The sequence below is a fragment of the Oncorhynchus gorbuscha genome, linkage group LG16, assembly GCF_021184085.1.
Source record: "Oncorhynchus gorbuscha isolate QuinsamMale2020 ecotype Even-year linkage group LG16, OgorEven_v1.0, whole genome shotgun sequence".
NCBI classification, from domain to species: domain Eukaryota; kingdom Metazoa; phylum Chordata; class Actinopteri; order Salmoniformes; family Salmonidae; genus Oncorhynchus; species Oncorhynchus gorbuscha.
The window spans coordinates 70333243-70389210 of NC_060188.1; the positions used below are offsets into that span (position 1 = coordinate 70333243).

Genomic DNA, 55968 nt, shown 5'->3' on the forward strand with positions numbered 1-55968 from the left:
ATTGGGGAGCCAGAGCAGCGAACAGTTTTGACTGGGCTGAGCGGGAACTGTACTTCCTCAGTGGTAGGGAGGCGAGCAGGCCAGAGGTGGATGAACGCAGTGCCCTTATTTGGGTGTAGGGCCTGATCAGAGCCTGGAGGTACTGAGGTGCCGTTCCACAGCTCCGTAGGCAAGCACCATGGTCTTGTAGCGGATGCGAGCTTCAACTGGAAGCCAGTGGAGAGAGCGGAGGAGCGGGGTGACGTGAGAGAACTTGGGAAGGTTGAACACTAGACGGGCTGCGGCGTTCTGGATGAGTTGTAGGGGTTTAATGGCACAGGCAGGGAGCCCAGCCAACAGCGAGTTGCAGTAATCCAGACGGGAGATGACAAGTGCCTGGATTAGGACCTGCGCCGCTTCCTGTGTGAGGCAGGGTCGTACTCTGCGGATGTTGTAGAGCATGAAACTACAGGAACGGGCCACCGCCTTGATGTTAGTTGAGAACGACAGGGTGTTGTCCAGGATCACGCCAAGGTTCTTAGCGCTCTGGGAGGAGGACACAATGGAGTTGTCAACCGTGATGGCGAGATCATGGAACGGGCAGTCCTTCCCGGGAGGAAGAGCAGCTCCGTCTTGCCGAAGTTCAGCTTGAGGTGGTGATCCGTCATCCACACTGATATGTCTGCCAGACATGCAGAGATGCGATTCGCCACCTGGTCATCAGAAGGGGAAAGGAGAAGATTAATTGTGTGTCGTCTGCATAGCAATGATAGGAGAGACCATGTGAGGTTATGACAGAGCCAAGTGACTTGGTGTATAGCGAGAATAGGAGAGGGCCTAGAACAGAGCCCTGGGGACACCAGTGGTGAGAGCGCATGGTGAGGAGACAGATTCTCGCCACGCCACCTGGTAGGAGCGACCTGTCAGGTAGGACGCAATCCAAGCGTGGGCCACGCCGGAGATGCCCAACTCGGAGAGGGTGGAGAGGAGGATCTGATGGTTCACAGTATCGAAGGCAGCCGATAGGTCTAGAAGGATGAGAGCAGAGGAGAGAGAGTTAGCTTTAGCGGTGCGGAGCGCCTCCGTGATACAGAGAAGAGCAGTCTCAGTTGAATGACTAGTCTTGAAACCTGACTGATTTGGATCAAGAAGGTCATTCTGAGAGAGATAGCGGGAGAGCTGACCAAGGACGGCACGTTCAAGAGTTTTGGAGAGAAAAGAAAGAAGGGATACTGGTCTGTAGTTGTTGACATCGGAGGGATCGAGTGTAGATTTAATAAGGAATGGGGGGTAGTATTTAGTAAGACATGCACATTTCAGTTCAACATGCACATTTCAAATGATAACAGCCTGTAGATGGAATGCCCACCAAAACAAGAGTTATGATATTTGAGGCCATGTGAGTCTGCTAATACTTTTTAAAGTTTGCTGAAAATAAATAGCCAAATTGAATTTGCAGTTAAAACAGTCTGTGTTGATTAAAGTGGACTGACTTTATGAGGTGGTAAGTCCTTCTGCAAATTCCGTCTGCAGATAATCTAAAATATGATCCTCTATGCAGCGGGATTGCAAAAAGACGACCTGGAACGGCCCCAGAATGTTTATTTTTAGTTCAGCAGACATTGCACGGAATCGGCGTCAGAGGGCGTCCTACTTGTTGCTAAGAGACAGTATGTGGGAGGCTGTCAGAAATGATGAAGGGAGGGGATGATGAATGATATTTAGCTAGCTGTAATGTTCGTGAATAGACTGTAATAGCTAGCTATATAACTTAAATACATCTACTTTACTACATTCTGAACAAAACATCACAGCTAAGCAACTCGTGAGACAGCTGAGTGCGTTGTATTCGTGAGTCGTTGATTTATCATAATAAATGGTTTTGGAGCTGGCAGTGCCCGCAAATGCAGGCCCATTGCTTCACCGCTCCATCCAGCACATTGAGCGTATTTTCCGGGTGAGGGTCAGCTACGGATCCGCTGAGTCAAACTGCGACAGCGCAAATGTCAGCACCAGCAATATAATCATAGTTCCTGTCGGAGAGGGCGAGGAAGATGACTGCACCAAGGCAAAAGTATGTAACTTTTCTGGGACGTTAACATATGCTTTGTGTTTAACAGCCTATCTATCTCTGGACTGGAGAGTAACGTTCACTAGCTAGCAGGCTAATGTTTGCAGCTAACTAGTACTAACGAAGGTTAGCCTATTAAGCTCATCTGTTATTGTAGTGGAGTTGGTAACGTCTGACTAGAGTTACATGTAACGTACTGTCCTTTTTGATTTCAGTCTTATGTTGCTAACGTTAGCTAGCTGGTATACGTTAACTAACGTTACTGCTACATTCTTAGCTAACTAGCTAATAGTAGCTAACGTTAGCTACTTCGCAAACGTAGTTAGCTAGTGCTATACAACTTGTTTGAGTATTTTTTTGTTGCTCTGAATAGATGCCATTATTACAGTGCCAAAATTGACCTAAATGATGTGGTTCATTTCTGTTGGACGCTTTTCAGCTAATGTGTTAGCTAGCTAGTGTCTACAGGTCTCGATCTCATCTAGCCAACGACGTTAACGTTACCAGTAATGTATGGGAAATATGATCACAGGTATTTATTTATTTGATATGATTGTGAGCTAGCTAGTAGTATTAACTATCCCATCTAGCTACCCTTTGCACGAATGTTTCTGAAACGTGATGCCAAATGTGCCAAATAAACTCGTAGGATCTTGCTATCTATCTAATCAGTATTAGCTCACCTTAGACACCAATGAATCCGTTCTAACGTTCATTCTGTAAGCAGCACCAGCTACGAACATTTCCCACTAATGTTGCAAACCTCATCATAGCTACTTAAATGACCCCTTATTTGACATCGTTTTGAGTTACTCATGGTGTTGTGTGCTTTAGAGACCTCTATTACTGCAGCATATCTGTACTTTGCAGCTTCGCTGTGGGGCCTCAGCATCCATTTACGTTTCAGCTTGACCAACCATCTAGTGCTTCTGAAGGCACATGTTCCACTTGTTGCTATGAGACAGGGCTGCACAAGCCTGTGCATGTGCAGTGCTTTAGTCTTGTGGCCTTGCTGTGCCTCACTCAGCCTGTTCTGTGGAGGGGGGAAAGGATGGGGCTTATTTGCTGTTATGCCATGTAATGCCAGGAAATTCCAACACATCAGTATTGTTGTGTGGGGTAGCTACCAGGTTTCCTACATATACACAAATGTCTTTGTGTTGATGTTGTGAGGGCATCTGAAAATAATCTGCCACTTTTGTTATTGAATGTGCTCGTCTCTTCCCAATAGGTTATTGTTCATATCATGTATAGCCTAGCTATATTTGTTCTAAGGATCAAGTACAGTAGTTTCATTCTACCACTTTCTCAGGCAATATCTACTCTATTATCTTATGTTTTCTATAGAGTCTTGACTCACTTTCTTTGATATGAGGTGGGGAAATAATTAGGCTCTCTAAGTAAGTAAGTCAATAAAACCTTTAGGCTCATCATAAGCATAAGGCTCATTATATTATTTTTACCCTTTGATAGAAGAACACCATAGAAAGACTACTAGAGATGGACATTTTCTGTTTTTATGTGATTATCAAATGTCTGTTTTTCCCTTAGCTTTGGCTCTTGACAATGTGGTGGTTAGGATACAATCTGTATATAACTGGGGAAAATATGTAGCAATGTACTGAATTAATGCTTTTGTTGTGTTTGTTTCTTACATTGATTTATGCGCCTAATATTACTAGTGTTTTACATTATAAATCTCATATTTTGAGGCATGCTACGTTAACCATGTTTGCCAGGCTGCCTAGAGAAAGATGGACTGTGTTCTGTTCGTCGTGACTGCTAAAAAGCAGTTAGCTGATGACAGGGCTGTGTTGCTAGGCAACCCATTTCATGGGCTGAGCCTCTTGAAGCACTAATGGAAGTAGCTCTCAATCTACTATCTGCAAGACCTGGGGAAGTACCGGTTTCAGGAGCACATGCAATCCGTTTCCATTTGTTTTAAAGCACTTGGGTCTGTATGCATATTTATTGTTTAAATGCTCATGTAATCTCATGCATCTCAGCCTTTACATTAAGTCAATGACAATGGATAAGATTTATATTTTATTTGAACAGGAACAGATACAATTAACATTGACACATCAATTTATTGAAGAGTCTGGTGCATTGCACCATTCCAGTTTTTACATTTCATGGGGAGTTCAGGGTCCTTAGATTTCTTCTGAGGCCATACTTAACATTTACACATGAATTAGACATGCATTTAATTTTGTACTTATAGACAGGGATGACATTTGGCCAGTTTGGTGATTTATTGACAATTACCCTTTGTTTTCCTCCAGGATTACATAGTGTCCTTAATTTCGCCAGCTCACCGAAAGAGGGAGCGTCTAACGTTGGCTTTACACATACAGCTGGCTGCGCTGAAGTCAGCCATCGAGTATGATTCTCAGGCTGTGGTGGAGGTGAGGGAGCATGTGGTGGACATCTCCGGTGGCGAGAGGAACGTGATGACTGCATGGTCGATGGTGGAGAAGATCAAAATGGAGAAACACCCATGCAGGGAAGAGGCCCCTGAGCTGACTGAGGCCCAGCAGCCCAGTGGGGAGTCTGAGGAGGGAAGCAGCTCAGAGAGCGAGTCAGAGGAGCAGCATCAGCTGCAGCTGAACAGTGGCGGCTGTAAGAGGAAAGAGCCCTTCAGTGCCACCAAGCCTCACCGGCAGCTCTGTCGCTCTCCATGCCTGGACCGGCCCAGCTTCTCCCAGAGCTGCACTCTACCAGAGCTCCGCATTGAAGACACCAAGGCCACTGCTGTGCTTAAACATGCCAGTGACAAGGAGTACCAAACCAAGATGGAGTTTGCCTTGAAGCTAGGATACTCAGGTGAACAGGTGGAGACCGTGCTGAACAAGTTAGGGGCTGCTGCCCTTATCAATGACATTCTGGCTGAGCTTGTAAGGCTTGGTAATAAAGGAGAACCGGAGGTTCAAGCCAGCAGTAACACCGGCACGTTCGTCTCCCGTGGAGGCCCCTGTGTCAAAGAGGCTGTCAGTCCTGAGGTGTCACTTGAAGATGATTCTGTGGATCCTTATGATAATCTCAGGCCTATCGTCATTGATGGATCGAATGTGGCGATGAGGTAAGTCTCTATTAGACGCACACAATCAAAACAAATCTCGCCTCATGCAGAATGTTCTGAGCCATCTTGTTTTTTTTTATGGCTGTAATTGAATTAGCTTTACAAGCAGACCTTTTACTAGATTTGGTTGTGTTGTTTTGTAGCCATGGAAACAAAGAGGTGTTCTCTTGCCTTGGTATCCAATTGGCTGTTGATTGGTTTGTGGAGAAAGGACACAAAGACATCACAGTGTTTGTTCCTGCCTGGAGGAAAGAGCAGTCGAGACCTGACGCCCCCATTACAGGTACTAAAGCTCTACTTCAATTAGCCACATTAGACAAGATGTTTTCTAAAAAAGTGTCTGTGTTGGGGGAGGGGTGGGGGGTATCTGTGTGTGTGGGTGCTTTTTTAATCAACATGTTTGGATATTGAGCTCCATTTTCCCCATGCAATAAAGCATGACCCACAGTTTGAAAAATAACTAACATTTTAAGTATATAATTCTGAATGAACAATAACATGAATTTGGATAAATGTTTATCCACAATTAATTTGAGTTTGTTTTCAAATGCAATGCATATGAAAATGTCAATGTGAAACCACAGGTACATAGGCCTACATAGTTCTATGTAACAATTTGTACACTGCTGTTCTTCACTGATTTAATGCTTTTCTTTTCACAGACCAAGACATTTTGCGAAAGCTAGAGAAAGAAAAGATCCTAGTGTTCACCCCATCTAGAAGAGTCCAAGGAAGGAGAGTGGTGTGCTATGATGATCGCTTCATAGTGAAGCTGGCCTGTGACTCTGATGGCATTATTGTGTCAAATGACAACTACAGGGACTTACAGAATGAGAAGCCAGAGTGGAAGAAGTTCATAGAGGAGCGACTGCTGATGTACTCATTTGTCAATGATAAGTAAGTCATCAGAGCCCTCAGCGACTTGGGTAGGGAGTATAATTAACTACAGAATGACTAAGCATATTCTCCTTTTATGTTTCAGATTCATGCCACCTGATGATCCTTTAGGAAGACATGGTCCAAGTTTAGAGAATTTCCTCCGTAAGCGTCCTGTTGTTCCAGAGCACAAAAAGCAACCCTGTCCATATGGTAGGTTGTCTCAACAAATTATGGTTTTATTTTTGTGGTTGTACTGCTGATGTCAATATTGTTTAACTTGTGCTCTCTTTTATATCACCTTGAACAGGGAAAAAATGCACTTATGGACATAAGTGCAAGTACTATCACCCAGAGCGTGCAAACCAGCCTCAGCGGTCAGTGGCTGATGAACTGAGAGCGTTTGCCAAGTTGTCTGCTGTAAAGACAATGAGCGAGGGGGCCCTGGCCAAGTGTGGCACTGGACCCACCACAGCTAAGGGGGACAGTGGCTCTGAGGCTAAACGTGTGGCCCCCAAGCGCCAGTCTGATCCCAGCATCCGCTCAGTGGCCTGCGAGCCAGAGGAGAGACTGTCTGCTGTCCGTAAGCCTGAGGCAAATTCTGTGCCTTCCCTCGTGTCTGCCCTCAGTGTGCCCACCATGCAGCCTGCTAAGAGCCACGGGGCTGGTGCCTTGAACACTCGATCAGCCAGCAGCCCAGTACCCGGCTCCCTCCAGTTCACCCACAGCTCCCTGGAACACATGTCTAGTGTACAGTACCCACACCCACCCATCCTAGTCACCAACAGCCATGGTGCTTCTGTCACTTACAGTGAACAGTTTCCTAAATATGATTCTGTGAGCACAGACCACGGATACTACTCTATGCTTAGTGATTTTTCTAACATGAGCATGAGCAGCATGCACAACGTGGACAGCTTCTGTAGCATGGAGCATGAGCATGGGATTTATCAGCGAAATCCCAGCCAGCATTGCCCTGAGCCCTGCCTCAGCCACTCGAACAGTGACTCCTTCTCCTCTTATGGGGAATTATACATGAGCTCAGTGGACAGTAGCCTGGATGAGAGCATAAAGGGGCAGCAGTCTCCTGCACAGAGCAGACTCCAGGCCTTCTCCCATGGGGGGTTCCACCACGAGGCCCTGACCCGAGTGCAGAGCTATGGCCCTGAGCAGCCTAAGCAGGGTCCAAGCAGGAAGCAGTCCATATCCCACCTGGCACCGCATGTCCAGCACCCTGCTGTTGGGGCCAGGTCCAGCTGCCCAGGGGACTACCCCTTACCTCAGAATGTCCTCCCGTCACAGTCCTCACAACCGGGACGCTCCCTGGGCATGACACGCATGGACAGCATCTCAGACTCCAGGCTGTACGAGAGTAACCCCATGAGGCAGCGGAGACCCCCACTGTGCCGCGAGCAGCATGCCAGCTGGGACCCGCTGCCCTGCGGCAGTGAATCCTATGGATACCACTCGTACCCCCTGAGTAACAGCCTGATGCAGCCGTGTTGTGAGCGGGTGATGGTCCGCAGCATGCCTGACAAGATGGAGCAGATCTGGAGGTCTCCGTGGGAGAACCCGCCTCAAGCCGAGCACCAGGAGCGCCATGTCATCCCAGAGCACCAGTACCAAACATACCGCAACCTCTGCAACATCTTCCCTGCTTTCGTGGTGCACTCTGTCATGGAGAAAAACCCTCATCTAACGGACCCACAACAACTCGCTGCTGTCATTGTCACGAAGCTGAGGTCTTGCCATTAAGTGTTTTTATTTTATTTTTTAAGCTACAATTGTCTGAATAGTATTAGTATTCTATATTTGAAGTTATTTGATTTGTCATCAAAACAATTTCTCCTCATGAAATTCAGAAACCCCAAATCATTATAATCAAATGTAAGGGAAACTTTGACTGATGGTAAGATTATGTATTTGAATTTAAACGTAGTCTTCTATCATTTGATACAGTGAGGAATTAGTTCACTATACCTAGATAATATTGTGCATATCTGACACTGATGTAAATATTATGTGACTTTGTTGTTTATTGTGCACTGATTTGTGGTAAAAGACAGAGGGAAGTGAGTGCAACCATACCTCAGAGCATGAACTTTTTAATGGCCTTATATCTGAATGACCTCACTTCTCCAGTCATTGTTTAATGGATTTCAATGAATATCCTTATGTTGTTGAGGTCAGTCTCTTTTGCTTTTTAAATGTTAAGCACTGTAAGTATTTAGAATTATATATATATATATATATTTTCTCAATCTCACTTTACAAAGTTACTATTTTGGTAGAACTTGTGAGTGCACGTATATAAGCAAGCCAAACTAGAACTGGGAAAGATCAGACTTAAAACACCTGTGCTCATATGACACATGAAAGCCATTTCAAAGCTGCTGAAATAATGCCAAAAAGATAGATAATTGACCATGTCATTATAAAGCAATTATAGTTTTGAAGCAGACAATTGATTGGATAGTAGTGTAACATCACACCAGTGTTGTAAGCCTTTCCTATGGTATATTGTATGGCTTGCTGTGTTGATTAGTTACATTAATGTAACTGTGTTACATGAACATTATTGGAATCATTTTGAGCATGTGTATATATCATTGGGAACTGGCATGTGACTTAATGGCACTTCCATTGTGTCTAACATGACTTATTTGTAATTACTAAGGAACTGGTGAAGTCTCTTTGGCAAAATGCTTTAAAGAAAAGCATCCATTTCCTTATTAATGCTGAGTGACAACCCATCTAAATGAACACATGTAAAGAAAACAAAAAAAACATTTCTGAATGTTATTTGCCCAAAAGAATTTTGGGGCTTTGTTGACTTTTGTTTTTTCATGAACTAAGAGCAGGCCATGTTGGGCCTGTTGTCTCTTCATGAGAAGGTGTGACACACTGCCTAAATGTTTCTTCCTGTGAAACACTCAGAATGCGAGGCTGCCGTCAGGGTTGTTTCTGGCATTTGGCTTACAGTTTGCGTGCCTACCTTTCCCCTCACTACTTTCCATCACGTTTGAAAGGTTTCATATGATGTGAAATATGTTGGTTATAATATCATTTCTAAAGACTTATGGAATTGTTTCTTTTCTCAGTGAGTAAAATATGATCTGGAATCAAGGTCTTGGGCCATATCTAATGCACGTTCATATTTGGTTTATTTTTGACATGACGTGCATGTTTCATATTTTTGATGAGAGTAGAAGAGCCCCCCCTCCCCCCCATTTTGAAGTGCCGCAAACAACAAAGCCTAAAATGTCTAGAAATGACCTTTGTTTGTTGATACAAATTGTATCTATTTCTTGATTGTAAAATATATTTATGAAATGTACAGTATCATTAAGTTTTATTTAAGGAAAAAAAATACAATGCCATAATGTTTGTGACACTGTGTGTCACTGGGAGTAGCCCATTGGTATGTACTTTTTCTTACTGGGCACAGTAGTTTATTTACAGGGACACTTACGCGCTACATGGAAGTGCATAGATACCCTGTGTGCAGCTGTAAGCATCGTGTCCTTTCTCTGTGTATGTATTAATACTGAAATGACCACTCATTGTACAGTTTCAATGCGCTATTTAACTTGTTGCATCAATGTTTTTTTGCTGTGTTGTAACCCAAGCAGCTTGGTAAAAAATGTGACTCCTAACTTTTTTATCCATATCTGCTCTATTCCTGTGTTGATACCATCTATATTTAAATGTATTGACATATTGAAAAACATGCCAAAACTGGTTCTTTTAATTGCTGCACAGAAAACTGAATAGGTTGCAATGTCAGTCATATATGCTTGGGTTACGACACCTAGGGGGTTATTTATTAAATAAATACTTTAAAAAATAAAATAATTTGACCCACAATACTATATTCAACTCTTAGGCTACTGCCACAGTAAAGTCGAGTGACGGTGTCAGTATGATTTAGTATTTATGAGACCGCGTCAATGACCTCTGATTGGACATGGGTGAAACCCATGGAAAAATATTTGATGGATAACCCCCTTTTTTGGTGACAAGATAACTATTGATTTGTGGTTTACTTTAGAAATCTGTGACTCTCACCAGTGGCACTTGATCTAGCCTTAAGTATTTTAAAGCATGTGAGAGTATATTGGTTTAAATTCTATTGTTTCAAATGAGAAATTATATTTTTGCTGTGAGCCTTTAATTACATTTGAATTTACAAGATAGGCTTGTTTGTGATGACTGACTGATTTCAGTCTGATATTGGTGGTCTGAGCAACTTGCAGTTGATTGTTGGAATTGAACACAGCAGGTAGATGTTTGAAAAACTACAGAAATTTCCAATGTGTAGATTAACCTTGAATTGTGTTCTAAATATATCAGCTTACCTGAAATGGTAAATTCTCATACACCCACAATATAAATTCTCAGGTACTATGAGATTTACAACAAAAACAATATTGATGTGTGCTATTATGAATGATAAATGCGCTTACCAAGTCAGATTTGTGAATTAGTGCAGCTCTCATGTCCTAAAGTTACATTGAACTGTCTTGTATTGTGGTTTTGCAATGTAAAAGGGTTATATGAGTGAGTTGACAACTAGGCTGTGTGTTTTAAGCTGCAGTAGTTTCTCTTCCATGTTGAATTAAATGCATTGCTTTTAAAATTGTTTTAAGTGACAAAACAATTACCAAAAGACAAAACGAACTCTTTGGGTCTGTTGGCTCAAACAAAATGTAAGTCTCAATGACGAAGTGTTTGTTTCCTCAAATAAAGCAAGACTATGTTTATACAGTGTTCTTTTGTTGGCCGTGTCAAGTGTTCTCGTAATGTCCAACGGAATTTTGATATTCTATAGCAGTTCCCCATCCAAGGGCCAGCAGAGTGGTTCAGATGGCTGCTGAAACTAGTCACCTTTGTTATAAGAACTTGTAAGTAAGCAATTAAATGGTACTGTGTATGTGACAAACTTTGATTTGATTTATTTGTGCCACACTGATTTCCAGAACACTGTTCTGACTGACTAAATTCCTAAGAATTAGCCAAGTGTAATTGACATTAGTGGCATAACAGGGATTCATGAACCTTGTGTTTGCAAGTAAGATGGAATTTAATATTTAAAATCAAAATAATGTAATACAATGTCTTGGGTACTCTAAGTACTTTTATTTGCCACGTGCCTTTGCTGGAAAAAAACAATAAATGCTTTTGGCATGTCAGAGTAGAAACAATGCAATGCGTTTGCAGATGAAGATCAATGACAGTGAAGGCCTTTATTTTACAGTATTGGCATATTTGTTTAAAACAGTTGCAGGCCAGCTTTCAATTTGCTGATGTCATTGTGTGTCCAGAGAAGCCCATCCGTGGTGACTCTGTGTGGCATTGAGACACTGGAGAGGTTAAGAGAAACATTACTGATCAGATTAAGTACAATTGCTTAGTTGATCTGACTTACTCATACTTTTATTTCTATGGGTGCCTACAGATATATAGTAAACATTTTGTTTCTTACCCTGCATGCGCATTGTGCTGAGTGGCATTCTCCATTTCCACCTGCTGGTCAAACACCATAATGGTAGAGAAGTTATCTACCATTAGGCAGGAAGGGTCCTCTGACTGGCCTGGAACTTTCCCAAGAGGATAGTTCTTCCACTGGACTTTGTCTAGACAGGTGAGAAAACAAACCTAATTTAGATCAATATTTCATTAGAATATTACATTTGTGGAATCAGATGATCAGATTCATGTTCTGCAAATTGGCACGACAACTGAACTGTCATTACTGAAAGAGATCATGATACCTCACATCTCAAAATAGGGCTACTTAATGTTAGATCCCTTACTTCAAAGGCAATTATAGTCAATGAACTAATCACTGATCATAATCTTGATGTGATTGGCCTGACTGAAACATGGCTTAAGCCTGATGAATTTACTGTTTTAAATGAGGCCTCACCTCCTGGCTACACTAGTGACCATATCCCCAGTGCATCCCGCAAAGGCGGAGGGGTTGCTAACATTTACGATAGCAAATTTCAATTTACAAAAAAAAAAAAAAAAGACGTTTTCGTCTTTTGAGCTTCTAGTCATGAAATCTATGCAGCCTACTCAATCACTTTTTATAGCTACTGTTTACAGGCCTCCTGGGCCATATACAGCGTTTCTCACTGAGTTCCCTGAATTCCTATCGGACCTTGTAGTCATAGCAGATAATATTCTAATCTTTGGTGACTTTAATATTCACATGGAAAAGTCCACAGACCCACTCCAAAAGGCTTTCGGAGCCATCATTGACTCAGTGGGTTTTGTCCAACATGTCTCTGGACCCACTCAATGTCACAGTCATACGCTGGACCTAGTTTTGTCCCATGGAATAAATCTTGTGGATCTTAATGTTTTTCCTCATAATCCTGGACTATCGGACCACCATTTTATTACATTTGCAATTGCAACAAATAATCTGCTCAGACCCCAACCAAGGACCATCAAAAGTCGTGCTATAAATTCACAGACAACACAAAGATTCCTTGATGCCCTTCCAGACTCCCTCTGCCTACCCAAGGACGCCAGAGGACAAAAATCAGTTAACCACCTAACTGAGGATCTCGATTTAACCTTGCGCAATACCCTAGATGCAGTTGCACCCCTAAAAACATTTCTCATAAGAAACTAGCTCCCTGGTACACAGAAAATACCCGAGCTCTGAAGCAAGCTTCCAGAAAATTGGAACGGAAATGGCGCCACACCAAACTGGAAGTCTTCCTACAAGCTTGGAAAGACGGTACCGTGCAGTACCGAAGAGCCCTTACTGCTGCTCGATCATCCTATTTTTCTAACTTAATTGAGGAAAATAAGAACAATCCGAAATTCATTTTTGATACTGTGGCAAAGCTAACTAAAAAGCAGCATTCCCCAAGAGAGGATGACTTTCACTTTAGCAGTGATAAATTCATGAACTTCTTTGAGGAAAAGATTATGATTATTAGAAAGCAAATTACGGACTCCTCTTTAAACCTGCGTATTCCTCCAAACCTCAGTTGTCCTGAGTCTGCACAACTCTGCCAGGACCTAGGATCAAGAGAGACGCTCAAGTGTTTTAGTACTATATCTCTTGACACAATGATGAAAATAATCATGGCCTCTAAACCTTCAAGCTGCATACTGGACCCTATTCCAACTAAACTACTGAAAGAGCTGCTTCCTGTGCTTGGCCCTCCTATGTTGAACATAATAAACGGCTCTCTATCCACTGGATATGTACCAAACTCACTAAAAGTGGCAGTAATAAAGCCTCTCTTGAAAAAGCCAAACCTTGACCCAGAAAATATAAAAAACTATCGGCCTATATCGAATCTTCCATTCCACTCAAAAATTTTAGAAAAGGCTGTTGCGCAGCAACTCACTGCCTTCCTGAAGACAAACAATGTATACGAAATGCTTCAGTCTGGTTTTAGATCCCATCATAGCACTGAGACGGCACTTGTGAAGTTGGTAAATGACATTTTAATGGCATCGGACCGAGGCTCAGCATCTGTCCTCGTGCTCCTAGACCTTAGTGCTGCTTTTGATACCATCGATCACCACATTATTTTTGGAGAGATTGGAAACACAAATTGGTCTACACGGACATGTTCTGGCCTGGTTTAGATCTTATCTGTCGGAAAGATAGCAGTTTGTCTCTGAATGGTTTGTCCTCTGACAAATCAACTGTAAATTTCGGTGTTCCTCAAGGTTCCGTTTTAGGACCACTATTGTTTTCACTATACATTTTACCTCTTGGGGATGTTATTCGAAAACATAATGTTAACTTTCACTGCTATGCGGATGACACACAGCTGTACATTTCAATGAAACATGGTGAAGCCCCAAAATTGCCCTCGCTAGAAGCATGTGTTTCAGACATAAGGAAGTGGATGGCTGCAAACTTTCTACTATTAAACTCGGACAAAACAGAGATGCTTGTTCTAGGTCCCAAGAAACAAAGAGATCTTCTGTTGAATCTGACAATTAATCTTAATGGTTGTACAGTCGTCTCAAATAAAACTGAAGGACCTCGGCGTTACTCTGGACCCTGATCTCTCTTTTGAAGAACATATCAAGACCATTTCGAGGACAGCGTTTTTCCATCTACGTAATATTGCAAAAATCAGAAACTTTCTGTCCAAAAATGATGCAGAAAAATTAATCCATGCTTTTGTCACTTCTAGGTTCGACTACTGCAATGCTCTACTTTCCGTCTACCCGGATAAAGCACTAAATAAACTTCAGTTAGTGCTAAATACGGCTGCTAGAATCCTGACTAGAACCAAAACATTTGATCATATTACTCCAGTGCTAGCCTCTCTACACTGGCTTCCTGTCAAAGCAAGGCTGATTAAGGTTTTACTGCTAACCTACAAAGCATTACATGGGCTTGCTCCTACCTATCTCTCTGATTTGGTCCTGCCGTACATACCTACACGTACGCTACGGTCACAAGACGCAGGCCTCCTAATTGTCCCTAGAATTTCTAAGCAAACAGCTGGAGGCAGGGGTTTCTCCTATAGAGCTCCATTTTTATGGAACGGTCTGCCTACCCATGTCAGAGACGCAAACTCGGTCTCAACCTTTAAAACTACTTAAGGAAGTTGAGAATTCAAGCAGCTTTTCGCAGCTTTTTGTTAAAAATCGCGCAACATTTCAGCACCCTGCTATTCATGCCAGGAATATAGTATATGCATATGATTAGTATGTGTGGATAGAAAACACTCAGACGTTTCTAAAACTGTTTAAATGACGGCTGTGGCTTTAACAGAACGTGCGTTTCATCGAAAAGTGCAGGGAAATCTGTTCACTGAAAATGGAAAAATATATCCTTCCGCGACTTCAAGGAATTGTTCAAAGTGAACCGAATTAAATAGGGCCGAGGTTACAGTGCCTACAGCTTCCACACGTTGTCTAGAGTCTTGTCATTTGATTCGCAATTGATTCTTGGTCTAACCGGTTCAAGGGAACTCCTTCCCTCCGGTCTCCGACCGGATGTTTTGATCGAGCTCTCTACGGACATGTTTTATACACGGACAGCTAATGAATTTACATCGCCTCCTGATGAATTTTATCGCTTATTAACGTGTACTAATACCTAAAGTTGCATTACAAAAGTATTTCGAAGTGTTTTGTGAAAGTTTATCGTCGACTTTTTGAATTAAAAAAAATGACGTTACGTTATGAAATGCTATTTTTTTCCGTTTATCACACAGTATTCTTAGATCGATATCTAGGCTATATATGGACCGATTTAATCGAAAAAAAGACCCTAAATGATGTTTATGGGACATCTAGGAGTGCCAAGAAAGAAGCTCGTCAAAGGTAATGAATGTTTTATATTTTATTTCATTGTTTTTGGTTTGCACCGGCTAACGCAAAATCTGTCGTGTTAGGTGACGTTGCAGTATTTTGAGGGTGCATGGTATCAGATAATAGCTTCTCATGCTTTCGCCGAAAAGCATTTTACAAATCTGACTTGGTGGATAGATTCACAACGAGTGTAGCTTTAATTCAGTATATTGTATGTCAATTTTAATGAAAGTTTTGAGTTATCAAAAACTATACGTGGCGCACTTGAAATTTCCGCTGATTGATGTTCCCACAGCGGGAGCACTTCCCTAACAAGGTTAAGTCTTTACTGAAGACTCATCTCTTCAGTGGGTCATATGATTGAGTGTAGTCTGGCCCAGGAGTGGGAAGGTGAACGGAAAGGCTCTGGAGCAACGAACCGCCCTTGCTGTCTCTGCCTGGCCGGTTCCCCCTTTCCACTGGGATTCTCCGCCTCTAACCCTATTACAGGGGCTGAGTCACTGGCTTACTGGGGCTCTCTCATGCCGTCCCTGCAGGGGGTGCGTCACCTGAGTGGGTTGATTCACTGTTGTGGTCATCCTGTCTGGGTTGGCGCCCCCCCCCTTGGGTTGTGCCGTGGCGGAGATCTTTGTGGGCTATACTCAGCCTTGTCTCAGGATGGTAAGTTGGTGGTTGAAGATATCCCTCTAGTGGTGTGGGGGCTGTGCTTTGGCAAAGTGGGTGGGGTTATATCCTTCCTGTTTGGCCCTGTCCGGGGGTGTCCTTGGATGGGGCCACAGTGTCTCCTGACCCTCCTGTCTCAGCCTCCAGTATTTATGCTGCAGTAGTTTGTGTCGGGGGGCTAGGGTCAGTTTGTTATATCTGGAGTACTTCTCCTGTCCTATTCGGTGTCCTGTGTGAATCTAAGTGTGCGTTCTCTAATTCTCTCCTTTCTTTCTCTCTCTCGGAGGACCTGAGCCCTAGGACCATTCTGTTATAATCTCCACCCAGCACAGCCAGAAGAGGACTGGCCACCCCACATAGCCTGGTTCCTCTCTAGGTTTCTTCCTAGGTTTTTGCCTTTCTAGGGAGTTTTTCCTAGCCACCGTGCTTCTACACCTGCGTTGCTTGCTGTTTGGGGTTTTAGGCTGGGTTTCTGTACAGCACTTTGAGATATCAGCTGATGTACGAAGGGCTATATAAATACATTTGATTTGATTTGAACTGACCTGTGCAAACTTGCCAGGGAGAACCCCTGAGTTCTGCGGCCCTCTCGGCCAGGACATCTGGGCTCAGGTGCTCTTGGAAGTCCTCGGTCCTCTCTGGCAGGGCCTTGCGTGAGTCAGACACGATTCCTGGGTGCATCATGTAGACCTGGCGTCTGGACTGCACCCGCAGCCTCTCATGCAGGCTCTCCAGGGTGTAGATACCGCTAGGCTGGCCTGAATGCTCCATGGGAGGATCACACCCCGAGTCTGCCCCCTGAGTGTAGATACTGCTCAGTCTGAGTAGCTTCTGTCGGGTGTCCAAGGGCATCGGATGTTCCATGTCCTCCAGGATCCTAAAAGTTCAAACAGTAAGTCATTTTCAAACATAATGACAAATTATATTTCATAAGCTGGTACAACACAGTAGAGAACACAGTGATGTATGTACATTATGAAGTCACTTACTGCTGGAGCAGGTGAGGCGTGGCCACGCAGGGAGCATTCAGACATGCTGCAAGGAGTTGCTGCCACCTCAGCTGGATGCGTTTCATAAAGATCTTGTCCTTCAGTCTGGATTTCCTCTGGATTTTCGATTCATAATGGTATTCATTCTCTGTAGAAACAAAATTAATCCACATCAGTAAATCCAGCACAGTTTTGTATTTACATAGTTATTTGGTTATTGGGGTTGGAAATGATCGTACTGTTGGAGTTGCAGAGGATGACCTCAGAAATCCACCCAGCGATGTAGAAGGATCTGTGTTTCTGGTTGTCTTCAGAGAGCTGCTGCAGCTCCACAAACAGTTTCTCCAGGAGGAGATGAATGAAGAGCTGAGAGTTGAGATCCTTCAGGAGGGGTAGCCAGAAACGCAGGACAACTCGAGGAAGGTGGGGAGCAGTGGGGTCTGCATCTTCAAAAACAAAGGCATTCTAGTCACTCAGGTAAGTGTGTATGGCTTACAGTATTTAACATGTTCCCAGTCTTACAACATCTGTAAATAAAATCAACATGGGATTTACACACAGATTTATTTTAAGAAATGTATTGGGAGAAAATCTACCTAATCCCAGTCTTACCCGAGTTGTCGACACTAAGTGACACCAGTTGTTCAATGGTTGGAACCATGAATCCATCCTCAATCAATGCATCTATTAGTATTTCACTATATGGGAAAAAGAACAATGAGGGCCCGGAACTTTGCTTTTTAAATTACGTTATTCTTGTAGAATACAATCTGATGCAGTTTGTGGACTTGACAATCACTGCAATACCAATAAATGTGTTAACTGACCTAGACTCTAGTGCAAAGTGCTTGATCTGGGCAAGGATCCAGCTCATGTCTGCAGAGGGTTCTGGCCACAAGCTCGCCTGTTTGTCCTCCTCTAGAAATCCTTCAAACGTCTAAACAAAAGAAAAGAGTAATGACCACCAACCACTATAAACATTTCTGGCAGTAGAGAAAACCCAATCACTCAAGAGTGATGTCAATAACAAAATGCCTATCTTGAGAGGCCCTCATTTATAGATGGAAGAGGAAATGCTGTGCAGACTAGAGAACAGACGTCTTCACCCTCTAATATAGTGGGTTGAGTTGAGTGGGCAAGTCTCACAATCATAGGAAAATGATTACGTGGTTATGAATTGTGATTAAATGTTTTGAGGACTTCCCACAACCATATCATCCTTGATGTTGATTATGCATGATTCGCATACATTTGACGTACATGGCATACAGTGCAAATAAACCTAACAATCCTGCTGTTAAGTGATTTCACAAATCAATACAAAAATGTAACAGGCAAAGGGTAATGCGGGGGGTGTAAATACCTGAAACTGCTCTTTTTCAAAAGATATCAATAACTCTCGTGCCTTCTCTGAAAAGAGAGGGAAAAAAGCTGTTTTAAATACCCTTTGAAAATGTAACTGGGTAATAAGCAGCATCTAAAGTGTTCAAATTACTGTAGGATTCAATTTCTTTTTGTCTGGTGATGAGCTCATCCTCCTGCCTCTGAAGCTCATCTTCTCCATCCTCCCCCTCTGATTGGGACTCCCAGTTCTCAGCCAGCCCACTGCCCAGCTGCCTGGACCAGTACTCCTGCTGAAGCCACTCCAGCACAAACTTACAACCTGCAACATAGAAAAGACATCAACACAACTAAGAGTAAGATCACTGCAGAAAGTCCAAAGTCACAATGGAAAGTAGGAATGATATCATATTGTTATTGAGGATGATGAGGATAAAAACCCATGGTCTCTGAGATTATGAAATTCTTAAGAGAAAAATTCATCTGTTCGTTCATGCTCACCTTTGCGACACCATTTCAAGGTAGGGAGCTTGCGGTGGGTAATGTCATGTCTGAGGTTTACAATCCACTCAGGGATCTTCAACTGTTAAAAAAGCCATTAGAATAAAAACATGTATTTATTATTCCATCACCTGTATAGTGAGATCCCCCAGATGACATGATAATTTCATGAGTAGTGAGCAGAGGAAAATGTAATATTAGATTTATTAATCATGATGCAAGAATTACATATATTTACTCACATTAACATTACATATATTACTCACATTGCTGGCTAGCCTTCTGAGGGGACGAGCAATTTTCCCCTGCTGACGCTCTGTAATTAAGTTGACAAACCTATTGAGAAAAATATCAAGCCAATAGAGGAATCAATAAAACACGTTTTTTAAATTATACACAGTACCAGTCAAAAGTTTGGACACCTACTCATTCAAGGGTTTTTCTTTATTTGGACTATTTTCTACATTGTAGAATAATAGTGAAGACATACACTGTGAAATAATATATGGAATCATGTAACCAAAAAAAAAGTGTTAAAACAAGATTCTTCAAAGTAGCCACCCTTTGCCTTTGACAGCTTTGCACACGCTTGGCATTCTCTCAACCAGCTTCACGAGGTAGTCAACTGGAATGCATTTCAATTTTAACAGGTGTGCCTTGAATTTCTTTCCTCAATGCGTTTGAGGGAAACAGTTGTGTTGAGACAAGGTAAGGGTGGTATACAGAAGATAGCCGTATTTGGTAAAAGACCAAGTCCATATTATGGCAAGAACTGCTCAAATACGCAAAGAAAAATGACAGTCCATCATTACTTTAAGGCATGAAGGTCAGTCAATCCGGAAAATTAAGAACTTTTAAAGTTTCTTCAAGTGCAGTCGCAAAAACAATCAAGTGCTATATGAAAATGGTTCTCATGACTGCCACAGGAAAGGAATACCCAGAGTTACCTCTACTGCAGAGGATATTCATTAGAGTTAACTGCACCTCAGATTGCAGACCAAATAAATGATTCACACAGTTCAAGTAACAGACATCTCAACATCAGCTGTTCAGAGGAGACTGCGTGAATCAGGCCTTTATGGTCGAATAGCTGCAAAAGAAACCACTACTAAAGAACACCAATAAGAATAAGAGACTTGGTTGGGCCAAGAAACACGAGCAATGGTGAACCGGTGAAAAGTCCAAATTTGAGATTTTTGGTTCCAACCGCCGTGTCTTTGTGAGACTGTAGGTGAACCACAGAATTCTGCAGCGATATGCCATCCCATCTGGTTTGCACTTACTGGGACTATCATTTGTTTTTCAATACGACAATGACCCAACACACATCCAGGCTACGTAAGGGCTATTTGACCAAGAAGGAGAGTGATGGAGTGCTGCATCAGATGACCTGGCCTCCACAATCACCAGACCTCAACCCAATTGAGATGGTTTGGGATGAGTTGGACAGCAGAGTGAAGGAAAAGCAGCCAACAAGTGCTCAGCATTTGTGGGAACTTCTTCAAGACTGTTGGAAAAGCATTCCTCATGAAGCTGGTTGAGAAAATGCCAAGAGTGTGCAAAGCTGTCATCAATGCAAAGGTTTTAAGAATCTAAAATCTATTTTGATTTGTTTAAACACCTTTTTTGGTTACCACAATTCCATGTGTGTTATTTCATAGTTGATGTCTTCACTATTATTCTACAATGTAGAACATAGTAAAAATAAAAACCCTGGAATGAGTAGGTGTCCAACTGTTGACTAGCACTGTATATACACACAACATTGATTGCAACAGTATGCAGCCACGTGAGAAAATGTAACAATGAACCGGACTTGTATGAGCACATTTAAACATTAAAAAAGCGATTTCAACCTCATGAGTGCTGTTCCATAAAGCAAAACCAGGTCGTCAGCGTCAAGTTTTCCTGATCTGTCAAGTATTTGACATCTGACCAGGTCTGCTGTGCTTTCTACAGCGATGGGAGTGTTGTGGGCAAATCTGAAAAAAAAATCAATCAAATGTGATAATATTTTTCATCTAGGAACGGCTTTGTCCACTAGAAAACAGCAGTGGTGGGATGAGTTGGACACGAACTAACGTTAGCTACAAGCTAAGCTAACCAACTATTCTGCAATTATCTAGCTAACAAAATAGTAATTATGCAACAGGAAAACATTATCTGAAGATAAAATACGTGTATGCCTTACCTGCCCTTCCACGCCGATATTCGGTGTAATGCATACTTTTGTAAAGCACAATCCTTTGAGTACAGATACTCGAGCACCTGGTCCCATTCTGCTTTGTTGATCCATGCAACTACATGGCCCTTTTTCTCTGTTGTTTTTTTCTTCATATTTACCAGCTAAACAAACGACAGAAAGACAATTAGAGACAAACCGTTTTTACCTAGTTAGTTTAGCTCTAATGCAAAACATGTAGCTAGCTAGGCTAACCAAAATGCGATGTTCCTATGCTAACCTGCCAACATCATCCACAGACTAGAGTGGGGTCGGTTAAATGCAACTGCAAGAAACCGATACCGCGCAGAAATGTTCCGCTATTGCACCCGCCAAATTATAATGCTATAAATAGAAGAAAAAAAAAACGAAATAATAAGCAAATATAACAGTTAACATCTAGTCTGCCATTCAATCATACAATTATAGTGTGTAATGTATTGTCATAGGTGTTGCGCATGAATGTAGGCTAAAGCCTTCCCTCTTGTAAGGCCCGCGGATAAAATAAAAACAAAAACTAACATTTTGTTTGGAACTCAGTTGGGGTCTCTACTTACTGATGAGAGTTAGAATAGTAGAATACACAAAGTGCAATTTCGAAATTTGGTTGTGCATCAGCAGTTTTTCCTCTCATGTCAGTCACTGACAGTCACTCAATTAGATAGCTGGCTATAAGCATTTACCTATCTAAACGTGTAATAATCATGGTCAAATTACCGACCAGGGGGCCCTCGTTGATTTCGTTTGTCACTCACTCAGATCCATATTAAAAACGGCAAGCATGTCTCTCCAACCTATGGCAAAATTACTAGAATTGCATTGAATTAGTTATAAAATTGCAAAATCTTCCCTCTGCCTCGTGGCAATATGTGTAGAATTACAGCATATTTTATTTAAAACTGCAACATGTTCTCTACGCCCTATGGCAAAATGTGTAGAATTGCAGGAAATGAACTCTAAAACGATGTCAAGAGGGGGGCTGCTAACATTTTGTTTAGGGCCCCCAAAATCCTCGAGCCGGCTCGTGCGTGGGTATGCAGACCCTCGAGTCACTGCTGCCCCTTGAGTTCAGCTTTGTTATGGCCCCACTCCCATAAAAGTTGCCCATCCCTGGCCAAACTTATTGTGAATTATAACTTATATTTATGGACAGGAAATCAAATATATTGTAAGCTACTGTAATGAAACAGGCAGGGAGCAGGTCTCGAACCTTAGACCTTCTAGCCCGAGATCCGGCGCGCTATCGACTGTGCTGCAAAAGCATGCTCGTGCGGCAGGGTCGATTTCCGCGCTTATAAACCCAGGGTCGTTACACTACTTTAGCTTACTGGTATCGAAATGTGGCTTATATTTGTATGTATCGTGACAGGCCTTTATAGTGGACCTTGGCCTATCCCATTTCTGTAATTATTTCAGTAGCTGTCTATATACAGTAGGTTGTCCATGGGTCAGGGGAAGTGGAATGAGGCTATTTCTGTCTGGACTCCTTTTGAATGGATATCAATGATGCATTTGCGTACACAAAATGCACATCATATGAAATGGTGATTATTGTATTGATTGGAAGTTGTGTCATATGGCGGTGTCAGACCGTGTCATTAGAAAACACTCGTCGGATGTTCAATAATTGATTGGAAAAATAAATCTGCTTTATATTTATTCGATCCATTAGCCTATAAAATATAGTTCTGACTAGGTGTTTGTTGAAAATAATATGCAATGGCAATTTTTTTAATCAAATATGCCGAACCACCCTATCCGGTGCGCCTGTCCCAAACAGTGTGTTACCCTCAAAATGGTATTATATCTCAGATTGAAAAACTGGAGTAAAATCAAATTTCGCTAGCTATATACTTATGGTATGCGGGAAATTACTTATATCGGAACCTTGTGGGGTATCCGGGCTTAAATTTAAAGTCCAGGAATTTAGTTTAGCTGCTCACGTTCAACTGGAGCTTGACAAAGGAATAACGGGCCATTGAGAATACAGGCGGAGTCTGCTGAAAAACTCATTTTAGTATGTCTTCATTGGGCTGGGTGTGGTTTTTCAGTCACCGTGCCGTTAGCAGGAAATTAAGCTCTGGATCACCACTTTGAGGCGATACAAAGAAAATAGGAAAATACGAGCAGTTTGAAAAGTTTGAAATCAAAGTTTAACTGAAGTTGACGGACGATTTTCAGATTGTGCACTTTATCTAATGGTCACAAGTTTTTGTTGACTCCATTGTTGCTACCATCCAATTCCTGACATCAGTGACCAAGGACAGATAACTGCGAAAATGCCGAAGACGGTGAGTAGCCTTTATTCGTGTGTGGGACCAGCTTTAAAACACTGATGTTTACATAGAAATAAGACATTATATAAAACGCTATCTCTGGTCAAAATGTAGCTTTCCAACTTGTTGTCTTGTTTGGTCGAGAAAGATAATTTAGCCCATAACAGGCTATAAAGTCAAATGTTTGAATTGATATCCTATAATTCTTCGAAAGCATATATGTGGCAGATTTAACTCAATTGGGCTACTGAATGTGTCTGACGTTGTATAGCCTATGTAGAGCCATATAGGTTCAGAAAAGGTTTAGAGCCCCTCAAATGAATGAAAAGTGTATTTTAAAACATGTATTTCATATAGGGCAGGACGCTGTAGCCTATATTTTTTTCTCCAGCATCCCCTAAACTTGTTTTTATTACGAATTACAAGGAATTGATACAATGTTGCCCAACGTTATTTTTTGTTAGGCTACCCTAGGTTTGTGTCTATCTTATGAACCGTTATTTTGTGTCAAGCTATGCGCCATCGGCAATCCCCCGTTCCTTGGAACGTGATTGGCTTTTGAATGAACGTTCAAGAAGTTGAATAGACCAGCGTTGGGTTCATATCAACTCGATCCATATTCATGAATAATTATGTCAGACATTTTAAATGTTGTTCAAATGTAGTCTCTAGACAACATTAACGCGTCACCGGGCCCAATTCATATCAATGTGGCCTATTAGTGTTGATTTTGTTTGCTGTTGGCCTACCGGAGGTTCCCATGGCCCATTCGATTGACGTTGTGTTTGTCTTTGTGGTACCCCGTAGTACAATAGCTAGCCTATGCACTCTTCAACAGTGGACTCCCATGTTATCCTGTCCTATAGGCCTGCTATTGAGTGATGGAGGTTAGATCACTTGCATTGTGCTCTATCAAAGTATAGGCTATTCTAGGAGGTACAGTATCTAGAAATGTAGGTTCTTATAGTTTGATCTATGGCAAACCTTAGCCTAGAAGATTACCAGGCCTGCGTGATTTAGATATTTGCTATATTTATTATATTTGACCTTTATTTACCTAGGCAAGTCAGTTAAAATAACACATTCTTATTTTCAATGACAGCCTAGTTCAGGGACAGGATGTTTTTTTGTTTACCCTGTCACCTCCGGGATTCGAACTTGCAACCTTCCGGTTTCTAATAGTCGAACATATAGAGCCCAGCCCAGGGAAATTTAGTTGAATGTAGAATCCACTGGATCAGTTCTATTGATGTTAAATAGCATTGCATTTGTAATTTATTTGATTTCTACGTTATCTTAATCAAGTATTTACTCCAAATTAGGAACAATGAATAAAACACTCTGTATAGCATCATATTTTAGGTCAGGATGTCAGACATGAGGATTTGAAAAATATGTTTTGCTTAATCAGTCACTGTGATCAAATGCACCCCAGGTAATGACAGTAAAATCATGTGCAGTATTGTGACATTTAGCTTTTAAGAATCAATTGTGAATGCATGAGAAGATTATAGTTGTATTTATTTGAATCTGTAATTATGTATTAACATGTCTTTTAACAGAAGTCATCCATGTGTCCCCCTACCATTAGTGTAGGCTTTGGCTGTGCTTCTTTTGGCAATTTTACAGCTTCCCAAGGAACTGTAATCTAGTGACTCAAGGTTTCTAAGATTGCGTCAGTTGCTTTTGAGCCATTTCCTGGCCTGCAGTCTCTTGACGCTGCCACTGAAAGCCTTATTTGGTGTTTCACAGCACAGACTCCCCCTTCTCCGTCCTGCGCAATTGCACGTTCCTCAGCCAGTGTTTTACCATCTAGATTTTTAAACACTTCTACAGGCCACCCCATGTCACACACCAAATTGACTCCTGTCTCATTTCCCAGATAATGTCATAATACATATGTTATGATTTGCTATTTTACATCAATCAATTTTATTATATTCATAAGACCCTCTCATCACTAAAAAGGTACTTGCAGTCTGGTTAATTTTATTTCAGATGTACCTTTAGACTCTAGAACTCTACACATCACTAATAAATGTGTTATTCAGTGATGTTGCTTTCCTTCAGAACTACGATATTCTAATCAACAGCAATTTATACTTACTACTGTCCAGTGAAGTGAAATACTATATTGGCATGAGTATAATTGAAAATCCTTAGTTCTTCACAAACAACAAATAATAGAACCAAGTGAAGTGGAAAGTCCAGTGGTATGTAAGAAGGGGATTAAGCAGCTCTGTAAACGCACATAGCAGAGCTGAGATTAACAATTTGTAATAAACTAAGCTACCGGTGGTAGAGTGTATGAAAGGCAGAAATTATGCGAACCTTTGGGGGCCTCAGCCCGTAAATGGAGGGTAACTGTGCAGCAGCTCTGAAACATCTCTCTGGCTGCAGAAAACCAACCAGTAAGTTGTCTTTTGTTGTTGTTTTTGTGTGTTTTTGAGTTGATTTAGATGAGGTTTGCTAAAACAGAACTTTATTTATTTTTTACATAGGATCTCACCCTAGGTTAACATAAATCACTGCACTATTACTACGTTGGTAAGTGAACAGTAATGATTGTGATAACGACCGTATAATTTGTACTGATAAGTGGTTGCTTTAAGGTGTTTGAATTAAAAATTACCTTGCATTATCTGCGATTCATGAACCTGATTTGAAAAAGGGCAAGTCATAGTATAGTGAGTTTAACTAACTTGAAACTAATATAAGACTCGCAAACACATTCAATCTGAACAAATATCAACATAATTGAAATTCTCATATTGATTCTGAAAAACTGTCTATAGTGGAAGTTTATAACATTTTGGCTCTACGGAGAGTAGCATTAGCAGTTTGAGGCTAACCTCATTCTCAGAATTAAACCCAGAGAGAGCTTTTCGTTCTATATTAGTGCCTGTGGCTCTAATCTTCCTGTTCATGATTTTGACCTAATAACATACTATGAATACTTTTCTAATTGATTGTATTCCATTTGTGTATGTGAATATGTTTGTGAATGGTTAACATTCACCTCCAAAACAGATAAACGTATGTATGATCAACAATCTAACAACATAGTATAAGAATTATTCATCAGTTCCTGATTTCCACATATTTATGATTTTTAAATCCCTTTCAAAGTGTATTTCAATCAGATGTCTTGAGGGGATGCAGTTGAAGGAGACATTCCAACATTTTGGAAAGGGAATTTGGAAAGTGGAAAATGTCACTTCCTTTTTCCCCAGTGATTGGTGTCCCAGTTTATAATAATTTGCGTACTTTACTGAAATACAGTCTATAGCTAAGATTTGTTATAGCTTTGTTTGCTCCTCAGTATGACCCAATGCCCTTTACAAGACAGAAAAGGCATTGAATGTTCCCAAGACAGAATGGAAACATTAACATTGTGATTTTGTAGCACATACAAATGAAAATTATAGAGTCTTATTAAAGGAGGCCTGGGTAAAGGCCTTTGTAGAATGTACAATTTTAGCCGTCTTATGCCACGATTTTGCTGTCCCAGACAAAATTTCCTCGGCGTGGGCAAATTCTTATGTCGGAAACAATTGTTGGATGTCTTCGCTCGTTCAGTGTGGCATGGTCTAGGTCTGCCGATTTAAGTAAACTTTTTGCCTTCATCGTGTAGTGTGGCTGGTGTTACGAGCCGATCCCGATGACTGACCAATAGTAACACTGCCGGCATTGTATGTACACAATAATACGATTAGTGTAAATAGTCAGAATAATAGTTAGATTAAAAAAGTTAAATGCTGTGCAAGAATAACGATTTCCCTAATGATCTTGTTTACATGATATAACTGAAATCAGGCTTGGGGTGGGATTTTGATTAAAAAAACTTTTTTTTTTAACTTAAAAAAAAAATCTACCACGCTATTTTGGGGAAGCCTATTTATTTCTAAAATGCATACTTTCAGTTTTTTCAAACTCACCTCACTCGCATAGAGAGAGTCTTGCGCTGCTGGCACATGCACAGATCATATACACCGCTGAACCCTTGCAAGTCAATCGCAGAATGTGACAACAGAACTGAAGGAAATCAAACAATCTGTCCAGTTTAAAAAAAATAAAAAATGTTTTTACCTTTATTTGACTAGGCAAGTCAGTTAAAAGAACAAATTCTTTTTTTTCAATGATAGTCTAGGTTAACGACGGATCGCTTGGGGATTTAATCTTGTAACCTTCGGTTCCTAGTACAACACTCTAACCACTAGGCTACCTGCCACCAATAGGTTGATAGCCTTCCTACAAGGTACTCGTCTATGTAGTACATTTTGTTCATGTTTTGTGAGGAATCAGCCACAAAACTATCATTGGTCCTGTTACTGAGAGTGATGTTTTGCTGCTGTTCTAATAATAGTGTGTGAGAAGTGTTCTGAGCTCTAGCCATGCGATACACACCCTTACCAGGCAGAACGGCCCATTCGTAGTTCTTTTTTTCCTGTGTGAGATTATCTATTTTTACCCAGGAAAGGCACTTCTTAACAACCCTTGACTGGTAGCCAAGGACCTGTAGGCCTGAACTACACAATTAAATCATGTCTAATCAGTAGGCTATGTCATGTTAAGCAGTTCGTTTGGTTGACTGGGAAAATAAAGTATAGCGTTTAGAGAAAATATAAAAGTGGTATGATTTAGGGCAGTAGTCCCCAACCTTTTTCAGTAACTGTACCAGCAACAACATTTTGGTCTGCCTGAAGAACCCCCTCATGTGCATTTTACCAGTAAGCCTATGGTCACGAGTCTTCTCAAGTACCTTCTGTAGATAGGCCAAGTAACCCCATGGTACCCCTGTTTGGGAACCATTGATTTTGGGGATTCATCAAAACAGTGATGCAAATAAATGTTTAACATGGTGACAGAGGCACAATGTGGACTTACATGCAAATCTACTCTCAATGTCTTACTAGATCTTGTAAATTAGTGTCATTTAACAAATCTTAGTCACTGAAATTAGATTCAACTCACAGCCACTGCAGTTAGATTCAACTCACATTTGTGGTGTGGCTCAGTTCATAGAGTAAACCATAAAAGGAATAGCTATGGTGTTAAAGGCTTTGGGGGTTTTGATCTACTTCGTTTTCAAGGTTGGTTCTGTTTGGGTGTGGCTTTCCCAGATTGGATGAGCTGCACCTGTTGCCTTGTTAAACATGTTTAAGTTTCACCTGTGCTCGCACAGGGGATATTTTAGCGCTGCAGAGCCTATGTGCCAGTTGGCATGAGGCAAACCTAGTGGGTGTACATGGTGTGTGTGTGTTAAGACTCAAGTTTGCTTGGCCAGCATTCAGTAGGTACCCCCATGGATGCCTTTCAGAATCCATTTTAAAATCCCACTTGGTGTCGGTTTGTTTGTGAGTGATTAATTTGTTAGTTCCCTTTTCATGTTGAGCGATGATTTTTGGTTGGTTATTGGGGAACTTAACAAAATGGGGGCTCAGCCAGGAAGGATCAATGTTTCCTATGAGTATGGTAGTCACTCACCTCTGAAGTGTTACTGTGCCCAGATATTTGAGTTTTCAAAATGCACTTTTGTTTGAGGGTTTGTCACTGACAACCACTCAGATGGGTTATAAAATTGGTGAAATCAGTGGAAAGTTGCATAAAAACTCACACTGTAAATAAAAATAAATATGGACTTTTATTTGCAAGCATTTGTGGGGAACCCTACTTGGGAGGTACTGGATAAAATGTACAAAAGCAAATCTGCTCATCATTGCAAAGCATTATGTGACAGTGGCAACTGCCGATTCAAAAGAACTAGTCAAAGAGTTAATCACTACTGTTTTAGTGGAAGAGGAAATCCTTGTGGAGAGGGAGGATGATGAGAAGGGTCCTAAGGATGGTGGAATACACCCCGTAGAGGTGCAACTGTGAGAGGTAGAACTAAAGGCAAGATTGAAGCAACAGAGATTAGAGTTCGAGCACACCATTCAGTTAAAACAGATAGAACTGTTGGCCACCAAAGCAGCACCAGAAGTGGATACCCTCAAGTCAGGCCATGATCCTCCACCCTCAACAGAGTTTGAGGGGTGGCAGCGTAGCCTAGTGGTTAGAGCGTTGGACTAGTAACCAGAAGGTTGTGAGTTCAAATCCCCAAGCTGACAAGGTACAAATCTGTCGTTCTGCCCCTGAACAGGCAGCTAACCCACTGTTCCCAGGCTGTCATTGAAAATATGAATGTGTTCTTAACTGACTTGCCTGGTTAAATAAAGGTAAAAATAAAAAATAAAAATAAAAATCTTGGTTGGCTTGTACCACCTTTCAAGGATAAAGGAGTTGAATGTATATTCTACTATGAGTGGATTGTCGCTAGAATGGCTGTGCAATATCTGGTCCTCCTCTACAAAGTGTTTTTGTGGGGAAATCTCTGAAAGTGTACGGTGCTTTATCTCTTGATCAGAGTTCAGATTATGACACTGTTAAAGCTGCTATCCTTCTGGCTTATGAGTTGGTCCCAGAGGCATACAGTAAATTACGAGAGACATTAAAAAGCCATGTTTAATTCTCAAGGGAACCAGCATGTCTTTTTGATCAGTGGTGTTGTTCTCAAGAGGTCAAGGTCCTTCAAGAGTTAAAGGCACTCCTACCACTCAAGTAGTTCAAGAATTGCCTTCACGAAAGGCTTGCTACGTACATTTATGAGCACAAGGATCTCACTCTTGAGAAAGATGCAGTCCTTGCAGATGAGTTTGTGTTGACACATTAAACTACCTTCAGAAACAAAGTGCCCAGTAGTTATTCCTACACAAAAAGCAATCTAGAGAAGTCACCTACCTCTGTGAGGTTTATGTATTTTCTGCAGTGCCCAAAGACAAGGCAGAAAACTTGTGCTTTGTATCTGCCAGTTTGTCACTACTGCCGTGACAAAGGACACATTGTCTCTGTGTCCTAAGTTGAAACAGAAAAAAAGAGAGAAAAACTGTTTCTTTTTTGGGGGATCACTCCAGCCCGTTAGGTCTCTGGCTGGGACTGGTTTATCGCCTAAACAAGGTTTTGGATTATACTGTATGTGTAACCAGTTGCTGAAGTGTCAGACAAAGACAAAACACCCTCCAAAATAAAAGGTTGGGCAGCCCGTCTTCTGCGAGACACTGGGGCAGTCCAACCTTTTATATTTGGAGGGTGTTTTGCTTTTGTCTGACACTTGAGCAACTTGTTGCAGCCCGTCTTCTGCGAGACACTGGGGCAGTCCAACCTTTTATATTTGGAGGGTGTTTTGCCTTTGTCTGACACTTGAGCAACTTGTTACAGTGTGATCGTTCAAGGCATGAAGATGGGTTGCATGGAAGTTCCTTTGTATAATGTGGAACTCGAGTCTGTTCTTGTTACTGGGTCCGTTATCGTTGGAGTGAGGCCTAGAAAACTGGTGAAGAGTGTCTCTTTCATTTTGGGCAACGATTTGGCTGGAGGGAAGGTTGTGCCAAATCCAAATCAAATCAAATTTTATTTGTCACATACACATGGTTAGCAGATGTTAATGTGAGTGTAGCGAAATGCTTGTGCTTCTAGTTCCGCCAATGCAGTAATAACCAACGAGTAATCTAACCTAACAATTCCAAAACTACTACCTTATACACACAAGTGTAAAGGGATAAAGAATATGTACATAAAGATATATGAATGAGTGATGGTACAGAACGGCATAGGCAAGATGCAGTAGATGGTATTGAGTACAGTATATGAGATGAGTATTGTGGGGTATGTAAACAAAGTGGCATAGTTTAAAGTGGCGAGTATTACATGTATTACATAAATATGCATTAGATGATATAGAGTACAGTATATAGAAATACATATGAGATGAGTAATGTAGGGTATGTAAAACATTATATTAAGTGGCATTGTTTGGTTTGGTTGGGCTTGTCGCAATGGGATGAGTACTAGGAAGGTACACAGATCGAGATTTTCCCTCTGTTCTCAAAACTTTTGAGTTTTAGGCAGCTATTATATATATATATATATATATATATATATATATATATATATATATATACAAATATGAAAAATATAATATAGCATTTTTTTGGGCCTGTTTTGTCTTGTACAATAGACTGGCAGCAAATACCGTGTTTATATTAGAGAAGGCGATTCATTAAAGTAGTGTCGCATTTAAGTTGATCTTGTTGTGAAATGGGAGTTTTTTTCTGTTGGTGGTGAGCAAACTTGTCCATTAAATACATGGTATATATTTGTTGTCTTAAGGGGGAAGATGTTATAGGCTTTGGGATTTCGACTTCGAGTTTGTGGCTTGCCCTGATTGGAATCATCCTTGTTGGTCAGGATGTTCTGGCACAGGTGATATTTAAAAGCTGCAAAGCCAGTGTTCCAGCTGGCACTAGAGATGTTGGAAGAGCTAGACTGCTGTTTAACACTCCTGCTTTAAGTTTAATGCGACACCTTTTATTTTTTTGCCATTTGGTTTGATTGATGTTTATTTTCACTCCCTAACCTAAGTTGGCGTGTGTTCTTTTCTTTTAGTTTATCAAGCAAATCTACGGGAGCGTCCATTGTGGGTGTATATTTAAGACCCTAGTCGAGGTTGATTGGTCAGCATTCAGTGAATGCCTTTCAGAACCCATTTTAAACCCCCACCTGGTTTTGTTTTGTTTGTCAGTGACTCAATTGTTAGTTACCTTTTTATGTTGAGCAACGATTTTTGGTTGGTTATTGGGAAACGTGACAATGGCAATAGACAGATATAGGCCCTAACTTGTTTACAAACATAAGTTATCAGTATAGCCTGCAAGTGCACATAAAGCTTAATTTCACTGGTGGGAAGTTGCCGGAACATGGAAAGAGGAAATTAAACATTCAGCTAACCACTCCCTAGAAAACTGGGCCTTCATTTTGTGTGAAATATTTCATTTATTTATTAATCTCTCCCCTACAACATTAGATAACACCTTTGAGATGTGTTCAGATCTTGTTTAGTCATACATTTTAAGAAAACAAGGAACTCAACTATGCACTGTTGAGTGGCATAGAATTTGTTTGAGAACCAACCATGTTAAATGTTTGTACTAATTACTTGTAGATGGCTGGATGTGTCTGGGTCATTTGTGAAGCCTAAATGAGGTTAATGTTCATAGTAGTTAGCTCCTGCTCCTACAAGCCTTGGTCCAGTCACAGCTCTACTTTACAGCCCTCTACTCTGTGGGCCACATCAGTCCAGCCACTCCAGTCTGCTCTGTGCTGCCGGTGATGACAGGAAGTGGCAGGGTGACAAGTGGACTGACCAGCAAATGGGGCCTGCTGACACAAAGGGGAAAGAACGCAGCCCTAATCAGCCACACAGCTGGGAAATAAAGCATGCCATTGTGGCTCAGCTCAGGCGTGGGCCTCAGCCCTGCTCAGTTATTCCCCCCCCCCAAACACACACACAGTCATGTCATTTCTGAGAGGACAGAACATGGAGCCATGTCAATATAGCTTTATTAATCACTCACAGCGTGGGATGGAAATATGTTTAGGGTGTACAGCAGGCGGAAGCTTGTATACCACGTGGCAGGCAGCATACACTCATTTGTTGCATTCCTTTTATGTGCATATTCCATTTGTTTCTAATTCATACTGGCTGTAAAACTGCTTTGAGTGTTGGGCCATGATGTTGTGGTCTAAAGACTGAGGTATCCATGATGGCTAGCTCATCAGGTTTTGTATGCCTGCTGTTATATAAATCATTCTAGAAATAAGGCCACTTTTCCTAATTCCACTTTTGTAATTACAAAAATGGCAGAACCTGCAATTACAAAATGATCGCGTTATTATCGTGTCACTAGAACAGTCTAAGAGCAACTTTTTATCATAATTACACATAGGCCTACAGTAAATGCCATATGAGGGCAAAACAGTGCGATAGAGAGCTACAAGTCCTTTTTGCATGCACGTGTGTGTGGATGTTAAGAAATCAAAAAGAGAAATTGTGCTGGTGCAATCACTGAGCACACGTTAACTCTGAGAGAAAGGCAGGCAAGCAGAAATGTGATGCATTACAGGATGTAGTGTCAGTGAGCTCCATGTTGGGCGGGCCACCCTCGCTTTGCGAGGCCCAGCTACCAGAGGATGTGGTTACTTCCTGTAGTGAAGCAGCTCGGTAGAGAGAGAGAGTGAGCTGGGGGACAACATGTTCACTTAGCATGCTAAAATCCCCAAAGTCATTCTGCTACATTTAGAGAGGTATACTCATCACTATTGCCAGATGCAAAACTATTTAATGCTATTTAATTTGACACAGTATTAGTATAGTAACTGTTTTTATGTCTGTGTCAAATCTACTCCGATTAAATTCTGTTTAAAATTCTGTTAGTGTAGTGGACAAGTTTTATCGCATCATTGAGATAAACATATTTATTTCCCCTTTGGTTTCTGTGAAGTCAGTGTGCCTCTTTTTCCAATATAAGCTAATAATACCTCATTGTGGCAGGAATTGGTGCACTGTCTCCCACAGCGGGTTTCCTGAAATTGTTTTTTCCAGGGTTTGAGGCTGATCAATCATTTTTTGTCTAAGCACCTCCCCTTGTGCAATCATCTGTACCAGGCACGGAAAATGGCCTCTCTCCCACATTGTACATCTTTGAAACATTGTAATTGTCTGCCCCACCCTCCCCTCTCTAGTGAGTAAAGGAGTTGAAATGAACATGCATACAGTGGGGCAAAAAAGTATTTAGTCAGCCACCAATTGTGCAAGTTCTCACACTTAAAAAGATGAGAGAGGTCTGTAATTTTCATCATAGATACACTTCAACTATGACAGACAAAATGAGGAAAAAAAATCTCAAAAATCACATTGTAGGGTTTTTACTTAATTCATTTGCAAATTATGGTGGAAAATAAGTATTTGGTCAATAACAAAAGTTTATCTCAATACTTTGTTATATACTCTTTGTTGGCAATGACAGAGGTCAAACGTTTTCTGTAATTCTTCACAAGGTTTTCACACACTGTTGCTGGTATTTTGGCCCATTCCTCCATGCAGATCTCCTCTAGAGCAGTGATGTTTTGGTGCTGTTACTGGGCAACACAGACTTTCAACTCCCTCCAAAGATTTTCTATGGGGTTGAGCTCTGGAGACTGGCTAGGCCACTCCAGGACCTTGAAATGCTTCTTACGAAGCCACTCCTTCGTTGCCCGAGCGGTGTGTTTGGGATCATTGTCATGCTGAAAGACCCAGCCACGTTTCATCTTCAATGCCCTTGCTGATGGAAGGAGGTTTTCACTCAAAATCTCACGATGCATGGCCCCATTCATTCTTTCCTTTACACGGATCAGTCGTCCTGGTCCCTTTGCAGAAAAACAGCCCCAAAGCATGATGTTTCCACCCCCATGCTTCACAGTAGGTATGGTGTTCTTTGGATGCAACTCAGCATTCTTTGTCCTCCAAACACGACAAGTTGAGTTTTTACCAAAAAGTTATATTTTGGTTTCATCTGACCATATTACATTCTCCCAATCTTCTTCTGGATCATCCAAATGCTCTCTAGCAAACTTCAGACGCCCTGGACATGTACTGGCTTAAGCAGGGGGACACGACTGGCACTGCAGGATTTGAGTCCCCGGCGGCGTAGTGTGTTACTGATGGTAGGCTTTAGTTCCAGCTGTTACTTTGGTCCCAGCTCTCTGCAGGTCATTCACTAGGTTCCCCTGTGTGGTTCTGGGATTGCTGCTCACCGTTCTTGTGATCATTTTGACCCCACGGGGTGAGATCTTGCGTGGAGCCCCAGATCGAGGGAGATTATCAGTGGTCTTGTATGTCTTCCATTTCCTAATAAATGCTCCCACAGCTGATTTCTTCAAACCAAGCTGCTTACCTATTACAGATTCAGTCTTCCCAGCCTGGTGCAGGTATACCATTTTGTTTCTGGTGTCCTTTGACAGCTCTTTGGTCTTGGCCATAGTGGAGTTTGGAGTGTGACTGTTTGAGGTTGTGGACAGGTCTTTTATACTGATAACAAGTTCAAACAGGTGCCATTAATACAGGTAACGAGTGGAGGACAGAGGAGCCTCTTAAAGAAGAAGTTACAGGTCTGTGAGAGCCAGAAATATTGCTTGTTTGTAGGTGACCAAATACTTATTTTCCACCATAATTTGCAAATAAATTCATTAAAAATCCTACAATGTGATAAAAAAAAAAAATCACATTTTGTCTGTCATAGTTTAAGTGTACCTATGATTAAAATTACAGGCCTCTCTCATCTTTTTAAGTGGGAGAACTTGCACAATTGGTGGCTGACTAAATACTTTTTTGCCCCACTGTATTACGTCTCAAAGGAGTATACCCAAAGACAATTTAATAGAGTAGTATGGACATGCAACAGCTCTCAAATAAAGAGAAAAATGTTTCACACTGCTTTGAAAAAAGTAATGGTCGAGTGTTAGTCTCAGATATCCCAGACCTGGGAACAACGTAAGCTAGGCAATGGCACTGGAGCATTGGAACATTGCCGGAAGCAACCCAACTGTTTAGAAAAACTAGTTGAATGTCTGCCTAAATTGTTGTATTATGGCTTTTGCTTACCGCCTGATGAAAGCAGTATTTGGAACCTAACGCACTATGATGCCTTTGCTGCCTGCTCTTTGGTAATATGTTCAGTAGTTATCAGTTTACAAACCACTGACATTTTGGATTAAACATATCTGACAACCCTCATAATCACCATTTTTTTCTGAAAGTATGTGTGTCCACCCTACTATAACCATAAATCTTTCATGAGATGTAGACAATTATAAATTACACTGCCAAAATGTTTAATCAAATAAAGATTTTGCCAAGTTAGTGTGCTCATATGCCTGGCCCAAGTTGTCATGTAGGTGCACTCCTACCCTGCTGTGAAACTCTACTGCTTCCGGTCATAGAATGAGGGTTCATTCTAATGCTTATGAGGCCTATTCCCCTTTGATCAATCCCAAAACTAAATTTAGCATATAAATGTACATACATGTATATATTTATTAGCATAAATCATAAGTAAGTAACTCTAACAGTCTCTAATCAATGTAGTCTGCTCCAACATGCTATTGCTTCCCAATCTCGAATTCTCAGAGGCATCTAGCTCGATAATCACATTTGTTGTAAATTAGGTACACCGACAACACATGTAACTTTTTAAAAATGGAATTCACTGGTTGTCAGTAACAGCGTACTAACTCATTTTTGTTTCTTCAACAGATTAGTGTGCGAGTTACCACGATGGATGCAGAGTTGGAGTTCGCCATCCAGCCCAACACAACGGGAAAGCAACTCTTCGACCAGGTAAGAACAATGTTTGCTCTGCTGAAACATGCTCACGGTTTTGCCTCCTCGGTGGCAAATGACATGTTCTTGTGGTGCTTTTCTTCTAATGCTAATCAGTCTAAATTGAAAGCTGGGGAATGGAAGCCCAGTTGTGGGACTGGAGTGAATGGTTTATTTTTCTAGGTACTCTCACTCTCTCGCTATTCTTCTCATTGAGTCAAGCTGTTCGCTATGGCATAGGCCTGAGAGCAAAACATTTTTGGGGGGCTCCTGAAGATTTTTTATTATATATGTATTTATATCTACAGTGCCAGTCAAAAGTTTGGACACCTACTCATCCCAGGTTTTTCTTTATGTTTACTATTTTACTATCAAGGCAAAGGGTGGCAACTTTGAAGAATCTCAAATCTAAAATATATTTTGATTTGTTTCACACTTTTTTGGTTACTACATGATCCCATATGGGTTATTTCATGGTTTTGATGTAATCATGATTATTCTACAATGTAGAAAATAGTAAAAATAAAGAAAAACCCTTAAATGAGTTGGCGTGTCTGAACTTTTGACTGGTACTGTACATGATTTAATGAAAAGCAGTGAACATACACATTTAATAACAGACTCATACACACAATCAAGCAATAGTTAACATACACAGCATTGTTTCACATTTTGAAATAACCGACTCATAAACAGAATCATGCAGTAGGCTGCAGCTGGCTTCACAGACTCCCGGGGAAACTCGACTTATTGTAGCCTCACGTGGAGGAAAGGGTAGTGGAGGAACGTGTTCGCTGTAAAATATTACACGTTGTAGCGGTGCTTTGGATTTGCCATTAAACTCCCTACCCACCCTAAGCTAACCCATCTCAACTCAAGGGCGGCTCAATCAAATCAGATGACTGTGTAGAACTGGATGATTTGCAGGCAGTGGTAGTGTGTTTAAACACTCTCTTCTATGTGGGAAAAACCCCCACCAACTCCTCCTCAAGGCTATTTACACAGCAGATGTGTCTCCTCCATGAGTGGTCATCAGTCCCTAGCCGTCTCAAGTTGTTCTACGATGCCTGTCTGTGTGAGGAGAGGAGAGAGGAGAGGTTGGTCACACCAGTGTTAAAGTGGCTCTCTTAGACACAAACTTGCCATGGCTGTATGGCAGGTCAGCCCGGCCTAAGATTACGTCTCTATCGTTTTAGCAGAGTCACTCCATCACCAATTGTATTTTGGCTGCTGTCCCTATCTCACTTAATGCTCATAATCACACATATTTTTTATTTGTTTCTATTACTTTTATTATTCTGAATTTTTAAACTTAATGTGGACTTTGCTGTCCAGACATATCTGTGTCAGGACAGCCACAGACCCCTCTAAGTGGCATTTGATGTAGTGGGCATTCTGGGCAGGGGACTGGATGACTCACTCCACAACCATTAGATAAGATTACAGAGTTTCCCCTCATCTCTAGAGAGATGATCTACTCATATAACAAAAAAAGAGTACCAATGTCTAGGGTAGAAGATGAAGAGTTAAGTAATGTTGAAAAAGTTTAAACTGCTCTTCTACACGTAGGTCCATGCAATTACTCTTAGGAAATGGCTGCCAACTGTATTATTTTGGGCATTAGGTTTAGCTTAGAAATGGTTATTTGATACAGTGTTTGTTTGAAACTGAAAATGAAATATAAAATGTAAAAGATAAGTAGAATATCTATGCACTTAGCGAAGATGATTCTGTATTCATACTTCAGTAAAAGTGCTTTAATATAACTCTAAAGAAAGACTAAACTAAAGACTATTAGATCGTCATATTCTTTTCAATTAATGACTCAACCATCATGCACCATTACCAACAGTAAATTAAAATCTGACATGAAACAAGAATGTCGCATAACACTGTTTTCACAGACAATTTAACACAATTAGCCCCTGTTGAGAGCTAGCTTACATTTAAAACAAATTGTGCTCTAAGGTTGTGAAGACAATCGGACTGCGGGAGGTGTGGTTCTTCGGACTGCAGTACCAGGATACAAAAGGTTTCTCAACCTGGCTCAAGCTTAATAAGAAGGTGAGTGCCTCCATTTGAACAAGGATATTGTGAACAAGGCTTCTATGCCACCTTACACTCTTAAAAGTAAATGTGCCCGGAAAAACGTTTTGGGTTGCCACACCGGCGGAACATTACCAGTTGAAAAAGGTTCCTCAAGGAACCCCTGTGTAAAGGTCAAACCTGAACCTTTTTGATAATATATTGTAGCGGTGGCAGCCTATCAGATTGGAGGCGTGGCTTATTGTAGTCGTTGCTTCGAGATAGTTGTTTTTGGTCACCCGTTAGCGTAAATGTCATTCCTGTTCATCGTCTTAAGTTTGTACACTGCATATTAAAATGTTCCTTGAATATTTATGCATATTACATATTCTAATATAATATTAATGATATTAACATTGCTGATTACATACAGTAATATAGTGGAAACTATTCCAACTTTCGGATTTGCATAGGCTCTTAAGGAACTCATACATCTGTGTTAGCCTCATTGAAGATACAAAACTGTCAGTGTTCAACCTTAATCTTTTCTGTTGTATTGTCATCACATTAACAGGAATGACATTTACTCTAACGGATAGCCAAAAAAATCTTAACGACACACCCCTACTAAGCCACGCCTCTACTCCAGGGTTGATCCAGGAACCTGTTGCTACATTGAATCCATAATGGTTCCTCCAAGAACCACTCAACTAACCGAAGGTGCAAATATGAACCATTGACTAGCAATGGTTCTTTGAGGAACTCCAGGGGTTCCTTTAGGATCTCTTAGTCACCACTAATTCTAAGAGTGTAGGTGAAAGAGAAACTGCTCCTCGTGCCTCTACTCAGCTGTATGACCCCTGATCCTAGGTGACTGCCCAGGACGTGAGGAAGGAAAGCCCACTACTGTTCAAGTTCCGTGGAAAGTTCTTCCCTGAGGATGTGTCAGAGGAGCTGATCCAGGAGGCCACCCAGAGGCTGTTCTTCTTGCAGGTGAAGGAGGGGATCCTCAACGATGACATTTACTGCCCCCCGGAGACTGCTGTGCTGCTGGCCTCCTACGCTGTGCAGGCCAAGTATGCTGACTACAACAAGGACATCCACTCGACAGGATACCTGTCCAGTGACAAACTGTTGCCTCAGAGGTAAGGCCTCCACCATCTCTAGAGTTTACATAACACCTTTTGATTGGACCTCCATACTCTCTTTACCTTAAACAGTCTATGATGGCCTACAGTTTTTGATGGTGTCATGTTTTTATGGTGTAATGTAATGTTCTCTTTTTAGAGTCCTGGACCAGCACAAGCTCAACAAGGAGCAGTGGGAGGAGAGGATCCAGGTGTGGCATGAGGAACACAAGGGCATGCTCAGGTAGTGAAACACACACACAGACACACACATTACTTACCCCTCCTAGTTCTGTTGTTCCTGGCCTAAAACAAAATCTGCAGCTGTTGGTTTCAATTGAAAGTTCTATATCTCTCTTTACAGTACAACATACCATGTGGAAAATTGCTTTAGCTTCTCTCATAGAGTGAATAGATTTGCACTCAGCTTGAGTATGTGAAAGCATATGCTATGATTTTGAAGCATCTTGACAATCAGCTCTTATTGAGAATTATTTTGGCAGCTACCTTGCTGGTAGTATTTTAATAACTTAACAGCTTGTGTTTCTTCTGTGCTTAATGACTTGATTTGTTATACCCACACAGAGAGGACTCAATGATGGAGTACCTGAAGATTGCTCAGGACCTGGAGATGTACGGTGTTAACTACTTCAGCATCAAGAACAAGAAAGGATCAGAGCTATGGTTAGGAGTGGACGCCCTGGGACTCAACATTTACGAACAGAATGATAAGTGAGTGACTCATGTAGAAATGTACTCAACAGGGGTACTCACACATATGGGACTGAAAGCTGTTATACATATGCCGTACAAACTCTGGTCCAATGGTTGTTTTATGATTGTGATGAAGTGTAAATGAGAACGCAAATATCAATGTGTTGATATCACATTTTTGCCTCAACAGGATGACACCTAAAATTGGATTCCCATGGAGTGAAATCAGGAATATTTCCTTCAATGACAAGAAGTTTGTTATCAAACCCATTGACAAGAAAGCACCAGTATGTACCACCAATGCCCTCTCTGTACTCATGGTTAATGGAATACTGTGAGATTATGGCAGAGTCAGATGCGCCCAGAGTCAGATGAACTCGTGGATACTCATTTTATGTCTATGTGTGCAGTATGAAGGAAGTTAGAGGTAGTTTAGCGAGCCAATGCTAACTAGCGTTAGCGCAACAACGGGAAGTCTACAGATATGCTAGCATATGCAAAACTACCTCTAACTTCCTTTCTACTGCATGCAGAGGCATACAAATGGTATCCATGAGTTCATCTGACTCTGGGTAAGTAGAAAAATGAATCTTGCATCTGCTAAACTGTATAAACTTTGATTTGATAAAGTTATAAAGTATTCACTAGGGAGAGAAATTATTATTGTTGCCATAATATATATTTTTTAAAGATTACTGGTACTCACACATACTTTCTTTCCTAGGACTTTGTATTCTATGCTCCACGACTGCGTATCAACAAGCGCATCCTGGCACTCTGCATGGGCAATCATGAGCTGTATATGCGTCGCCGCAAACCAGACACCATTGAGGTACAGCAGATGAAGGCCCAGGCCAGAGAGGAAAAGAACCACAAGAAGATGGAGAGGTCAGTATCACCACCACCGCACTGTAGTTACTGCTTACAAGACCATTTCAAGACTTCAGAGACCTGTGGTTACTCCAGCCTCTGTCTTTGTATCGTCCTTGTTGAAATTGATAATTTCTAACATTAAAATCACAGCAGTCTGTTGTGGGTGGAAAATAACTTCAGTAGCCATCAGAACATTGACAGATCTCTTTAGCTAATGTTTAGGTTGGCCTATTGTCTGATAAAGAAGGCTTGAAAATGTTATGAAATTGTCCATGTTCCCTCCCTTCTATCTCCCTGTTTACTCTATGGCCTCTGTCCACCAGGGCACTGCTGGAGAACGAAAAGAAGAAGAGAGAACTTGCTGAAAAAGAAAAGGAAAAGATTGAAAAGGAGAAGGAGGATCTTATGGAGAAACTGAAACAGATTGAGGAACAGACGAAAAAAGCTCAGCAAGGTTGGAAACCCCCTATTACTGTAGTATGAATAAATAAGAGAAAACCTATTATCTTTTCTCTTAAAGCTTAGTCTTATAAAAGAGTGATTGTTCATTGCTTATTATTGATTATTGTCTAAATACAACCAACACACTGTAAAGCACTGTAAGACCTAATGTAACCTTTATTTAAGGAAGTTAGTCTTGAGAGAAATTCCATTTTACAAGAGAGACTTAATGAAAGCTACAGTACACATAGTCCATTCTGTCTATTATCATCATTACTGTGTGTGTGCAGAGTTGGAGGAACAGACGCGGAAGGCTCTGGAATTGGAGCATGAGAGAAAGCGTGCTCAGGAGGAGGCGGAGCGTCTGGAGAAGGAGCGCAGGATGGCTGAGGAGGCCAAGACTGCCCTGCTCCAGCAGTCTGAGAACCAGATGAAAAACCAGGAACACTTGGCGAGTTATAATAATATATGTCATTTAGCAGACGCTTTTATCCAAAGCGACTTACGCTTCTACGTATGGGTGGTCCCGGGGATCGAACCCACTACCCTGGCGTTACAAGCGCCATGCTCTACCAACTGAGCTACAGAAGGACCACATATTACACACATTCATCAACAGCACACGCAGTGTCAGCATGTAGCATTGTGCTACAGAGTGATGAGCTACTGAGTAATGTGATGATTGTTAATTACTGTAGTTAATTTTTTGGAATAAAACAAATAAATAATTGTTTGAAACATGTATTATCATGATAGCTCAGAAAGAAAGTGAAAATAACCTATTTTTCCCACAGGCCACGGAACTGGCTGAGCTAACCTCAAAGATCTCCCTACTGGAGGACGCCAAGCAGAGGAAGGAGGATGAGGCAACACAGTGGCAACAGAAGGTGTAGTCTCAGCTACTGCTCTCCTCATTCACTCTGACCTCCCCCACCTTCTCAAATGGTTTAGTCCCCATGTGTCATTAACTACATCCAATGTTGCAGTAATTCATCCATTAGAACAAAGTAACCATAGCTCTGATATGCTGTTCTGAAGTTATAGCAGTTGGACACTGTTTGTTTTAAGAACAGAGTGCCAGTCGTAATTTGCAAAATGAGTGCAAAATGACGGCAGTCAGAGACGCCCACCGGCAGGGATGGTCCTTAAAACACATCTTGCCGAACGAACTGCAAATGAACAGCAGATGAACAGCAGAACGACAATCGGTGCAGTGTGTGCGCACAGCACCGAATGTGGATCTAGCGTTTGTCTCTGATTTTCCAGTATGCTGTGTTTAAGGGACCACCCGCTGTAATCGTCTGACTGACCCAAAAAAATCACACGATTCTACATCATGGATGAGAGACTCTGTTCAGAAGGTGCTAAATACAATCATCCAGTAAACGCTATTGGCGCGTCTGAGCCCTCTGGTGGAGGGAATTGCTCCATTGGAGGGGCCCCTCCTCTTCTCTCCCCCTGTGTGCATGGTGACTCAAGCTGTGGGCCTGGCTGGAAGGGATGGTTTCTCTCTGTCTTTACACTAGGGAAATCCTGTTTGCCTGGGAGGATTTCTCTCACCCCATTGTTATATTTGACCTATTTTCACATTTGAAAGAATGCTAATCTAAATGGCAGGTCCCAAATGTTGTGTGATTGTGCTGTCTAGATCTACCTCCCCCTCCCCCATTTTAATCTGAAAGATTTATGAGCTGATTGGTGCACCATACTGTCACACAGGATATTAATGTATATGTTGGACTGTATAACTGTATAATCTTATAGAGGTCATTATAGAGGTATAGATACACTACTTGACCAAAAGTATGTGGACATCTGCTCGTCGAACATCTCATTCCAAAATCATGGTTATTAATAGGTAGTTGGTCCTCCATTTGCTGCTATAACAGCCTCCACTCTTCTGGGAAGGCTTTCCGCTAGATGTTGGATCGTTGCTGCGGCGACTTGCTTCCATTCAGCCATAAGAGCATTAGTGAGGTCGGGCACTGATGTTGGGCGATTAGGCCTGGCTCGCAGTCGGCGTTCCAATTCATCCCAAAGGTGTTCGCTGGGGTTGAGGTCAGGGCTCTGTGCAAGCCAGTCAAGTTCTTCCACACCGATCTCGACAAAAAATTTCTGTATGGACCTCGCTTTGTGCATGGGGGCATTGTAATGCTGAAACAGGAAAGGTCATTCCCCAAACTGTTGCCACAAAGTTGGAAGCACAGAATTGTCTAGAATGTAATTGTATGCTGTAGCGTTAAGATTTCCCTTCACTGGAACTAAGGGTCCTAGCCCAAACCATGAAAAACAGCCCCAGACCATTATCAAATCAAATCAAATGTATTTATTTATATTATAGCCCTTCGTACATCAGCTGATATCTCAAAGTGCTGTACAGAAACCCAGCCTAAAACCCCAAACAGCAAGCAATGCAGGTGTAGAAGTACGGTGGCCAGGAAAAACTCCCTAGAAACGCCAAAACCTGGGAAGAAACCTAGAGAAGAACCAGGCTATGTGGGGTGGCCAGTCCTCTTCTGGCTGTGCCGGGTGGAGATTATTACAGAACATGGCCAAGATGTTAAAATGTTCATAAATGACCAGCATGGTCGAATAATAATAAGGCAGAACAGTTGAAACTGGAATTATTCGTCCTCCACAAACTTTACAGTTGGCACTATGTATTGGGGCAGGTAGCGTTCTCCTGGCATCCGCCAAACCCAGATTTGTCTGTCTGACTGCCAGATGGTGAAGTGTGATTCATCACTCCAGAAAACTTGTTTCCACTGCTCCAGAGTCCAATGGCAGCAAGCATTAAACCACTCCAGCCAATGCTTTGGCATTGCGCATAGTGATCTTAGGCGTGTGTGCGGCTGCTCGGCCATGGAAACCTATTTCATTAAGCTCCCGAAGAACAGTTATTGTGCTGACGTTGCTTCCAGGGGCAGTTTGGAACTCAGTAGTGAGTGTTCTTATCGAGGACAGACGATTTTTACACTCTACATGCTTCAGCCCTCGGAGGTCCCGATCTGTGAGCTTGTGTGGCCTACCACTTAGCGGCTGAGCCGTTGTTGCTCCTAGACCTTTCCACTTCAAAATAACAACACTTACAGTTGACCGGGGCAGCCCTAGCAGAGCAGAAATGTAATAAACTGACTTATTGGAAAGGTGGCATCCTATGATGGTGCCACGTTGAAAGTCACTGAACTACTCAGTAAGGCCATTCTGCTGCCAATGTTTGTCTGTGGAGATTACATGGCTGTGTGCTCAATTTTATACACCTGTCAGCAACAGGTGCACTGAAATAGCAGAATCCACTAATTTGAAGGAGTGTCCACATACTTCTTTATATATAGTGTATTCCTTCTGCTGGGGGAAACAGAACCAGACAGGTGAAACACTGGCCAACACTGTGCTATGGTGAAACAAAATCCTTTATGGATATTATACTGAACTCGGCTAAACCCGATAGCTGACACTGTAGTTCACCTGAAGTTCACCTGTTTTTTTATGTATCACATAACCTATTGATATTCCTTCTCCTCAATCAGTTCATACCATGAGTCATTAACATGAGTGGCTGCCCCCCTTAGGCCTGCATGGTACAGGAGGACCTGGAGAAGACCAAAGAGGAGCTGAAGAGCAAAATCATGGCGTCCCACATACAGGAGCCTATGCAGGCCGAGAACGAGCATGACGAGAACGACGAGACCAGCGACCAGGCCAGCGCCGAGTTCACAGGCGGTATCTCCCACAAAGACCGCAGCGAGGAGGAGCGCATGACCGAAGCCGAGAAGAACGAGCGTGTACAGCAACACCTGCAGGTGAGTGACCGACTGTGGCTGCTGCCCACATCAAATACCCCCCAGCACTGGAGACAGATGTTTATAGGGGTTGTATCACTGTTTATGAAAGTGTAGAGATCACAAGAATGGGCCTTAGAAATGTATCATGTTATGCCTGTGTTGTTGTGTGTGCCGTAGTGAGACATGGCCATAATGTTATCTTTCCTCTACCAGGCTTTGAGCTCGGAGTTGGCCATCGCTCGAGATGAGACCAAGAAAACCGCAAATGACATCATCCACGCAGATAACGTGAAAGCGGGACGGGACAAGTACAAGACCCTCCGGCAGATTCGGTCGGGCAACACCAAGCAGCGTATAGACGAGTTTGAGTGCATGTGATGCATCTTGTTTGCAACTGCTATAGGCCCCACAGCGGTGCCATACTTGGTCCATTCATTCTAGACTGCAGACACTGCCTTATACAAGCTACAGTGCCTTCTACCCAAACAAGACCAGTATACATATCAAAGAGAAACAAAAAAAAAGTACAGCACAATGTATTTGAATAATGGTGCACAAATTACATTACAAGCAATGAAATAAGTGCAACAGGTAATAAGGGAGATATTTAATAGAACAGTTTAAAGTGATCAATTTTATTATAGATGGAGGATGTTTTATTGATTATCCTTTAGTAGTTATTTTTAACTGATTCATTCCTCACACTGTTTTAAACTGAAAACGAACTAAATAACAACTCGATGCAGGACAGCTGCAATTTGAATTACATTATGGTTGGTCACTATTTGGGTGTCATTGTTTCAGAGCAGGTCTGTTTGTTTTGAGGTGGACCGTTAAGCATTTTCAGCAAATGAAGAGAACATCAAACTGTATTTAAATTAGCATTTTGTAATTCTAATTTTAAGCATTTAAATAGATGGTTGTCTTTCTAAGAGAAGGACATCTTTGTTTGGAAACCACCAGCAGTATTGCTTTTATGTAAGATTTGATTAAGTCCATTTGAATGACTCTTTATAGACCAAGTGTATCTGCTATGATGTATAGCCATGCACACTAGTAGCTGCCATGATTAGGAGTTTCTTTTTGTATATCAATCTTTTGCTAAATCTTGTATTATATGGCATTTGAAGCAATATGATTCGAAGACCTGCCTTGAAAGATTTATTTTGTCATTTGGATTTTTTAATAAAACAAGTTATGTGTAAAAAGATGGATGTCTTACAGATTGTAAGTGTCCCTCTAGCCTTTTCTCAGTAAATGATATGAATGACTGGAAGCCACCAGCCAGAATTAAAACAAGGATGAATATTGTAACTCTTACAGTACTGGGCAGTGCTTTGTCATCTGCAGAATGTTTCAGCAGACCTTTGCTGCTTGAGTCTTCATTTCAACTGTCATTAAAAGTGGAAACGACACTGTTTTATGTGTTCTGTTTTCCTGTTTCCCTTATCTTTGTTTGAGCTCAGAAACTGACTGGCCATAGGTAAATTTGGGTAAATGCCCGATGGGCAGGTCCATCTTTAGCCAAGCGGGCATGTCTAAATTGGTGTTTTTGCACAAATGTACCGTTATTTAGCTAATAATGTGTGCCTCGATTAAAAATAGGCAGTTTTGTTAAAAATGACTGGGACGATTTCTGGTCCAGTCCGTCTCCTGTCTGTTCTCATATGAAATCCATTGGAATATAGGTGCAGTATCCTGCAAGGACCCTAGAGGTCCTTGGTTGACCAATACATATATTTGAAACGCTTCAGAAAGTGGTTTATTCTCAGCACAATACGAAAGTACAGTTTCAGAAATATCTTCTCTTGTTTGCATATAGACTTCTTGAATATGTTAAACTCAGAAATCAAATCCGGTTTTAGTTAACAATTTGACGGATGACTTAACTTTGACGGTTCAGTTCAATGTAATGATTTTTAATCATTAACAAGCACTTCCGTTACCCCGGAGTGGCCAGATATCTCATGCACATGAAGTATCAAACCAAAGAGTGCAGCACAAAGAGATCCCTCTGGGCAAAAACGTACATATAATCAGTAACACTTGAAATGAAGGGGTATACATAACACATAGCAGTGTATGTGTTAAATGCCTTGCTTGAGGCCACTATGGCAATAGGGAATGGCACAACCCTGGGTGTAGTATAATTTAAATACATGAAATATCTGGGTTTCATTGAGCTTGCCTGGTGCAAAGGAACCAAATGGATATTCCCAAAAGTGCAAACCCCACCCGCCCATCTGTCACAGCAAGCTGGCTCAAGAAAACACTCAATGTATTTGAAAGATTTCAAATATCAATCAATCAATCAATCAGTTTATTTGACACGTGTGCCGAATACAACAAGTTTAGTAGATTTTACATTGAAATGCTTACTTACAAGCTCTAACCAATAGTGCAAAAAAATGTATTAGGTGAACAATAGGTATGTAAAGAAATAAAACAACAGTAAAAAGACAGGCTATTTACAGTAGCGAGGCTATTAAAGTAGCGAGGCTACATACAGAGACCGGTTAGTCAGGCTGATTGAGGTAGTATGTACATGTAGATATGGTTAAAGTGACTATGCATATATGATGAACAGAGAGTAGCAGTAGCGTAAAAGAGCGGCTGGCGGGTGGTGGATGGGACACAATGCAGACAGCCCGGTTAGCCAATGTGTGAGTCGGGCCAATTGATGTAGTATGTACATGAATGCATAGTTAAAGTGACTATGCATATATGATAAACAGAGAGTAGCAGCAGCGTAAAAAGAGGGGTTGGGGGGGCACACAATGCAAATAGTCCGGGTTCCCATTTGGTTACCTGTTCAGGAGTCTTATGGCTTGGCGGTAAAAACTGTTGAGAAGCCTTTTTGTCCTAGACTTGGCACTCTGGTACCGCTTGCCATGCAGTAGTAGAGAGAACAGTCTATGACTGGGGTGGCTGGGGTCTTTGACTATATTTAGGGCGTTCCTCTGACACCACCTGGTGTAGCGGTCCTGGATGGCAGGCAGCTTAGCCCCAGTGATGTACTGGGCCGTACGCATTACCCCCTGTAGTGCCTTGCGGTCAGAGGCCGAGCAATTGCCGTACCAGGCAGTGATGCAACCAATGCTCTCGATGTTGGCTGTTGAACCTTTGAGGATCTCAGGACCCATGCCAAATCTGTTTAGTTTCCTGAGGGGGAATAGGCTTTGTCGTGCCCTCTTCACTACTGTCTTGGTGTGTTTGGACCATTCTAGTTTGTTGTTGATGTGGACACCAAGGAACTTGAAGCTCTCAAACTGCTCCACTACAGCCCTGTCGATGAGAATGGGGGCGTGCTCGGTCCTCCTTTTCCTGTAGTCCACAATGATCTCCTTTGTCTTGGTTACATTGAGGGATAGGTTGTTATTCTGGCACCACCCACCCAGGTCTCTGACCTCCTCCCTATAGACTGTCTCGTCGTTGTCGGTGATCAGGCCTACCACTGTTGTGTCCTCTGCAAACTTAATGATGGTGTTGGAGTCATGCCTGACCATGCAATAATGGGTGAACAGGGAGTACAGGAGGGGACTGTGCACGCACCCCTGGGGAGCTCCAGTGTTGAGGATCAGCGTGGCAGATGTGTTGCTACCTACCCTGACCACCCGGGGGCGGCCCGTCAGGAAGTCCAGGATCCAGTTGCAAAGGGAGGTGTTTAGTCCCAGGATCCTTAGCTTAGTGATGAGCTTTGAGGGCACTATGGTGTTGAACGCTGAGCTGTAGTCAATGAATAGCATTCTCACATAAGTGTTCCTTTTGTCCAGGTGGGAAAGGTAGTGTGGAGTGCAATAGAGATTGCATCATCTGTGGATATGTTTGGGCGGTATGCAAGTTGGAGTGGGTCTAGGGTTTCTGGGATAATGGTGTTGATGTGAGCCATTACCAACATTTCAAAGCACTTCATGGCTACGGACGTGAGTACTACAGGTCTGTAGTCATTTAGGAAGGTTGCCTTTGTGTTCTTGGGCACAGGGACTATGGTGGTCTGCTTGAAACATGTTGGTATTACAAACTCAATCAGGGACATGTTGAAAATGTCAGTGAAGACACCTGCCAGTTGGTCAGCACAATACCATTTGAACCCAGGTCTGGGTGGCAACCGACCAATTGTTTGCCATTGTAATGTGGTAGTCTGAAACCTTGGCTGAGACCTGAAGACTTACATTAGCTCCACAAACTAATACCTAGTCCTTAGCTCAGCAGGCCTACACAGTCTTGTGGTGCGCAGAACCCACCCAGTCAGTCAAATTAACTTTTATTTTGAAGACTGCTTATGAATCATGTTTAATAAATGTCTTATGAATGTTGTATGAATGATACTACAACATTCATGAAGGTGTCATCATGACTGGTCTTATAAAGATGTTATGAATACCTTATGGATACCCTGTTTGTCACGCCTTGGTCTGAGTATTTTGTGTTTTCTTTATATATTTGGTCAGGCCAGGGTGTGACATGGGTTATTGTGGTGTGTTTTTTGTCTTGGGGTTTTGTGGGGCGTCGACGTAGTCTATGGCTGCCTGAGGCGGTTCTCAATCAGAGTCAGGTGATTCTCGTTGTCTCTGATTGGAACCATATTTAGGCAGCCATATTCTGTGAGTGTTTTCATGGGTGATTGTTCCTGTCTCTGTGTAGTGTTCACCAGATAGGCTGTAATAGGTTTTCGCGTTTCGTTTGTTGTTTTTGTTTATCATAGTTATTTCATGTATCTTCGATTATTCATTAAAGAACATGAGTAACCACCACGCTGCATTTTGGTCCGCTTCTCCTTCAACTGACGAACGCCGTTACACTGTTACCATCAAATCAACATCAAATGTTGGTTGATATTTATTTGAGCTGTCAACAAATGTAAATTCTACTTTAAAAGGTCCAATGCAGCCGTTTTTATCTTAATATCAAATCATTTCTGGGAAACTGTCATGGCCGTTGAAAGAAGAAGACCAAAGCGCAGTGTGGTGAGTGTACATATTCCTTTTATTATAAAAATGATGCCAACAAAACAACAAATGAGAAAACAACCGTGAATCTTAAGGGCTACAAAGTTAACTACCCACAAACACAGGTGGGAAAATGGGCTGCCTAAGTATGGATCCCAATCAGAGACAACGATAGACAGCTGTCCCTGATTGAGAACCATACCTGGCCAAAACAAAGAAATAGAAATGAAATAGAAATGGAACATGGAATGGAACATAGAATGCCCACCCAAATCACACCCTGACCAAACCAAAAAATAGAGACATAAAAAGACTCTCTAAGGTCAGGGCGTGACAGAAACAATGAAATATGTTACTGTGAAAAATAGTTTCTTAGCAAAGAGCAATTTCTCAAGCAAAAATTTAGCTAGGACTGTCTGGGAGTGGTGTGAGGGGAGGGTACATTTTAGAAATATATATACAATTATTTTAAATATATATAATACATAGAAAAATCAAATTTTTGACTCCACTGGGCCTGCAGATAAACTAACCCTTGAGATCCTGTCATTAATATCTGGTTAAAAATGACTCAAACTGTGTACGTGTACTACTTCTTCCATCGACGCTAAACATCAATATGTTGGGGTAACCGATGTGAAATGGCTAGCTAGTTAGCGGTGGTGCGCGCTAATAGCGTTTCAATCGGTGACGTCACTCGCTATAAGACCTTGAAGTAGTTGTTCTCTTTGCTCCGCAAGGGCTGTGGCTTTTGTGGAGCGATGGGTAACGATGCTTCGAGGGTGGCTGTTGTCGATGTGTGCAGAGGGTCCCTGGTTCGAGCCCAGGTAGGGTCGAGGAGAGGAACGGAAGCAATACTGCTACATTGGGGGGAAATGAAATATGATGCATAGAGAACGTCATATTTCATGTATTTGTACCTAGTGGGATGAGAGTAGTTGATTACCCTGGGTTCCAGACAGCTGGTGTATGGAGTCGATGCAAATGATCAAAGGAGAATGAAGAATAGTCACGCTCAGAACATCTGCACCCAGAAAGATACAAACATTTAGGATGAAAAGAATGAAGAACAGAGGGGAGTCACACTCTCCTGTAGTTCTATTTTTGTGTGCAGGAGTTCTAAAGAAAAACATAGCTGGAGATAATGATTCAAGCTGAAACACAATGCTGTGTGATCTGATGTCTGTCTTTGAAGGTTATTGTATTCAGTATCCTGCCTCTCCGCATATTTCCACATGTCATTGGGCAGCCACTGCTTCACATTGACGCTTGCAGTTATTATTTGTACCTAAATTGTATTTTGGCCACCTGTGTCTAATTTACTACACATGCTGCCTCATGTTGTTTACCGTTAAAAGATCTAGCTATAATAATTATCCTATTTATGAGATGGAGACACCTGAAACCCCACCTCTTTAAGGAATACCTAGGATAGGATAAGTAATCCCTCTCACCCCCCTAAGTTTTAGATGCACTATTGTTAAGTGACTGTCCCACTGGATGTCATAAGGTGAATGCACCAATTTGTAAGTCGCTCTGGATAAGAGCGTCTGCTAAATGACTTAAATGTAATGTAAATGTAAAAACATAAACATACTTCTTATTCAAATGTCCATTCCATGCTAATTTATACAAAAACTGTCCCGCAATGTCAAAATATAAATACTTTACCCTAATTAAGTGCCAAATCAATGTTCTGAGCAGGTTTGTCATGGATACTCAGAACTTCAAAGACATTGGTCATGAAGGATTGTCATTGTAAATAAAAATTTGTTCTTAACTGACTTGCCTAGTTAAATAAAGGTTAAATAAAAAATAAAGTTATAATAATGTAAGTCACTCTGGATAAGAGCGTCTGCTAAATGACTTAAATGTAAATGTAAATGTAATAATGTTTTAAAAAGGACAGAGCTGCATGGCAATAAGGACATCAGTTGCCATGCAACGCAGACCTAAAATAATTTTGACTAAATCCATTGACATGAAGTTACTAATCTCACATTGAGCACAACATTTTCCTTCAGTCACAAAACAGTTGGATTAGTGGAACTTTTTAGGTCATACCTGCATTTTCTAAAAAATGTCAGAAGTTTGCTGTGAGCTCTTGTAAAGGTCATTGACCTCCAAATAATTTACTTGATCTCGTACAATCCAAAAACAATAAGGTAATTTGTTTAGTTGGATTAGTTGTTTGAGATTCTAGTTGCCTTTTCTTGCCGTTGTGCCCTTAATCAAGGCACTTAACCCCTAAACTCCCCCAGGGGCATTGACTCCATGGCTGAACCTGTGCTCCCACGTTTGTGTGGGTGTGAGTACAATGTCTAGCTTTAACAAATGTTACATTGAGTACAACCTAATGTGCACTTAATGTACACATACACGTAATGTACACATACATTCCTAGAGGATGATATGTGGGTTGTTTTTTGTAAGCTACTCAGGAAAAATGGGACATTCCCAGAACATTAGCCAATATTCCTATTAAGTTATAGTTAGGGATTCAGCCAACATTAAGATGATAACATCCCACAAACATTCAAATGTTTTTCATCACCAAATATTTTTTTCTAAGAAAAGTTTAAATGAAATATCCTTGGAATGTTCTCTTAACATTCACAAACATTTTGTTCAAAACATCTGTAAAAACTACCACGGAACATTCCCCTAAGGATCTCTTTCAATGTTCCAGTAATGTGGGAGCAATAGAAGTGGTTCTGAGGAAACATTACAGTGTTACTGTGACTCCATGACATGATGATTTTAATAACGTTCCCTGAACGTACTTCAGCAATCAGTTCTTCCAGTTGAAGCTGGGTCAGTTTTCTCTGAATGTCTTTTCCTTGTTCTGTGAGTCTCTGTTCATCCTTTCTGTATTTTCCACTGCATGGAGCATAGGGTCACAGAATTCCTTGTGTGATGTTGAAGTCAGTCCCACCACATCCTCCGACCTGCTTCTTACTGGTTGGGGCAAGGCTTCTATCACCGAGTTTCGGAACAGAATCGTCATCAGTGGGTCTCCCTCTGGATCCCGTTCTGTTTCCTGCCTCCATCGTTTCAGCTGACCATGTAGATACGCAGCCGGATTCTCTGACTCCCCCAGTGGTTTTCCTTTTAGCGACTTTGGGACAATCCTTGTGGGGTACTCTGCTCTTAGGGCCTGCCAGAATCCAGGATGGTATGTATCAAAGTCCATTCCATCCCCCAGTGAATCCCATACTGCCGCTGTCAGGCCACTGGCACACAGTACATTCTTCATTTCTACCGGTCCCACTACTCTCTCCAACAGTGAGTTTAGATCCCCCACAGCCAGTAGTTTCCCCATGGTTGTGCTTCAAAGGTTCTAATCCATTTTCCAGCTCCGTCATCCAGGTCCTGTGATCCCCATGAGACATAGTGCCCTTGTGTCCCTTTTACCCTACATTACATTACATTTACATTTAAGTCATTTAGCAGACGCTCTTATCCAGAGCGACTTACAAATTGGTGCATTCACCTTATGACATCCAGTGGGACAGTCACTTAACAATAGTGCATCTAAAACTTAGGGGGGGGTGGGGTGAGAGGGATTACTTATCCTATCCTAGGTATTCCTTAAAGAGGTGGGGTTTCAGGTGTCTCCGGAAGGTGGTGATTGACTCCGCTGTCCTGGCGTCGTGAGGGAGTTTGTTCCACCATTGGGGGGGCCAGGGCAGCGAACAGTTTTGACTGGGCTGAGCGGGAGCTGTACTTCCTCAGTGGTAGGGAGGCGAGCAGGCCAGAGGTGGATGAACGCAGTGCCCTTGTTTGGGTGTAGGGCCTGATCAGAGCCTGGAGGTACTGAGGTGCCGTTCCCCTCACAGCTCCGTAGGCAAGCACCATGGTCTTGTAGCGGATGCGAGCTTCAACTGGAAGCCAGTGGAGAGAACGGAGGAGCGGGGTGACGTGAGAGAACTTGGGAAGGTTGAACACCAGACGGGCTGCGGCGTTCTGGATGAGTTGAAGGGGTTTAATGGCACAGGCAGGGAGCCCAGCCAACAGCGAGTTGCAGTAATCCAGACGGGAGATGACAAGTGCCTGGATTAGGACCTGCGCCGCTTCCTGTGTGAGGCAGGGTCGTACTCTGCGGATGTTGTAGAGCATGAACCTACAGGAACGGGCCACCGCCTTGATGTTGGTTGAGAACGACAGGGTGTGGTCCAGGATCACGCCAAGGTTCTTGGCGCTCTGGGAGGAGGACACAATGGAGTTGTCAACCGTGATGACGAGATCATGGAACGGGCAGTCCTTCCCCGGGAGGAAGAGCAGCTCCGTCTTGCCGAGGTTCAGCTTGAGGTGGTGATCCGTCAATTGGACGTTGTGCACCATATCTTCCAGGTTGTGCACCATATCTTCCAGGTTCTTTTAATTTCACCTTTATTTAACCAGGTAGGCCAGTTGAGGACAAGTTCTCATTTACAACTGCAACCTGGCCAAGATAAAGCAAAGCAGTGCGACAAAACCAACAACACAGAGTTACACATAAACAAACACAGAGTTACACATAAACAAACGTACAGTCAATACAGTGTGTGTACAGTGTGTGCAAATGTAGAAGAGTAGGGAGGTAAGGCAATAAATAGGCCATAGAGGTGAAATAATTACAATTTAACATTAATACTGGAGTGAAATGTGCAGATGATGATGTGCAAGTAGAGATACTGGGGTGCAAAAGACCAAGAGGGTAAGTAATAATATGGGGATGAGGTAGTTGGGTGTGCTATTTACAGATTGGCTGTGTACAGGTACAGTGATTGCTAAGCTGCTCTAAAGTTAGAGAGGGAGATATAGGACTCCAGATCCAGATATTTTTTAAATTCGTTCCAGTCATTGTCAGCATAGAACTGGAAGGAAAGGTGGCCAAAGGAAGTTTTGGCTTTGGGGATGACCAGTGCAATATATCTGCTGGAGCGCGTGCTACGGGTGGGTGTTTCTATGGTGACCAGTAAGCTGAGATAAGGCAGGGCTTTACCTAGCCAAGACTTATAGATGACCTGGAACCAGTGAGTTTGGTGACGGATATGTAGTGAGGGCTATCCAATGAGAGCATACAGGTCGCAGTGGTGGGTGGTATATGGGGCTTTGGTGACAAAACAGATGGCACTGTGATAGATTACACGCTGAGTAGAGTGTTGGGGGCTATTTTCTAAATGACATTGCCGAAGTCAAGGATCGGTAGGATAGTCAGTTTTACGAGGGTATGTTTGGCAGCATGAGCAAAGGAGGCTTTGTTGTGAAATAGGAAGCAATTCTAGATTACATTTTGGATTGGAGATGCTTAATGTGAGTCTGGAAGGAGAGTTTACAATCTAACCAGACACCTAGGTATTTGCAGTTGTCCACATATTCTAGGTCAGAACCGTCCAGAATAGTGATGCTAGTCGGGCAGGAGGGTGCGGGCAGCGATCGGTTGAAGAGCATGCACTAAGTTTTACTAGCATTTAAAAGCAGTTGGAGGCCACGGAAGGAGTGTTGTATGGTGTTGAAGCTTGTT

General features: G+C 41.9%; 3 protein-coding genes across 4 annotated transcripts; 2 read left to right on the top strand and 1 right to left on the bottom strand.

Moving 5' to 3' along the window:
* Nucleotides 1–1674: 1674 nt before the first annotated feature.
* Nucleotides 1675–10778, top strand: LOC123998883 (probable ribonuclease ZC3H12B). The gene is made up of 6 exons (XM_046304103.1): nt 1675–2053; nt 4336–5132; nt 5276–5415; nt 5795–6029; nt 6115–6221; nt 6319–10778. The coding sequence occupies exons 1-6, from the start codon at nt 1856–1858 to the stop codon at nt 7761–7763; spliced, it is 2922 nt and encodes a 973-aa protein (XP_046160059.1). The 5' UTR covers nt 1675–1855; the 3' UTR covers nt 7764–10778.
* A 349-nt stretch (nt 10779–11127) lies between these two features.
* On the bottom strand, nt 11128–21397 carry las1l (LAS1 like ribosome biogenesis factor). Of its 2 annotated transcripts, XM_046304104.1 has the most exons (14): nt 21274–21397; nt 21003–21157; nt 20668–20793; nt 19078–19147; nt 18812–18893; nt 18465–18632; nt 18333–18379; nt 17797–17906; nt 17582–17667; nt 17209–17415; nt 16970–17117; nt 16526–16857; nt 11494–11644; nt 11128–11371 (listed from the first exon to the last, which is right to left on the bottom strand). In XM_046304104.1, the coding sequence occupies exons 2-14, from the start codon at nt 21146–21148 to the stop codon at nt 11281–11283; spliced, it is 1764 nt and encodes a 587-aa protein (XP_046160060.1). In that variant the 5' UTR covers nt 21149–21157; nt 21274–21397; the 3' UTR covers nt 11128–11280. The 2 variants fall into 2 exon arrangements, with proteins under 2 accessions (XP_046160060.1, XP_046160061.1); XM_046304105.1 differs by having other exon boundaries at nt 17209–17409; nt 21003–21309.
* A 1459-nt stretch (nt 21398–22856) lies between these two features.
* On the top strand, nt 22857–46928 carry LOC123998885 (moesin). The gene is made up of 13 exons (XM_046304107.1): nt 22857–23323; nt 36480–36563; nt 38514–38609; nt 39441–39715; nt 39858–39941; nt 40283–40429; nt 40602–40698; nt 41136–41299; nt 41608–41738; nt 42016–42176; nt 42520–42612; nt 45298–45528; nt 45724–46928. Exons 1-13 carry the CDS (start codon nt 23312–23314, stop codon nt 45886–45888), a joined length of 1740 nt encoding a protein of 579 aa, XP_046160063.1. The 5' UTR covers nt 22857–23311; the 3' UTR covers nt 45889–46928.
* The last annotated feature ends 9040 nt before the right edge of the window (nt 46929–55968 follow it).

Coding starts and splice junctions, on each gene's coding strand:
- LOC123998883 (XM_046304103.1), top strand. CDS start 1,856: ATGGTTTTGGAGCTGGCAGTGCCCGCAAATGCAGGCCCATTGCTTCAC. Junction 2,054..4,335: donor ATGACTGCACCAAGGCAAAA/GTATGTAACTTT, acceptor GTTTTCCTCCAG/GATTACATAGTGTCCTTAAT. Junction 6,222..6,318: donor AAAGCAACCCTGTCCATATG/GTAGGTTGTCTC, acceptor CACCTTGAACAG/GGAAAAAATGCACTTATGGA.
- LOC123998885 (XM_046304107.1), top strand. Junction 41,300..41,607: donor AACCACAAGAAGATGGAGAG/GTCAGTATCACC, acceptor TCTGTCCACCAG/GGCACTGCTGGAGAACGAAA. Junction 45,529..45,723: donor GTGTACAGCAACACCTGCAG/GTGAGTGACCGA, acceptor TTCCTCTACCAG/GCTTTGAGCTCGGAGTTGGC.
- las1l (XM_046304104.1), bottom strand. CDS start 21,148: ATGAAGAAAAAAACAACAGAGAAAAAGGGCCATGTAGTTGCATGGATC. Junction 19,148..20,667: donor TATGGAACAGCACTCATGAG/GTTGAAATCGCT, acceptor TTTTCTCAATAG/GTTTGTCAACTTAATTACAG. Junction 11,372..11,493: donor CAGCACAATGCGCATGCAGG/GTAAGAAACAAA, acceptor TAACCTCTCCAG/TGTCTCAATGCCACACAGAG.